Below are 72,089 nucleotides of genomic sequence, written 5' to 3'. Positions count from 1 at the left end.
TCCACAGGATATAGACAATTTGACAATAGTTATACAAAAGTAAATAAAGTAAATCCACAAAGAAGCACAAACAAACTGTTAAAAGAGACACAGCCACCAGACACTAGTGAACACCAACAAACGAACCTTTAATGTAAAGCGCTTTTCATTTGCCAAAGTAGGCAGACTTCCTCAGACAAGTAGAGACTAATTAATACAAGTAATTTAAGCTAAAAAAGGTGCCAAGTCACCTATATAATTAACAATCAAGTTACAAAACATCTGCCTGACATCTAATAATTAAAGTAACATAAAATAAAATACTCATACGTTAATATCAGCAACCACACCACCATAAAAACAGTCCCAACCTCAATCCACTACTCTACATTTACAAAATTGCAAAGTACAATAAAACCTAATGTAAATAAACAGATATAGGTAAACATAAATGATACTGTCGCTAAAAAAGTGAAAGGTAAATGTGCTCATATACTCTTTCTTTAAGTTTCCTGTCAAAGGAGGGGGATTAGTGATCATGGACAATGGTGAATATGAAGGAAGAATGTTAAAAGTGTTGGATAGTGAAATTTATGTAGGATAAAGTATTAATGAGTTGAACATTGCTTACAAAAGAATTAACTCTTCTTTTAGGGACTTTCTATAGACACATTCAACTGCTTGACTAATATGAGTCCAAAAATACCTTCCTTGTTAGGTTTACCCAAACTCCATAAAAATCTTCACGACCCCCCTATGAGGGCATTGTTTAATGTAAGGTCGTCTGTAACATATGCTTGTGCTAAGTATCTTGACTGTATTTTAAAGAAGTATGTGGTTAGGGAGGAACAGATCTGCAAGGATTCTTGGGCCTTTTTAAAGGCTCTGGACAACTTCGAGTTCCAGAACAATATTATGTTCTTAACTATTGATGTGGTTGATTTATAGTTCTCTATTCCGCATGACATAGGTGTGGATTATGTGGTAGAAAGAATGTTGTATTATGGTGCAGACAGTAAGGAAGTTCACCTGATCCAGGAAATGATGGACGTTATTTTGAACAACAACTATGTCATGTTTAACATTGCGATCTACAGACTAGTGGTGGGGGTTGCAATGGGTTCTCCATGTGGGGCGAGTTACGTTCATTTAGTGTTGTCCCACTGGGAACGTGAGAACATATTTGAGAGAGAAGTTAACAGAGAGGTGAAATTGTACACTAGATTTTTGGATGACATCTTTATTATGTTTGAAGGTAGTGAGAATGAAGCACAGTTGTTTGTAAACTACCTACACAATAGTACACCCTTTCTAAAATTTACCTATACCTACCACGAAAACACCATTAATTACGTGGACATACAGTTAAATAAGGATTTAGAGAACAACAGTTACACAGCTAGGATACACCAGAAACCTACATATTCCAACACTTTGTTACACTACACCAGTTGTCATCCTTTTCATCAGAAAAGATCTGTGTTGAAAGGACAGTTAGTGAGGGCAGCCCAGATGACAACTGAGGATATAAGTTTTGTAGAGGCATGTGGATTGTTAAAAAACATGTCCCTGGGTCGTGGATACCCTGAAAGTCTGGTTCTTGAATTGTTGGGTGAAGTACAACATAAAAGGAACAGAGGTGTTTATGCCCCCATTTTATCTAAAAAGTTGCAGAGGGCACCAATAAACCACAGACTGGAGGTCACTAGTGTGGAAATAGGAGGTACTAATTCTTCCAACTTGGGTACGGAAAATACACAGATTGTAAGTTTACCCAATTTTAGAACTAGTTTTATTACCCCTTTTTGTATTGAAGCAGGTGCTATCGGACACATTTTAAAAAGGAACTGGAACCTTTTGGTATATGAGAGGGAGTTAGTTGATAAATTAGGTGACCACCCTACTATAATTTTTAGGAAGGGTAGGAACCTAAAGAGTATTGTAAAAACTAACCCTAACAAGTCTCACAGAATTGAAGGTACTTACAAATATTGTTGTTGTGTCTTTCGGCTTTTCCCAGTTAGGGGTCGCCACAGCGGAACTCCGGTCTGCTAATGATTGACAGTGGATTTTTTTACGTGCCGAGTTGCCAGCCCTGATGCACAACCTTCAGCGAAGGTACGCCCATTCACGCATTTCTCCACACAGAAGACACTCTAGCTAAGAATCGAACAGGACTTCTTACTGTGAGGCGACAACGCTACCACAGCACCACCACCACAGTTAAGTATTGTTAGTTATTGTAGGTACATTTCTACAGGGGCTGGTTTAAGAGTGAACCATAGCGAAATTAAGTTCAGAGGTAGGTATAACTGTAATTCAAGGTCAGTGGTATATTTGGCTTCCTGTCAGTTGTGCCCAGCATTTTATGTTGGGAAGACTGATAGGAAACTTAAAGAAAGAGTATATGAACACATTTACCACATAAATAAGAAGAACAACACTAATGCTCTAGCACAACATTGTAACGAGTACCCCACACACCACTTCCTTTTTAAAGTTATTGACCAAGTCATGGTTGACTTAAAGGGTGGACCACAGCAATTGTTATTAGAAAAATGTGAATTAGTGTGGCAGCTCAGGTTGAACTCGTATTCTCCACCGGGCTTAAATGAAGTTAATTCTTTATCTTGTATACTGAAGTTGAAAAGTTTACTTCGGTAAAGAATTACAGTCATTTAATTCACCTTCCTTTTTTAGCGAGGGTATCATTTATGTTTACCTATGTCTGTTTATTTACATTAGGTTTTATTGTACTTTGCAATTTTGTAAATGTAGAGTATTGGGTTGAGGTTGGGACTGTTTTTATGGTGGTGTGGTTGTTGATATTAACGTACAAGTATTTTATTTTATGTTACTTTAATTGTTAGATGTCAGGCAGATGTTTTGTAACTTGATTGTTAATTATATAGGTGACTTGGCACCTTTTTTAGCTTAAATTACTTGCATTAATTAGCCTGCACTTGTCTGAGGATGTCTGCCTACTTTGGCAGATGAAAAGCGCTTTACATTAAAGGTTCGTTCGTTGGTGTTCACTGGTGTCTGGTGACTGTGTCTCTTTTAAAAGTAAATAAAATAGTAGGACAGTGAAAAATACAGAGATAAATCTTACAGTCTCATTTATATGCATACAACTGCACTTAGGTGGTTATTGCTTCTATGAAGCTCAAGAGATGCTTCTTCTCAAGATGGCAAATACTGAAGAAAGTTTCACTCTGACTGCTGATTTTCCTAATTGGTATTAGCCAATCAGCAGTCAGAGTGAAGGAGTGGGGCTTTTTGAAGTTGGCTGGTTGTTCTCTCCTAAGCAGGAAACAACCCATCTAGCCTGAAGGGTATTGCAGCAGTGGGAATGATGAACATATTTTTCTATAATATTCTCATTTGTATGTATACCACTGAGATTAGCTATATTTAATATATATATATATATATATATATATATATATATATATATATATATATATATATATATATATATATGCTTTAGAAGATCACAATCTTCTACCAAATTTATTCTACCACTAATCTCAGAAAATATATGTATCTTTGTCAACTAAAAATTCTGTTGTATTCCTAAAACTAAATCCCATACTAATCAATACATCTTGACTTCTGATTTCTGTTTAATCATTTCTTACTTTTACCAATACTAACATGCTTGTAACTTTTACTTGTCTCATCTTATCATCACAAATGCCACCAATCTGTTACTCCAATGCAGTTCTTGCTCAGTAGTACTGTGTATTCTATTTAAAGTATGTATTGAAATATATCTGTGTATGTGTGTGTGTGTGTGTGTGTGTGTGTGCGTGCGTGCGTGTCTTTCTCTCTCCTCTCTCTCTCTCTCTATGTATATATATATATATATATTTATATATATATATATATATATATATATATATATATATATATATATACATATATTGACTTAGTGTCTGCTACCTCAGTAACAGCTTGCAAAGTATTTTTAATGTTACCCATCATAAATGCATATGACTACTATAATATTTCTTTAATGGTATGGTTTATCTCTATCATAACAATTCATAAAATACTTTAACATTACTTGTTTATTCTTGCCAAGTTGGCTCGGGGCATGTCTGATAAGAGCTCTTGGACCAATGCAGTTACCTGGTTAACAAATGTAAACTAAACTAAAAAATAAAATAAAATGCACCTGAAAAATATCCATTAGTTATGAAAAAATCTAGAAATTATATAAAGAGTTTTGTTTGTATTCTATTTCATAATCACAAAACCCAGACTTTCAAATTGTGCATGGTGGAACACAAAAAGGTCAAAAGAGAATTGAAAGACTTACTTCTGTTGGATAGACCCTTCATATAGGATGCTTCACTTCCAGCATAGATGTTACTAATTTAATCCAGCCACATGTTGCAGCACATCAAAGAAACTCAAATGTCCCCTGCAACAATCTTTAAACTGAATATGTTTTCACACTCCTTTTTATTCATGATAGATCATCAAAATCTATATAAGTCTGCTGTCAGGAAGCATATTTTCTTGTGCATATCAGGCTACTGACCAAGAGTCAGCTAATCAGCAGATTAATTCCAGCAGCACGGTCGTGCAGCGGTTAGCGTTGTCACCTAACAGCAAGAGGTTCTCCCGTTTGATTCTCGGCTGGAGCGCCTTCTGTGTGGAGTCTGCATGTCCTCCCTGTGGTCGAGTGATGTTAAAGACATGCAGGTGGGTACGTGCATGAATGGGTGTGCCTTCTTTGAAGGTTGGTCGTTGGGCTGGCAACTCGGCACTGTAAAAATCCACTGCCAATTATTAGCGGACCGGAGTTCCATTGTGGCAACCCCTAACTGGGAAAAGCCGAAAGACATTAGTTTAGTTTTGCATGATTTTGTGCGATTAGTTATGAATCAATTTTTCTATCTGTGGACACACCTGCACATTTTTCATGGTAAACCATTGTTACCAGAATCATTCAACATGTGCTGCAGGCTCAAGGACAAAAAGGCACATCAGCAGCAATAAACTTCTAATGTATAGATCCATACAGCAGAACAGTTTCTTGCTGACATACAACCAAAGATCAAATCTAGAAGGGGAATGTATAGGTTTTGTGGAAATGGGCTTCATTTCAGACGACCAAAGACAATCTCACTAAAAACTTTAGAGTGCGCAGTCAAAAAACAGCAAATTCAAAAGGTTATTAATGGAAAAATAGTTCAAGAGAACTTAACAAATCCCTATCATAACTTAATAATAAATGAAATTTCTACTGAGAAGCACAGGTATCCTCCACATCCCTTAAAGAATAATATACCCATAACTCTATAAATACAACATTGCCATAGTCCTAACCCTAGCTCTCAGTTTAACTTCTATCCCTAATCCAAACTCTAATCTAATACAAATCACATCTTTAAAATTATTCCCCAATCCTGATCCCATCACTAAAGCTAAAGTCACTGACTTGAGCAAATGCTACACAAATGTGTTTCATTAAATGGCATTTCATTTAATGTGGCATTCCACCAATATGTTTTGGGCCCATATCATTTCAGGAAACAGCCACATCGCCGAACGACACTGCATCAAAAATATAATCCATCGAACCATTCTGATTGAGATCGCATTATGGTGGAATCAGGAAATTTGCCCTTTTCCCCACTGTAATGCAATCTCAGAGTTGTTATATATAGTTAGCGGGGGGTTGTGGGGGGGGGGGGTTGATGGACAGCATTTTTGATGCAGTGCTGTTCAGTGATGTGGCCATTCGATGAAATGATATGGACCCCAGTTTGTTGCTCTAACAACACAAGTCTTCCATAATGTCCATTGTGATACCTTTCCAGTATTTAGATAACACGGTTGATACTATAGCAATCAGATGTAGAAGCCACATTCCCCTCAGTCATTGTCAGGCCAGGGCGGATGGGCTAATAAAGAACAAATGATTCATCACCGAGTGTAGTGCTTTCTGTAAGGCATATTCTACTGCATCTTTCACCACTAACCATATTGCTAATGACTCATGCCATTCAATAAGCAGGTGAAGGTAGATGGCATAGTCATCGACACACCTCCAGCATTTGAGCTGGAGAGGGGTGTAGTGCCCAAACTGGAGCTTTTAAAATGAGCAAAATATGACAAATAGGAGTATCCACAACCTTGAGATCTGACCAGGGTGTTATTCTATGAACTGACAGGGATAGCAGTGCATAGCAATTTTTCCCAGGTACTTCTATCTTTGTCAGTGATATTAGAGTTGTAATCATCTACGGCCTGATAAAGAAAAGCAAGCAAGTGAGGCCATGCTTCTTATTGTCTGTGTACCACTTCCTCTAATCTATTACCAGCACAGAGAAAATCTTTACTTAGATGGGATAGTTGCAAGTATTGCCACAATTGTTAATATTAGTCCACTAACAGATTTTTAATGAAATAATCTTGACAAAATATCATGCAGTAACATTTCCCTGATCAGTTAATCACATACTACTTAAATGCTGCTGTCTGATTGCTTCATGTAAACATTTATGACTGACTGCAAAATAAAATGAAAAAGGGACTGTGTGGTCCTGTCCACTTACCTGCTCAAAATAAGCAGAAACAAATGCAAAATAAAATAATCAAAATAAATAAATAAATAATGTGTACTCAATATTCTTTGCAGAATATGGTGTCATTACTAAACAGCAAAAGAGGAGTTTTATAGCAAAAGAATATCATTAAAAATGTGCAGATGAACTGAAGGTATATTGGTATCAACAAGTTTTACCAAAGGGAAGTGAGACAGGCAACATCTAAAAACTTTTGATGGATAACTTTCAATCCATGGACCTCCTCAGTTTTAGTATATATGATGGTGATATCTCACTGTATTATCAAGCACATGATAGTCAATAACTGTGTAATTCTGACAAAAAAGGTTGCAGTAGAAATCCTATGGTGACATTAGCCAGTGAGAAACATTACCCAGCTCTGGGAATCTGTGATGAGAAGTTAGCAAGTTATAACACTATTTGATACAGAGCTCCAGTACTCAAAACTAAATGCAGTCTCTCAGAGACATATCTCTTACTTCTTTCAAATATGTATTCCTCTTTCCATGGCAGTTCATCAAAAGTTGATGGGTCACATTCAGCAGATTGAAAAGAAAGAGGTGCTTTGTTTCCCATATCTACATGCTGGGGTGGACTTGTGAGTAAATTAATATCATAGCAAGCTGTTACAGAAACATCTTGAAATTTTGTTAAATGACAAGTCCTGAATAAATGGCCTTTGATAAATCAGTGCTTGAAAGACAGACATCATATTGCTTCTTTTGCAGTATTCATGTTATAAGTTTTGGACTTCTTCATTATAGTTTATTGGAAGTTTTTCTCATCACCCACAGCATGCTAACCCTTTCATCCACACACCAGAGATGTATCTGATTCTTTGTTAAAGCAGTCAGCTAGATGTGTCTGAAGTTTCATTACACCTTGGCCACTTGTTAAACTGTCCTACACAGTACAACGCCTAGCTCACAGTAAATACTGCCATTTTCTTTAGTCTTATTTTTTCTACACTTTACTGGGTGTCTTTCTTTGTGGACACTGCAATACGACATGCACACATTTTCTAAGAAACATGAACAAACTGACATTGAATACATTTTATTTATCACAGAAGCAGAGACTGTACAGCCACAATGAAGAGCAACAAAATTTAATTAAGAAAGAATATAGCAATGTTAAAGAAAAAAGCAGTACATGCCTGAATAAGAAATTTGTTTGCTCAAAGTGTTGTCTATATGTCTGGGCAAATTTTAAGCTCGACTGATCCTAGAATATCAGAAATTACCATTTCTTAGCTGATGTCAACTAGGACGCATTTTAGATGGCATAGCAATACCCTTAATGCCTGCTACAAATTAAACTATTCTGTTAGTCTGCATCACTATACATCTTTTCATGCACTCTGGTATAAGACAATTGTGATCTTTTCATATAGAAACAGCTATTACTGACAACTTTACTAACTGCTTTTGAAATTGCTGCTCTAGTTGTGCAAAAAGCCATCCTGGGTGGAGAGGATGGTAGTCTAGCCTGCTGCAATATCAGCAGCTACTGGAGTCAGAAGTCCATCCCATACAATATGTCACCCATAAATGTCCCTTTGGCTTAGCCAAGCCACATCTGCATGGCAGCTGTAATCAGGTATGTGCAAAATTGCAGTCACCCATAGCAGAAGATATAGCGGCAATATTTTATTTGACTAGCTCACCAGATGCACAGTAGCAAGCACCGCCCGAACCCCGCCCGTGTTGCTTGAAGTCACGGTTACTGAATGAATATTCAACCGGACTTTAAGGACACGAACAATAGCAGCCTTAAATGACTATAATATATTCATATCATCATTTTGTTGAATAACTGGCCTATCAGGCAACAAGAATATAATGTATTAATATCATCATTTACTTGAATCACAGTGTTACGGTTACAGTTAATGAATATTCAACCGGACTGTCAGGACACGAACAATAACAGCCTTAAATGACTATAATATATTAATATTATCATTTTGTTGAATAACTGGACTGTCAGGCAAGAAGAATAACAACTTGTTAACAACAACTTCTAACAGTAATAAATGAGACAGAAATAATTCTTGAGCAACAAATGTTTATTTAATAGGACCACCACCATCAAACCAATAAATATCCACAAAATATCAGAAAAAAAGAAGTTATGTCTTACCATAACGTTCCATCTGTATTGTTGATCCTCGTTCAGTCATTACGCATGGGTATCGGTTCTGAGCTCGGAACCGAGCCGGCCATTTTACAAGCTCGTGTCAGCTTCAAACTCTCAAGCTAAACTCTTACCCACAATCCCCCTCTCCCTGTTACCTCAGATTGAGTTTGCAAGTCAAAGAAGGTAGAGGTTACCTCTGGTCAAATAACCTAAGAGAACCGGATGGTGAGATCCACTACAAACCACAGGAGGGGGAAGGAGGGAGGGTCATAATGACTGAACGAGGATCAACAATACAGATGGAACGTTATGGTAAGACATAACTTCTTTGTCTGATATTGTTAATCCTCGTTCATTCCTTATACATGGGACAGAGTCCCCAGCTACCTCTATTCCTGGGAGGCTCTCATGGAAGGACATTCCTGAGAACTATAGAACTGAAAGATGCTCACAGATGTCATGTAAAGAAGCTCTGGCATGGAAGGCAGCAGAAGTTGCCACTGACCTTGTTGAATGAGCTTTCATGGTAGTAGGCAACGGGATATTACGCTGTGTATAAACAAAGGTCACACAGTCCTTCAACCATCTAGCTAATGTGACCTTAGCAACAGCAGATCCTAATCTAGGTCCAGAAAAGGCCAAAAATAACTGGTCAGATTTACGAAAAGGTTTAGTCCTGTTTAAGTAAAAATGGATTTGCCTGTGTATATCTAGGGTATGTAAGCAATACTCTCTTGTGTTTGAATGATTGGGAAAGAAAACTGGCAATTCAATGGCTTGATTAATGGACATTTCAGAGATCACTTTAGGCAGAAATGACAGATTAGTTCTTAGAGGCACTCTATCTCTATGAAAAATCAAGTATGGACTCTTGATACATAAAGCTTGAAGCTCAGAAATACGTCTGGCAGAAGTAATGGCGACCAAAAACAAGGTTTCCCATGACAAATACTTGAGGTCGCCAGAAGAGGCTGGTTCGAAAGGTGACATTGTCAGAGCTTGTAGAACTAATGATAAATCCCATGGTTGAATAGCTTCTCTAAAAGGTGGCTTCAGATGATTCACACCTTTTATGAAGGTCTTGCACAATGTATGGGACGTAAGAGAGAAATCTTGGACACCCTCATGAAAATTAGAAATTGCAGCCAAATGAACTCTAATGGTGGAGGCCGATAGATCCGATTGAAACAGGTCGGCCAGATAGTCTAGTATTATCGACACTGGTGCTGAAAAGGGGTCTACTTGTTTATCTTTCAGTCAACAGCTAAATCTTTTCCACTTGCTCAGATAAGTAATTCTAGTGGAAGACTTATGAGAAGCAATGAGAATATCACATACTGGTAAAGAAAGATCATTCTGCCTGGCAATCAAGGAAATTGGAGTAGCCAAGCCGTGAGCTTCAGGCTGTTCAAGCTGGGATGAATCAGGTTCTGTGGATCTGAGATCAACTCTAGGGTTGGATGGAGAATCCATGGTCGATCTAGTAGGTGAGGCCAAAGGAAGGGGAACCAAATCTGTCGAGGCCAATATGGTGCTATGAGGATCACCTTGCTCTTCAACTGATGGGCTTTCTTCAGAAACTGGGGAAAGAGTGGAAATGCATAAAGAAGACCCGAGGGCCAATCGTGGACTAGAGCGTCCCTGGGTGACTGTCCTGGAGGGGGAATCAGGGTGAAGTAGTTGCTACATTTGTAGTTGGTCAGGGGTGCAAAGAGTTCGCAGCAAGGATGGCCCCAGTGGTGGAAGATCTCTGCCGCTATCAAGGGATTCAGGGACCACTCATGAGGTTGAAGAATGCACCTGCTGAGTCTGTCTGCTATCACACTGGAACTCCCGGGAATGTGCGTTGCTAGAAGAAAACGGTTGGTAGCCATCGCCCATTGCCATATCCTCATGGCCTCTCAACAAAGCGGGTAAGATTTGGTTCCACCTTGCTTGTTGATGTACCAGACCACCACCATGTTGTCTGATTGAATCGCAATTGTCCCAGATGGCAGCAGGGGATGGAATGCTTGCAACGCCAGAAGCACTGCCCTGAGCTCTAGGACATTTATATGCAGATGGGCCTCCAGTTCGGACCAAGTGCCTTGGACTGTCTGTCCCTGACATAGCCCCCCCTACCCCATCAGGGAGGCATCCATGGTCACTGTGGCCTTGGGTTGCTGAGGGCAGAAGGGGCGAGATCATTGTGAGAGATTGTGTGTCATCCACCAATTTAAATCCTGTTTGCACCTGTGGGTTACTCGAATCATGGCTGAAAGAGGATGCTGAAAAGGATACCATTGGATGAGCAGTAGCCATTGTGGAAGCCTCATGTGAAACCTGGCCAGGGGAACAATGGTGATGGAGGCTGCCATAGAACCCAACAGCTGTAGAACTGAGTGAGCCGTGGATTTTTCCTTTGAAAGGATTGGAATTAGTTGTTGCTTTATCCTTAGAATTCTGTGCTCTGGAATAGCAGCTTTGCAGTTTTCTGTGTCCAAGAAAACCCCTATGAATTCTGTCGACTAAGATGGGGTGAGATTGGAATTTTGCCAGTTTATGGTTATGCCTAGCCTTTCAGCAGTGAGGAGAGAGTATGCCAGGGCTTTTTCCAGTAGATGTCTGGTGGGGGTGGAAATGAGCCAGTCGTCTAGGTATGGAAACACCTGGAATCCTTGAAGTCGCAAGTGAGCTGTGACAACTGCCATGCACTTTGTGAACACTCTGGGGGCTGTAGAAAGTCCGAAGGGCAGTACTCTGAACTGGTAGTGACTGGCTCCCACACAGAAGTGCAGAAATCTTCTTGATGGCCTGTCCACCTTTATGTGATAGTATGCATCTTGGAGATCTATAGAGCACATCCAATCATCTTTTTCCAAAAGCAGGAGGATAGACTGTATTGTGACCATCTGGAATTTTTGTACTCTCACAAACTTGTTCAATAGGCTGAGATCCAAAATTGGTCTCCAGTCCCCGGTTTTTTTTGGCACCAAAAATAGTCTTGAGTAGAATCCAGATCCTATCTAGTCTGGAGGGACTATTTGGATGACTCTTTTTCTTAGCAGCTTTTCTATCTCTAGTGCTGCTTCTTCCCTTTGACTGGGTGGAACGTCGGGAAGATTTTTTTGAAGGGACGGGACAAAGATCAAAGGGGATATGATAACCTCTGGTTATAATCCTTTGTACCCAAGAATCGGTGGTGATGTTAGCCAGGCAGAAGGGTACAAGGAGAAACGTCCCCCAACCACCTCCAGAGGAAAGGAGTTGGGCCGGTCTTCAGGAGCACTGGTAGGATTGACCAGGGAAAGAATACCTGGAACCCTGGTTACGTGGACCCCCTCTGCCCCAAAAGAAGCATCTTCCCTGTGAGTTTCCCCCTCTGCCTCTGGGGGAGAACTCGGCCTGTGTGTCACGGAAAGGACCCTGAGATTTCTTGAACCATATCTTCCCACTCTTTTGGTTTCAGGAGAAAGCACGTTGAGAGGAAGAATAACGGACACCTATGGCAGAAAGGGTCTTACCGCCCTGTTCACATCTGGCCGGTGTGCTTTTAACCTTGGGCCCAAGCAATGAGGAGGCCTCAATGGGGGCATTAAGAAAGGAAGACTTAAAGTGTTCCGCGAAGTTGCACAAGCGCATCCAGGCATGTCATCTCAGGACCACAGCTGAACCAGCTGCTCTAGCTGCTCCTTCTGATGCATGAGATATCAATCGCATAGAGGAGTTAGATATAGATTCAATGGTGGCCATCTGAGAGGCCACTTTGTCACGGACCTCATCAGACACGGCACCAGCCAAGGTTTCAGAGAGCTCAGAAACCGGATCCCTCTGAAGCCTGGTAAAATGTGTCATATAATTCAGGGACCTGATAGCAAAGGTCGCTGAAGCAAAGGTGCACTACCCTATCCTGTCCAGGGCCCGGGACTCTCTGTTAGGCAGATGGACAGTCTGGCTTTCTTCTTCTGCCAGATCCTTTTTTGTTGCGGCTGCCACCACCAAAGCATTCACAGGAAGACCTTTGGACCAATGGGGATCTGAAGCAGGAGGGGATAAGATCTTATCTGGCCTCCAGGGAATAGCTTCAATGGTATCAGGAGCTTTCCAAGCACACTGCACGATGAGCTGGATAAGTTCATCAGCAGGTGGAGTAACCCAGGAGGTAGGGGGCCAGGCACGAAAGGCCTGCAGGAACACAGATTCCTCAGAGGTCAGATTAGAGGACTGCCAGTCACCTCTCTGTTTCAGGATTTTGAGGATATCACCAAAGGATACCTCAGAGGGTGACCGAGGGGATCTTTCCCCCTCATCAAAATCTGTGTCTTCGGTGAGGGACTCCACTGTGGAGTCCATGTGCTTCCTCTTACACAAACTTTTCTGGTGGACCTTCTCAGCGGGACAACCTGGAGAAGACAGCGGAAAAGGGGATTCCTGAGGGAATATGTCCTGCAGCCCCTGCACCCAGTGTCCGCTAGGTGCAACTTGTGAAACCAGTGTACCAGAGAAGGGCGGAGGAATAGACAGTCCGGAATTGCCAGCAGCAGTGAAAGCCATCTCCATCAGTTGGAAGGCTGGTCCACCCAAAGAGGAGTGCATGTCTAGGACAGGGGTCACCCCTCCACTAAGTGGCTCAGCCTGCCAACCCAGAGTTCCCGGATGGCTGTGGAGCAGCAAACTATGTGTGTCACAACTGACATCCTGGGTCATAGCAAAACTTTCCTGCCATGAAGGCAACTGTGGTTCCTTAGTGAGATCCATAAAGGGAACCACAGAAGGAGAAGATTGTGCTATATCCATGGACTTCAAAGGCAATGAAGGAGGAGAATAAGAAAGGGTCTTTGGAGATGAGTGATCACCTCCCAAGGAAGGATAGTTCCTGAGGGGTGGGATACCTCTGGCCAAGAGTACCTGGCCCACAAGACGCAACACATCATGTTCGGAAAGGCTTCTAGAGGACCTCACGGAGACTGAGGGAGAAACAGGCCTGTCCACAGAAGAGGCAGACTCGGTGCCCATCTCATCTGACCGCACCAAGGACAATGGTGCCAAGAGAGACTGGACTACTGTTGCCTGCACCAAAGAAGTCATCAGTGCTGAGGTCATGGTCTGCACCGACACAGGGATTGGTGCCAAAGTAGTTGTCAGTGCCGAAGCAGGAAATGACAAGACAGGAGTCAACAATAAAGGTGTCGGTTCCGATGAAGATCTCGGAGCCAACGTGGTCAAGGTCTGCGCTGACTGAACGGTCGGTGCCGATACAGTGGTAATGGTCTGAACTGAGGAGCCCCTCGGTGCCGATATATAGAAGGCTGCAGGAGAAGACAGAGCCGAAATCACTAATGGAGCCGAAGGCCTCAGTGCCAAAGGTCTAGGCACCGAAAGCACTGGGGCTGACTGAGAGAGCTCCGGAGCCAAAACTTTAGCCTTATTAGGTTTTGGTTGGCGGGAGTCCAGCTGGGGACGAAGGCAAGGATTTAGCCTTAGTAGAAACATCCAAAGTTTCTTATGGGCTCTAGGAGGGGTTGAGGCCTCCGACCCAGAAATAGCCTCTGAAAAGGGAGATTTTAGAAGTCCCTTCAGAAACAGCTTGTTTTTCCTTTCAACAAGGTTCTATTAGAAAAGTTCTCACAAATAGTACAGGGTGGGTCAACAGACAAATGGGAACCTCCCAAACAATAAACACACAAAGAGTGTGCATTAGAAGTAGGAAGTTTGTGTCCACAATCAGAACACTGCTTAAACCTCGGACTACCTTTCTTATCTGCCATGACAGTAAATTAATTAATAGGGAAGGTACCAGCAATGGTACAAGAGAGTACCCGAAGGTATGAGAGAAAAGAGAAAAGGATTACCAATGATGGTAAAGAGAGAATACCTCATGGTAAAAGTGGTAAAGAAAGAAGCAGAAAAACCTGAAGAAATTATGAATGCTAGATGCGATAGGGTAAGAGACAATAAAATATGAACTTTCCTGACAGAAAAGTAATCTGTAAAACTATTAAACAACAATTGAATGTACTTAGCTCAAGAGAAGTAGCTTGACACGACCAAATGGCAATGCGGCAAACAAAATCTGGGGTGACAGGGAGAGGAGGATTGTGGGTAAGAGTTTAGCTCGAGAGTTTGAAGCAGACGCAAGCTTGGAAAATGGCCGGCTTGGTTCCGATCTCGGAACCAATACCCATGCGTAAGGAATGAACGAGGATTAACAATATCAGATCACGTTATAACCGGACTGTCAGGCAAGAAGAATAACAACGTGAATAACAGTAATAAATGAGAAATAACAAATAAAAAGATTGCTGGAAAGTCACCAAAAATAGACACCGGTGAAATAAAGTAGTTTAATCCAGGAAGCACTCAACACATAAATGCCACAATACTAGTACGTTTTTTGTCATAATCCAGACTTCATCAGACACTGTTTAAAATCAGATACTGTTGTGGGCTGTAACTTGTACTTTAATGTCCAATCAGTAGTAAGCATCAGATCTCCACCAAAACTGGTTTAGTATTAATAATCCAGCAGTATTGTTTCAACCAGAACTATGACTTGAGCCTCTTATCACTACTAGTCTTCTTCATACCCTAACAATATGAATAAAATGTCCACCCCAGCATCCACACAACTTCAAAACTGCCCTTGCTCTTCATCCTAGTCTGGCACTGCCCTGTCTTCTCACTCATTGGCTGAATTTGTTTAGGGTGCCATCATCTTTCAACTTGAATAACAGTAATAAATGAGACAGAAATAATTATTGAGCAACAAATGTTCATTTAATAGGACCACCACCATTAAACTACAAAATATCATCAAAATATCAGAAAACACATGTTATATACCAAAGCATTGCGAGCAATGAACCAGACTGCCAGGCATCTGTTGATACATTTCTACTGTCCAGGATCATCATTCTCTTTGTCAGTCACTGTGCAGCCTGTTTCTATTTCTTTCCATTTCCACATCTGAATCAAAAGCACACCGGTCCCTTTTTCCAGCAGCTGACTCTTCACCAATGCCTTTTGCAACATCAGCTTCTTGGAATTCATGTATGTGATGCCATAAGTTCACAAGTAATTCATCAAAGTCCTTGTATCTGCTTCTCCACATAAACTTGTCCAAGTAGCTGGGAACCATGTATGGCCAGGTGCCATTCATCCCCTTAAAGTTACATTTGCAGTTGGCCCACATGCCCTCCTCTGCATTAGTGTGCGCACCGGTCATTGGATTCACAAAATTTTGTGAATGATTTACAGACAGGTGCCTGTAATGCATACCAGGTATGGATTCTATTCTATGGTATGCAGCCCACTCATCCGAAACAATAATACTGCCAGGCAATACATGCTCCTGTATTATGGGCAGTAAGGTGCCAGCATCTCTCCTATCCACAAATGTTAGGAAACCTGTTTTTCATATACAGTCAAAGATGCCAAACACCCACCTGTTCTGCTTGGCCAGGTTTCTTCCCCAGTTGTACTGTGCACATACTAACAGGCAATCATCAATTTGGGCTTCCCTTCCAGGAACCCCAGAAGCATGGGGTCCTGCAGAAGTTTCCATGAGCAGAGATCATGTAAAAACTGATACCAGTCCACCATGGATTTCCCTGTGACACCTAGGTGGTCAGCAGCTGTTGTGACAGGTAACCTCCGAAGCCAGCAGTAGACTATTTTCACGAAGGTTGGCAGAGGTAAATGACTTTTATGGAAAAAGGTTCCTGTCAGCATCCCTCTTCTAAGCCTGCAGTTCTTGGCTCTGCACCTCCAAACAAAGGTCGAGTTCTCTGGTACAAGTGCAGCCTTGCACCCACACCGGTGACAGATTCTCTCCTCTGGCAGGATATTAAAGGACTGCAGGAAGGCAAAAAAGAAAACTTCACGACCCAAGGACGAAACGCCAACCAGAGCAGTTAATAAATCCTTTATTGGAAAGCCACAACACATAAAAACAAGCGCTTTCGCTCGGTACAATAACGAGCTTTTTCAAGTTCATTAAAAATGCAAAATATTCAAGTGTTATATACCAAACCTGTGTCACATGGCGTGCGTAATTAATTAATTAAATCATTAAATCCTTAAGTTGTTAAAGGAATATTCATGAATTAAACATCAAAGCATGAAGTTTGAATACTGATTCCTATATAACATGAAGAATAAAATGCAGTGAATATAAAACCTAAAAAACATTCAATAAATACATAAATATGTGTGAACCATAAGTTATAAAACACATCTTTGATTAAAAAACGTGTATTCAACCACAATTAAAATGTGATGAAAAATTCATCAAAACAATCTCTAGCTGTTCAAAAACTAGATAATACACCATTACTGCAGGAAGGCAATCACATTTCGGGTTGAAGAGGTGATTTCCTGCATAAAACTTTCATTGTATGTTGACATTTTGGACAGATTCTCCCCGACAGCAGTAGACTGGCAGTATGAGAACTTGAGGGATAGCATGCCATTTTTATACAGAAATGTAGTACTGAAGTATGAAGGTGATAAATGGTGTGATAAATGAAATCAACTATAAATATGCAAGTTAAACATGTTTATAATGAGTTGGACCAGACTTAAACGAGCTGTCATTGTGTTTCTTAACAGCTTTAATTGTGAGGCGATCATGGCACTTTACATGTTCTTTTTAATGCATGCTTTTTAATGCCTGGTTATTGTGTGTATATAATGCTGGCATTGCGAGGTGATTATGGCTGTTACTGGGTATCCAGAGTTAGATGAATGGGTTGTGAGGTGTGAGGTGAAGTGCTTTACACTGGTGGTTTTGCGCAATTTACTGGGTATCTGAAGTTACACACAGAGACAGAGAAACAGAGAAATAAATACATTTGTATTTTTATTCCATATTGAGGAGTTAAATTATCGTGTTTCATAAAGTGCTTGTATTACACTGGGGTTTTTGTATATCGATTTTGGGCGATATTTTACTTGACTAGCTCACCAGATGTGCATTAGCAAGCACCGCCCAAACCCCGCCCGCGTTACTTGACGTCACGGTTACTGAATGAATATTCAACCAGACTTTCAGGACACAAACAATAACAGCCTTAAATGACTATAATATATTCATATCATCATTTTGTTGAATAACTGGACTGTCAGGCAACAAGAATATAATGTATTAATATCATCATTTACTTGAATCACAGCATTATGGTTACGGTCAATGAATATTCAACCGGACTGTCAGGACACGAACAATAACAGCTTTAAATGACTATAATATATTAATATCATCATTTTGTTGAATAACCAGACTGTCAAGCAAGAAAAATAACAACTTGTTAACAACAGCTTGTAACACTAATAAATGAGACAGAAATAATTATTGAGCAACAAATGTTTATTTAATAGGACCACCACCATCAAACCAATAAATATCCACAAAATATCAGAAAACACATGTTATAACCGGACTGTCAGGCAAGAAGAATAACAACTTGAATAACAGTAATAAATGAGACAGAAATAATTATTGAGCAACAAATGTTTATTTAATAGGACCACCACCATTAAGCCAAAAAATATCATCAAAATATCAGAAAACACATGTTATACACCAAAGCATTGTGAGCAATGAACCGGACTGCCAGGCACCTATTGATACATTTCTACCATCCAGGAACATCATTCTCTTTGTCAGAGTCACTGTCCAGCCTGTTCCTTTTTCTTTCTGTTTCCACATCTGAATTAAAAGCACACCGGTCTCTTTTTCCAGCAGTTGACTCTATACCAATGCCTTTTGCAACATCAGCTTCTTGGAATTTGAGTATGTGATGCCATAAGTTCAAGAATAATTCATCAAAGTCCTTTACGTATCTGCTCCTCCACATAAACTTGTCCAAGTAGCTGGGCACCATGTGTGGCTGGGCACCATTCATGACCTTAAAGTTATGTTTGCAGTTGACCCACATACCCTCCATGGCATTAGTGTGTACACCGGTCATTGGATTCACAAAATTTTGTGAATAATTTACAGACAGGTGCCTGTAATGCATACCAGGCATGGATTCTATTCCATTGTATGCAGCCCACTCATCTGAAACAATAATACTGCTGGGCAATACATGCTTCTGTATTATGGGCAGTAAGGTGCCAGCATCATTCCTGCCCACAAATGTTAGGAAACCCATTTTTCATATGCAGTCAAAGATGCCAAATATCCACCTGTTCTGCTTGGCAAGGTTTCTGCCCCATGTTGTACTTTGCATGTATCAACAGGCACTCATCAATTTGGACTTCCCTTCCAGGACCCCCCAGAAACATGGGGTCCTGCAGAAGTTTCCATGAGAAGACATCACGTAAAAACTGATACCAGTCCACCATGGATTTCTCTGTGACACCCAGATGGTCAGCAGCTGTTGTGACAGGTAACCTCCAAAGCCAGCAGTAGACTATTTTCACAAGGGTTGGCAGAGGCAAATGACTTTTGTGAAAAAAGGTTCCTGTCAGCATCCCTCTTCTAAGCCTGCAGTTCTTAGCTCTGCACCTCCAAACAAAGGTCGATTTCTCGGATACAAGTGCAGCCTTGCACCCACACTGGTGACAGGTTCTCTCCTCTGGCAGGATATTAAAGGACTGCAGGAAGGCAATCACATTCTGGGTTGAAGAGGTGATTTCCTGCATGAAGCTTTCATTGTATGTTGACATTTTGGACAGATTCTCCCCAACAGCGGTAGACTGGCAGTATGAGAACTTGAGGGATAGCATGCCATTTTTATACAGAAAAGTAGTACTGAAGTATGAAGGTGATAAATGGTGTGATAAATGAAATCAACTATAAATATGCAAGTTAAACGTGTTTATAATGAGTTGGACTAGACTTAAACGAGCTGTCGTGTTTCTTAACAATTGTAATTGCGAGGCAATCATGGCACTTTACATGTTCATTTTAATGCATGCTTTTTAATGCCCGGTTATTGTGTGTATATAGTGCTGGCATTGTGAGGTGATTATGGCTGTTACTGGGTATCCGGAGTTAGATTAACGGGTTGTGAGGTGTCAGATGAAGTGCTTTACATTGGTGGTTTTCAGCAGTTTACTGGGTATCCGGAGTTACACACAGAGACAGAGAAACAGAAATAAATACATTTGTATTTTTATTCCATATTGAGGAGTTAAATTATCGTGTTTCATAAAGTGCTTGTGTTTCATTGGGGTTTTTCTATATCGATTTTGCAGGTTTCATAAAGGGCTTGTGTTACATTGGGGGTTTTGTATGCATTTATTATATGCATCTGGATTGATTTTTCAGGTGGCATAAGTGGTTTGTACTGCAGAGTTAAATTATCATGTTTCATAAAATGCTTGTGTTACAGTGTGGGTTTTGTATGCATTTATTTCATGCATCTGGAGTGATTTTGCAGGTGGCATAAGTAGTTTGTATTGTGGAGTTACATTATCGTGTTTCATAAAGTGCTTTTGTTACATTGGTGGTTTTGTATGCATTTATTTTATGCATCTGGAGTGATTTTGCAGGTGGCATAAGTGGTTTGTATTGCGGAGTTACATTATCGGGTTTCATAAAGTGCTTTTTTTCATTGGGGTTTTTGTATATCGATTTTGCAGGTGGCATAAGTGGTTTGTATTGCAGAGTTAAATTATCATGTTTCATAAAGTGCTTCAGTTACAGTGGGGGTTTTGTATGCATTTATTTCATGCATCTGGAGTGATTTTGCAGGTGGCATAAGTGGTTTGCATTGCGGAGTTACATTATCGTGTTTCATAAAGTGCTTGTGTTTACATGGACATTGCTGAATGGCATGTCAATCATGCCTCATTCATATGCAGGTTCGGCCATCAATCATACGCGCCCACTCCTGCGCGAAACTCCAGGTGAGCCAGTCAAGTAAAATATCACCAATATAGCAACCCCATAAATCAGCTACCAGGAGGCAAGATAGACACAGATATTGAAAAAAAAATCTCATGGCTGAGTGGATGATAACCCCACCATGACTGGTTCGCTTCTCGTGATGCTGATCAAAAAGGTAAGGTTATGGCAATAGCTTGATTTCTAGCAGGCAAACAAAAAAAACAGCTAATAGTCCATAAATGTTGAGAAGATAGAAGAACTTGATTCCAGAGCACTGAACATGCATATGCCTGTGTTGGGCCAAATATCTTGAACTATTAGGCAATCCCATAATTTGTGGTTAGCATCTGTAGGGTAATTCCATGCCATGCATACTGGGGTATGTAGATAACCTACCTTTAAAGTGTACATTGCAGTCCAATACGTCTCAAGAGTGAATAAATAAACATTTGTTCATGTTTACAATGAATTCTTCTAAACTGATATATTATTTCTACTTGCCATTTCTCTCTCTACACTTTCTTTCTATCCTTAACTCTCCAAATACTTTTTAATGTTAGCATGAATGATCTGTGTCTCTGAGACAACAACTGCCTGTTAATAGGCAGGACCTCAATATTCTCTGACAATTGCATTGGGGTGTGACTTTAAAGCAAGCGACTGAGGATAGCCATATGTCCTCCATCCCAAATGTCTGCTAATAGAGTGATTTAAACAGCCCATCCATTGGTTGAATGAGTCCTCAAAAAGTCCCTATTATAAATGTTGTATTTAAGACATACAGTTGTCTCCAGCATATTAGTACAGATCAACCAGGAACAACAAACATTTCTTGTGAAAGTCCCACATCCAGTCTCTGAACTGTGAGACCTCAAAAATTCCAGAAAGGGATTCTCTCTCCATCTCCATGAATGCACCCATTCTGGGTGGAGTTGGGAGATGGTAAAAGTACACAGGAAGCTTCTGATGAGAATATCATTATTTAGTCATTTATTCTACTTGTCACTGATCAATCAGTTACCTCCATATGTGGCTCTGCATCAATAATTAATCTCAAAGTCAATTATAATTCAGTTTCATGATTTTGTTAAGGGAAGGATGCAGTCTGATATTAATCTATTAACAATGAGGGCACCTGTTATTTAATCGACCATTTAGAATGTCGAGTACTGGAAGTTCGAATGGGGAAGTTAAAAAAAATAGAAATGTCGAAGCCGCAGAAATTCGAATTCTTTCCCAGGGAAAGAATTCAGCTGGCTGTTTCCGCGGCTTTGACATTTTCTGTACTGTGGTGTGAAAGTTATGGATCGGGTTAAGGTAAGTGTACGAGTGTGACAGACGGGGTTATGGTGCAGGTAAGGTAAGTGTGTGAAAGTGACTGACTTTAGGGTTAGGGTGCAGGTAAGGTAAGTGCGCGATAGTGACGGACTTTAGGGTTAGGGTGCAGGTAAGGTAAGTGTGCAAAAGTGACGGACTTTAGGGTTAGGGTTTGGGTTTAGGTTAGTGCATAGATAGTTGTGTATGTAAGGTGTAGTGTAGGTTTATTAGGTTTTTGGTGTGCCTGTGTTGTGTGTGTGTTTTTTGAAACAGCAAATTTTGTCCCTGGGAAAAAATTTGCTGTTCTGAGGTTTCAATGTTGTCATATTTCGAAGTTCCAAGTTCGAGCATATGGTGTTCGAAATTTTGGAAGTTCGATTATATGACATAGATCCAACAATGAGACCCTTTGAGAGCTCTTGGAAGCCTTAATTTCACCATTTACAAGAAAACCACTCAATCTAAAATATTTCATTTTAATCTTAATAGTTGCAGGAAACTCCTTTAACATCCAGAAAAGGAAGGCACAAATCTTGTCCAGTCTTTGCTTAGGGGGTTATGCCTAACTCAGTAACTTTATGATTCCAACTGGGGGATTGTGTAGAAAGCTTTGGCCAGGTCTACATAAGTGCTGTGTACTGTTTTACTCTCATCCATAGCCCAGGTGACTTTCTCAAAGTAGTCTACCAGACTGAGCAGGCAAGACCTCCTTTTGACAAAGACAAATTAGGTCTGCTCCAGTTTTTGTAGAGTTCCTATGTCATTATTGATCAGGTCCATGATAATTCTCTCCTTGGCCTTGCAGATAAGACTGGTGAAGCTTATTGGTCTCTAGTTCCCTAGATCAGTTGATGGGCTTCCTTTATGCAGAGTGATGACTGTTACAGTCCTCTATTCCTCTAGTACAAAGTCCATCTGGAGGCTGTGGTTAAAGAGAGTTTCTAGTGGCCCTGATAGATTCTGTTTTAAGCTGTTTAAGAAGTATCCTGGTATGTTTTTGGGACCCATGATGGCTGTGTTTTCAACTTTAGCAAACACAGTGAGGACCTGTTTCCTCACAAAGACTGGTAAGGTGATGGTTGCAGGTATTTCTTTGGGTGTGGTAGGGGGGATGATTGCAGGTATTTCTTTGGGTGTGGTAGGTGCTGTTTTGTTCTGTGATTTTGTGCTATTTGTCCAGCATTGGCTTTTATTTGCTGACAGGCTGTTTTATTTGTTGTGTAGTTAAGTTATTGGTAGGTCGACACCATTACATGGCTGAAGTTACCTCCATTGAGTTGGGCTATAAACTTCCATTTGCCAGAATGGCGCAGAAATGGAAGAGACTGACTCATCTTCCTACTAATTTACTGCTGGAAGCTGCATTAGATAAGGGAGAGAATGAGGCTGCAGAAAACTCAATGGATTATAGTAGTTTTCTTGTGAAATTTAGAGACTTGGAACAAGAGCTCTATAAACTGAAAAGATTACATTGGCAACGCCTCCATTTGGAAACATGCCTACATTTTAAAATCATACCGAGAGGGATGCGGGTATTATATATGCCCGCATATGGTGAAGCACATCCACAGTTTAAAATAGCAGCAGCTTAATCTTGATCTCAGTTTTAATAATATAAATTTAATGCTGGACTATTTTAAGCCCATTGAGGAAGATCTTGTGGGCAAATTAGAGAAGATGCTGGAAGAGTTGTTACATAAGCTAAAAGTGACAAACACACACAAGTTTTTGACATTGTATTTAATAATGTCATGGCCTATGAGTTGCAATTGCAACAGACTAAACAAAAGAAATTACAATGTGATTATAGAGACTTTCAACAAGGTCATATTTTTATATGGCCAAAACAGGTTATACGAGAAACCACGGTGACTGACACTCCCCCTTTAGATACTGATTCTTGTTCTTACACCAATATTACAGCTCTGCATTGCAGTCCTGCAGATAAAAATCAGCAGACTATAACAAATGATCAGGAGGGCAATGCTGCATGTTCTAATGAATGGACACCACCCAAGGATCAAGAAGATTTTAATATGAACAAATTAGAGCAAGGCCTAAGAATCCACAGTAGTGTTTAGGTTCTTTTCCTCTTCCATTCAAGACGAAGATGAGGTCTATGACATGTTCCACCAGCAGAGGGCATTTAAAGATGAAATACTCTCTGAAACGGCAGAGAAGATATGCAGATAACTGGTTACTTGATGGATATAACCAAGCGGAACTCCAATATGGATGGAATGAGAACTTTTAACCATGATGGTACACAGGTAAATGATCTTATTATAAATCTTTCAAATTATGCCCTGAACAGTCATGAATATGAAGTTTTAAGCAAGGGTCTATCAAATATACTAGCGGTTTCTACTGATGGGAGTGATGTACTTTTAGTCTTACATCTCTTTGCTTGTAACATCACTTTAAAGTTACTGCTTGGCAACAATAAGCCTGGAGGAGACTTTTCTCTTAAAAAAAAAAAAGTATATTCAACCCATAATTACCATTGCATATAGAAACTTTTGTTCGTGTTTTATGAGAACGACATCAGTCGGACACTATATGGCCCGCACAAGAGATGTTTCTATAACTTGACTTTACAACAACGCAGAGCTCTGCAGTCTTTAATTTATAATAAGACCATCTGTATTAGACCAGCAGATAAGGGTGGTGATGTTGTCATTATGAACTCTGTGGATTATTATAAATGTATACAGTGTTTGTTGGATGATGTGAATACTTATGTTAAAGTGGACAGAATGGCTGTGAACAATACAATTAACTGTGTACATGAGATGTTATATGATTTATTAATGACCAGGGTTATCGATGAACAAACGTATCATTTTTTAAATGTTAAACACCCAACATTACCAGTTATTAAAGGTTTACCAAAAATACAGAAGGATCCTGTGAATCCACCTATGCGACCCATTGTTGCAGGAGCAGGGTGTATAAAGGAACCCTTGTCAATGTTTGTGGAAGATATTGAAAAAGGTTTTATCAAAAATACCTACAGTCTTGAAAGACAGTAAACATTTTCTTGGTGATCTATTTAAATTTATGGATATGGTTTGTGAGACCTCCTATTTTCTTTTACTGACTTGGATGTTAGAAATTTGTTTACTACCGTACCCAATGAGTTTGGCATAAGAGCAGTTAGGGATATATTACATGCTAGTAGTGAATACAATCAGGATTGCATATTACTTATTTGTACATTATTAGAGTTATATTAGATAATAATATCCTTACTTTTTAGTAATAATATCTATTTGCAGAAATGGGGTGTCATGATGGGTACCCCATGTGCAAATTCTTATGCCAATTTAGTGATGTATTTCTGGGGAGGTATGCTTATACACAAGAACAATACGTATCATGAACATATTAAATTTTATCATCATTTTGTCAACAATATTTTTCTTTTATGGGATGGTGATGAAGAATTATTACAACAATTTGTATGCTACTTGGAGACAACTACTGACTTTTTAAGACTGAATATGACGCCATCTTGTACGGAAATTAGTTTCCTGGATGTCTGTCTAAATAAGGGATCATGAGGTACTTTAAATACAGAACTGCACAGGAAGCCATGCTGGAAAAATAACTTTTCAGGGGAGTTTGCAGCCCAGACAGATTTTCCCTAACATTTTTAAAAGTCAGTTTATCCGTACCTCTAGGTTATGTATGAAAGATGACAACTGTGCACAGCTGATGGGGTCACTTACTGCTCAGTTTCTAGCTAGGGGTTATAAATGAAATTAGTCAATAATATTAGAGGTGAAGTGGAACTTAATAGGTGCAATATAGCAAAACCTTATTATTTAGGTGAACAGGGAGGAGGAACCACCCTTGACCAAAACAAAAGAACAGCTTCTCAACAAAATTTTAAATTTGTTACTAAGTACGCCAGTGATGTGGCCTCTCTTCACCAAAGACTGGCCTAGACAGTCAAGAGGAGAAGGTAAACACTTGCACTGCACCACACTCATCACATAGTCCCTCAAAACCTACACCACCAAAACACACACACAGAAGCACAAAACACACACCTACATTCACGGAGGCTCTCAGTACAAATCTGCCCAAACAACAGAGACCTCCAAAGCAGAAATGCAAGCAACCTCCACCCCCCCAGCACAACCCAAATGACACATAGTCCACATACTCAGTGTGCCACTCAACTACAACCCATAAGGCATAACGTACCCAACACTCTAGTCATAGGTGACTCTATAGTCAGGCACACTGATGTTCCACTCACTAGGCTAAACAAGGAAAAAGTTACTGTCAGCTGCCTGTCAGGTGCCAGGATCCACCACATAACGCACGCACTCAGGTCACTCCACAACAAGTACAAATATAACTCTGTCATTGTCCATGTTGGTGTGAATGACCTGAGACGTACCTCCCTGGACTACATGAAAAGAGACATGGAGGAGCTCTCCGATCTTGTAGCCCAGGCCGGTATGACTCTAGCCCTGAGTAGCATCCTGCCATCACCAAGAATGACACCAGAGTACAAGGACAAAATGATTGACTTTAACAATTGGCTAAGCTTTTGGTGTTATTCTAAGGGAATCCAGTATCTGTCTACCTGAGATGACATGATCGACAGACCACGCTGCTTTGCCAGAGATGGCCTGCACCTGTCGCCTTTGGGATTCCGGATACAGGCAAAGGCTCTTGCCACCCCTACAGTGCCTTTTTTAGGCAAGGTTCAAATGACAAATTCACCAGCGTAACAGGTACAAGCAAGCAAAATCTGAGGGTAATGCTACTCAATGCTAGAAGTCTAAACCTCAAAATGCACTCACTCGAGGCACTCTTTAAAATGGAGAACACTGACATCTGTGCAGTGACAGAGACCTGGTTCAAAGCTCCAGGGAGCACCCCTGCATTACCAGGCTATAATTCATACCACACCTTTCGGCCACCAAACCCAGACCGAAACACTAAAGGTGGAGGTGTGCCCATATTCATTAAGGATATCCACACCTCCAAGCTAGTTGCTCAGCATAATGCATCCGAGATTATCCAAGTTCAACTAACTCTGAGCAAAACCGCAATCCAGATTGTAGCTTGCTACAGACACCCCACCATGCCCCAGGATTCCCACTCCTCTTTTCTTGATACACTGGAAAATATTAAGGTACAACCCAACACTCTAATAATGGGTGATTTCAACTACCCTACCATTAACTGGGAAAACTACTCATGTACCAACTCTTCTGCTCAACGTTTTCTGGAAATCATCAATTCCAACGCCTTGGATCAACTTATCCACACCCCCACCAGCGGCAGCAATATCTTAGACCTGGTCATCACCAACATGGGTGACCGGTGTTCTACACCAAAGGTCAGCTCCTCGTTGGTCAGATCCGACCACAAGCTAATCACCCTACACATTCACATCTCGCTCCCACCCCCCATTTGGAAAACAACCGTAAAATATTTTCCAAAGCCAACTTCACACTACTTAAGACAGAAGTGGCAAACATCACGACACCCATGCAGATGGACAATAGTGGTACGACTGCTGTATCCTACACAAATGCACTTTATAAGCACTTACACGAGTGCATGGATCATGCTATTCCTAACAGAACCAAGATGCTATCCTCCAAAAAAGGAAGCCAATCTGGTGGTCTCCTGCCATAAACAAACTCTACAACAGAAGGAAGAAACTGTTGTAAAAAAGAGTAAAATCCCATGATTGGAGGAACTCCCTGGTCAGCCTCAGTAAGAAGCTGAGATCCCTCATAAAATCCTCCAAAGCTAGTTATGAAAACAAAATTGCCACTGATTCTAAAGACAACCATAAAGCATTCTATAGCTATGTCAAGAATCTCAATGGCAACACTCAGATCTACTCTGAGTTACAGCACAATGACACGAAATATACATAACCAACTGATATTGCCAACATCCTGGCAGATAGGTTCAGTGCTAACTTTACCCCCCCCTCACCCCCTAAAGGGCCCATCTTTATACAGGAAGAATGCAAAGTTCCTGTAATCACAGCTGCACAGGTAAAAACCTCACTCTCCATAGCCAAGAACACAGCATCCATGGGACCTGACAACATCCCAGAATGACTTCTACATGAACTACAGAATGAACTGGCACCCCACCTAAGTACCATGTTCAATCATAGCCTCACCTCAGGCTTTGTGCCCATTGAATGGCACACCGCGACAGTTATCCCACTCCACAAAGGGGGGGCCACAACAGACCCCAGGAACTACCGCCCCATTAGCCTGACGAGCCTTGTCTGCAAGGCCATGGAACGTATCATCATGGAACTCATAAACAAAGACATTGGAGATCTCCAAACTCTGGACCCCACACAGTTTGGGTTTGTAAAAGGCAGATCATGTCTCCTAAACCTGATAGACTTCTTTGAAGTAGTCACCAAAGCCATAGATGAGGGTAAGGTGGTTCACACAGCCTATCTTGATCTCGCCAAGGCGTTCAACACCACCCCCCACTCTGGAATTATAGATAAACTCACTAAACTAGGTATAAATACCTATGTTACAAGATGGGTTGCCAAATGGCTTACTGACAGAACCCACACTGTGGAAGCAGCAGACTCCAAATCAGACTTCAGTCCAGTGACAAGTGGAGTACCACAGGGTTCGGTCCTGGGTCCTCTCCTGTTTGGTATCTATTTCTCTGAAGTACAGGCTAATACAGAAGGTCTTTGGCTAACTAAATTCACAGATGACTGCAAACTAGGAGCTATAATTGAAATTCCTAATGATGTGGACATCCTACAAAAGGGCCTCACTGAGACAGATGCCTGGTGTCAAAGACATGGTCTCAAGCTCAATGCCAAAAAGTGCATTGTCATCCCCTTTGGTAAAAACTCTGTACCCATGAACTACCACATAGGTGGTAGTCTACTTAACTCCGAAAGTGTGATAAGAGACCTTGGGACACAAGTGGACAGTAGTCTCTCCTTTGATAATCACATTGCCACAGTGGTCAAGAAATCCTTCTACATGGCATACCTCATCACAAAAGGTTTCTCATCCAGGAAAAAAAGAGGTCATTGTTCCCCTCTACTCATCACTCATTAGACCCATTATAGAGTACAATGCCCCTTTTGGTATGTACCTCACAAGACATCTACAACAACTGCAAAGGCCGCAAAAATACCTCAAAAATAGGATTACTGGCCTCAAACAGATGCCTTACGCAGACCGTCTCAAAAAACTCCAGCTTTACTCCGTCGCATATCGCCTCCTCAGAGGTGATCTCTGCCTAACATACAAAGCTATGTCAAACCCAGAGCTGTTGGACATGCTCCACTTAAAGAAATCCCAATCTCTCCAAGCTACACGCTCTAGGGACCTTAACCTTGTCACCACAATAAACAGAACATGCTGGAGGGATAGATTCCTGTCCCAGAGACTTCCCATACTCTGGAACAGACTACCTATCTATGTCAAAGAGAGCTCCTCATTAGCACTCTTCAAGAAAAATCTTGATGATTGGATGGGTAATAGGAAATTCACCCCGGAGATCACTTCTGTGGTTCTGCTTGACAGGGGCACAGGAAAATAATTTTCTTGGGTGGCGAAAGCCAGGGTACCTTTTTGGCTAGGCTTGTATAGGCCCTAGGGCCAATAGCCTAGTACCTACCTATGAACCTATATATGAAACATTATATGTAAAAATTGGCAAATTTTGACAGCTGGTACCAGAACAGCTGCTCTTATAGGCATTACACCCAGATTTATTTATAAGAGGTGCAATAATTTAAAAGACTTACTTTGCAATGGAAATGGTTTACAATCTAATGTTGACATGAGAATAGGCACTTATCCATGCCACAGATGTACAGCATGCATTGCTATTTCTAAACAACAGATTTTTGAAATCCTCGTCTTGATTTTATTTTTAAACCAAGATGTTACGTGGACTGTCAAACATCAAATGTGGTTTATTTGGCAACCTGCGATGCATATATGTGTTTTTATGTAGGGAAAACAATAAAGAGATTTAAAGAAAGAATATTACATCATATGTATGAGATTAGGAATAAGAATATGAACAATGCATTGGCTAGGATTCCAAGATGGTGGTCGTCTAGTTTGCATCCTCTCCATAGAGCTCCCATCCTTACCTTACCTTACCAACCCAAGACTAAAGACAATGAAGTCATACCTCACGGATATAATATCATAAGACAAGACTGTATAGCTAGAAAGGGAGGTGGGGTAGCTATCTTGTATAAAGCAGAATTTCAAGTCACTGTATCTGAGTACAAACTACCTCAAGACACGGATGCTGAAATCCTAATTTCTAAACTTCAGCTCAATACAAGCAAATCCATATTTATCATCTGTATTTATCTTCCTCCTGGCAATAACAACAACACCTTAGAAGATATCCTTTGCTGCCTATCTCAAAACTTCCCCCAAGAAACTATAGTCTTAGGTGACTTTAATATTGATTGGAAGTCTTGCAGCACTGAACACCCTACTAACCATATCAACCTATTTGGTTTCTCTCAAACAATCACCTCGCCTACTAGAATAAATAAACCCAGTAAGAAAGAAAGTACCTTAGATTGGATACTCATAAACAATCATCTCCATCCATATGAAGTAGGGACCCTCCCAGACGATGTAAGTGATCACTCACTCACCTATATTATCAGGCATAAGACCAATATACCCTCCACAACCACTTTCAAGACAACTCAAACCAATAAAAACTTTAACCCTGATCTCTTCCAAACAGAACTTAGGGCATGTGATTGGTCTCCCATTAAATACCTCCCTCTCGAGGAAGCCGTGAGATACTTTAATTCTAAATTCCTTTCAATTCTTGACCACCATGCACCAACCCGAACTATCAGAATTAGGACTAAACCTGCCCCATGGCTTTCTAGAGAAACCAAGCAAAAAATCATACTTAGAAATAAAGTCTGGGCCAAATGGCGTACCACAAAAACCCTGTAGATCAACAAAAATTTAGACAGCTGAGAAATAACACAAAGAAAGCTATACTCTCAGACAAAAGGAACTTTTACTTACAACTCCAGCAAACTCACCAAAAGAAACCACAAAAGTTTTGGGCAGCCATTAACAAACTACTCCACCCTGGTCAATCCATTACACCAACCCCCCCAAAAGCTCCGACCATGAGAATCCTAAGCAAACTGCCAATACCTTCAATACCTTTTTCACAGAGGCCGTTCAAGCACTTGCAAATCAACTATCACCTGATAGCTCAACTCTCACAACTTCTAATACTAGCCCTCTCCTTCCTTTTCTCTTGCAACCGGTACCTACATCACAAATTCCCACCCTAATCCAAAAACTTAAACCATCCACTCCCTCAGCTGATCAACTACCTGCAGAATATCTGCAAAAAGCTGCCAAAGCCATAGCCTATCCCATCTCCATCCTGATTAACAGAACCATAAGCGAAGGACAAATCCCAACTATCTGGAAAATCTCCCACATTATCCCCCTACATAAAGGTGGGAACTCTTACGAATTTTCTAACTACCGACCAATAGCCTTACTCTCACCTTTGGCAAAAATTATGGAAAGATGCATCCATAGTCAACTACTTGACCACGTAATTCAAAATAACCTACTTTCCAAGTGTCAACATGGCTTTAGACCATTCCACAGTACTACCACTGCCCTCTTATCCTTTACTGACTCCATTAACAAAAACCGCAATAACAACAGGCGAATTTCCTCTGCCCTATTTATTGATCTTTCAAAAGCATTTGATATGGTTAACCACCAGATACTTATAAATATCCTCAAATCCCTTTCACTAGATGCACTGGCCATAAAATGGTTCCAATCCTACTTAGAAAATAAAAAACAGGCAGTGCTATGGCATAATAATCTATCCACCCACCTCCCCGTTACCCTTGATGTCCCTCAAGGCTCCATACTGGGACCTCTCCTATTTTCACTTTTCATTAATGACCTTCCCTTAGTAATTCCTCAGGCTACTTGTATACAATATGCAGACGATTCTACACTAATATGCTCAGCCACATCTTCATCCGAACTGCAGTCCCTAACCCAAAATGTGTTCAATACAGTAGAACAATGGTTTACACAACGTTGCCTCCTTCTGAACCCCAAAAAAACTAAACTCTTGCTCTTTACTCCCACACGTAAGTCCTCTCCAATAGAGTTCACAGTCATATCTAATAATGGTACTCTAATATCTTCTGACCCTACTACCAAACTTCTTGGAGTAACAATTGACAACAATCTCAACTTTGATACCCATATCAACAATACAATTAAAACTGTAAGTAGAAAACTTCTCTCTCTCTAAAGGATCAGACCTTTCCTTACTCCAGCTGCTAGAATAACTATCTCCCACACTCATCTAATGTCTACATTCCTCTATGCCACACCTATATATACTAATCTATCAAAAAATAACCTCCACAAAATGGTAACCTCCTACAACAATATTGCCAAATTTGCTACTGGAAATCCTTTTAGAACTCACCATTGCACTAATCTAAAACAGCTAGGATGGCTTGAGCTACAAAATCAGCTTAAATTTCACCAACTTACCATTGCCCACAAGATCCTTTACCTACCAACCAATACTCCAATACTTTCTACCCTCATTACCCCCTATAACAATCTTAATACCTTACGTTCATCAAATAAACTACTTGTCAGTATATGTAAATCCAACAACATGGCCGGTGACTCTCTATTCTCTAATACTGCTGGAAAATCCTGGAACCTACTTCCCAGTGAACTTGCATCACTGTCCTCTCTATCACTTTTCAAAAATAAACTGAAACCTTACCTTAGAACACATTGGTTATGCCCCTGTTCTAAACCTGATTAACCTTCCATTATTTACTGGGCTCTGTTTACCTGCTAATCTCTCAGTACTAACTCCAATCCTCCTTTATAATATATACAACTTTAGACTTGCTATGTTTAACTGACCTATCCTGTTGATATTTTCTTAATTTTAGATGTTTATTGAGTTTCTTTATTTACCTGACCTTGTCTTGTTGAGATTTTCTTTGTATATGTGATAGGTTTGTTAGATAGTTATGTAATTGAGCTTTCTCCCTTTGTTAATGTACTGTACTAGCATTTTTTGTTACTAAATTCTCTTGGAGCTTATCTCCCCGGGCCTCTACTGAAAATGGACATGTATCCAGTTAGACTAGCCCAGTCAACAAATGTAAAATAAATAAAATAAAATTCTCAGCCGAATTATCATGCTTTAAATACCAACTCTCACGACTTATGTAAAGGAATCAACTATTTTATCCTTATTCATCAGAATCGGAGGACTACTTAACTAATCCAGACAAAAGAACAGTCAATATATCGCATTTTCGCTCCAGTGATCTTAGCCACGTGCATCCAAGGGGTCTCGGACTAACTACTACACACTAATAACTATCGCATCTAGACCATGGCTGATAACTCAGACACTATGGAGACACAATCTACCAAAGCTAAACTTTCCACAATCTTCTCTCCAGAAAAAGATGTGGTTTCCAAAAGACAAAAAATCACTAAACAACCAGCGGATCTCAACAAATCTAGCACTAAAAATAAAACTGAAGCCAACTTCCACTTAGATGAACTTAAATCAGCGCGTCAACCTATACATCTTGCCATACAAGGATTCTCCAATCAACTAACCAATTTTGGCAAAACTATCAACCAAATTGTGGAAAGAATGGACACTCTTGAACACAAGAATCAGGCTAATGAAGTCTTGATCCAATCCTTGTCTGAAGAACTACGCGCTAAAGCTACAATGCTTTTGGATCTGCAATCTAAAGTAACGGACCTGGAAGCTAGAAGCCGCCGCAATAACATACTAATCAGAGGTCTCCCAGAGACCTATGATAGCCACAATTTATTGTCAACCACCAGGCAAATCTTTGAAGCTTTACTAGGCTTGGAAAGTCGTTCTACTGGCCTAGTTGTGGAGAGAGCACACAGGGCCATGCATAAACGTCAAGACTCTTCTGCCCCACGTCAAATCTACACCAAGCTACTTAACTTCCAGGACACTGAAAAAATTTTAATGGCTGCAACAAAATAAAAATATTTTATCTGGAACAAACACAAACTCACTTTCTCTCAGGACATGCCTCTCCCAATTAAATTAAACAGGCAAAATTTGGCTCCGTTTTGCACAGACCTGATTAAGGAAAATATCAAGTTCCAGATGTGATACCCGAACTCCTTGATCTTCTCTTACAATGAAAATAAATATACGGTCAACACCCCAAAAGAAGCAAAAGAGGCTTTTCTTAAAGCCTTCAACAACTCCCCTGTTCTGTTATGTGCCTCTACTCTAGAATATTTCTTTAATACTTTCACTATAATTTCTGGAGTCTTGAACATAATTCTTCACGCACTGGATATATCTGCTCTAGTCCTGGCTTCATTTTACAAAGTAGCTGGGCATCTGCAGAAATGCGCAGGGTTGTTGGTCCCATATCCCTTCGGGATCTATCTGTGCGACATTGTTTTTTTGGTTCAACTGGGAACCTTGTTGTATCCAGACTTAGTGACTTGGGGGATCTTCATGCTGGGTGACTTCCTGTGGTTCCCATGCGGTATGCGGCTCCTATGATGCCAAAACTACTAACTGTCTCTTCGATACGCCAACTTCCAATGTTATGACTGACTTGGATCCGTTTACAAAGTAGTAAGCTATCAATGACTCCTCAGATTAGTCATATAAACAATACGCTAATTAATATTGCTTGATTGCTAACTAGGGTTGTTTAAGCTTGTCGACATGCGCCTCGATCAATGCTGTACACACGCTTGCTACACTTCCTGTCAGTTCCAAACAATAATTTAAAAGGATGCCAATACTATATGTGTCAAACCCTTGTTGTTGATTGTTTATTGATGCATCTGATGCAGCTGGTTAGTATGTCCCGTTCTTCGGCGATCTAGTGCAGATAAGGACATGGTTAAAATAAGAAGCCTAACTTATAGGCAGAACTTGAGGCGTTAAAATCAATAATTTCATTAAAATGTTGTATAGTCCTTACTTATGGAAAACGTTGCCTTACTAATTGACCTCGTACAACCAGCATCATATTTACTTATGCTTATTAGCTAACTTGTATCCTTTAACTTGGATGTTCGGGGTCCTTTGTGAGTTATTTATGTTAGATTTTGCATGTGTGTTAGTAAGTTGCAGATATGTTGTTCATAGCATAACTAAGACTAATTCACATTTTATTTACCTCTGCTGCTTCAACAGATACTGCATTTGCTCAGTCCTAGGTGTTCTCCTATATTACCTAGTCATATTTGTAGTTACTGGCAGCTCATTATTTACTGTCTAGATAGATAATTGTAGTAGGAATAATCAGTGAGTTATGTTATGTAGTACTAGTGTTATAATCTTATATGTACACATAAGCCTGCATCCTATATGATCTCAAAGCCTATGTCTTCCATCCTTTGTCTGTATCCTATATTTATCTTTAGCATCATTCTCCTTTGTTCTTTACCTTTAGTACCGTGCTATAAGCTTTCTATGTGTGGCCTTTGCTATTGTTAATTCGGCTGCTTGCATAGATAAATAACAAGCGTCGATTTTTATTTTTTTTCTTGTTTTATTCTTACTTTTCTTTGTCTTTTTACTAGTGTTTCTCCCATCTGCTTCCCAATCTAGCCGCCTACTAACTTTCTCCAAGCATCAACCACTACCTAAGTCCTCCCTTGTCTTTATGTCATTATACGACTATTTCTGGCTACTTTTTCTTTATCATTCCTCAGTCTCTAGTGGAGCTCATGGATGCTTGATATTAGGGTCCCAGTATGATCTATTTTTGGATGTGGATTGATTTGTATATATGTATAGTGTTACTTGTTGTAATTTTAGTCCTTTTTAGGACTTTATACATGACAATTTTCTACTGTGTGTTTTCATTGTTAATCAAGGTTTATTGGAACTTTTGTCATTTTGCTTGTATTCCTTCACTCATAGGGATGGGGTGGTTAGGCACCAGGGTAGTTTTGAAGGAACACTGTGCTACCATCTCTATTATTATTATTATTACTACCAGTCTCCTCACCCTACATGGTGTTTTGATATGGTCTCTCACTTCTTCTAAATACCTAACCTCACTGACTATCCTTTTCCTTCCTGTGTGTAAATACCCTCTTCAAGGGTAAGGTTATACTAAACCCAAACGTATAGTTTCCCTTTAATTTATGATTATGGCGTGGTCTGTTGACTCATGGAATGTTAGAGGATTACAAAACAAATCCAAAAAATATCTTCTCTTTCACTTATTGTTTAAATCTCAAGCTAACATATGTTTCTTACAAGAAACACACATGTACAAAGAGGACTGGGCTAAAGAGGGAAAAAAAAGTGGATAAAATCCATCATCTCTGCAGGTGATAGTTCCAACTCTAAAGGGGTGGCCACTATAATCAAACATGATTTTCATGGGGTTATCCTGGAGGAGAAGTCTGACAAAAACGGCAGATGGTGTTATTTCACCTCTCAATTTCCTAACCTCAGTAAACCAATCCTCTTTTTCAATCTCTACGGCCCATGTACTCAACAACAAGTCTTCATCCTAGAGATCTATAATATTCTTTCTGCTTTTCATGACCACCAGATTATTTTAGGGGGAGATTGGAATGCTGTTATAGACCCCAGTATAGATTGCACCAGCAAATCTCCCACATACAATTTTCAAGCATCTCTAGCACTAGAGGATTTAATAAATGACTTTAACCTCATTGACCCCATTTCATTCAGTGGACATCTATCTAAAGATGAAATTTACACTTATTATTCGAAATGTTATAATTCATGGTCACGGTTAGATTTTTGTTTAGTATCCGATTCCCTCTCTAATTTCAAGATAAACTTCTCATTAGAACCTAGATTCTTCTCTGATCATTCAAGAATCTCTCTCAAGATTAGACACGATCCAGGGTCAACTTCTCTCCCCCGATATAATAGCTGGACTTTGAACAGCAACCTGCTTTCCAATAAGGCCATAACTCAAGAAATTACAGAAATGCTATCAGACTTTAGCTCTAACCTTGAAAGGTCACATATTCCATTTGATATCCAATGGGCCACCTGTAAGGCCAGTCTAAGAGGTCTTTTAATCAACAAAGCCTCCTATTATAAAAATCTCTACAAAAATAAGGAATCTAAGCTAATCTCGAGGATTTCTGATTGAGACAAACAACAAAGGCTAAATCCAGACCCTAACTTACACAAAGAAATTAGCAATTCTCAAAAAGAACTACTAGAACTTCATCAACAAAACCTTTCCCTATCTGAACAAAAACTTATTGCAACTTATTCAGAATGGGCGCAGATCCCCTCTAAAACCTTGGCAAGAATAATAAAAAACAATCAGGGCTCCCCCAGAATCTCCTTATTACATTTCCAAAATAAAATATACAAGTCGGACTCTGAAATAATAAAACTTTTCTCATCCTTATACTCAGATGTTTATTGTAGGAAAGTAGACCCCTCTATTAACCGGTATATGGATAGCTTTCTGAATTCTATTAAATTTCTCTCCCTGAATGAATCTCAATGCTCTATGCTTTCTGCTCCCTTGAGTCTCCAGGAAATCCAAAATGTAACTGCCAGTCTCAAGGTAGGCAAATCCCCTGGCCCGGACGGCTTTACAGCTGAATTTTTTAAAACCTTCAATCTGATAACCTCCCCCATCCTTTTGAAGGTATTTAACTATATAATAAAAAATGGAATATCTGATTTACACTGGAACACCTCGAAAACTATTCTAATTTTGAAAAATGAGAAAGACAAAGCTGACCCCCATAACTATCGGCCTATTTCATTAATAAACATTGATATTAAGATCCTAGCGTCTCTTCTGGCGAACAGATTGAAAAGAGTTATGCCCTCTTTAATCTCTTTGGAACAGGCCGGCTTTATGACCCATAGACACACATGGGACAATGCTTTAACATTGGACTCCTTAATCCACTTCACCAAAAAAGAGAAAAATCCGATCTATGCACTAACTTTAGACGCTTCAAAAGCCTTTGACAGGGTAAACTGGGATTTTCTATTCCAAACCATGGCTCATTTTAGTATACCTACCGCCTTTTCTGATATGATTAAATCGTTATATAAAAATACATACACATATCTATGTATCAACAAAAACCTATCCAAATCAATAAAGATTACAAATGGTACAAGACAAGGCTGTCCTTTATCCCCTTTTCTTTTCAACATATTTATAGAACCATTCTTTCTATATATTGCCCAGAATACCTTTCATGTGATTCCCAAAGTCCTAAACACTAGAATATTATTTTCTGCCTTTGCAGATGACCTTAACCTATATTTTTAACTTCCTAACACTGACCTTAGTAAAATAATTAATTCTATTAACAAGTTTTCAAAGGCCTCAGACTATCAGATTAACCATAAGAAATCGCACATCTTTCCTATCAACCCTGTGGGTCACAAATCTAATTATTTTCCTGATTCTCCCTTTCAGACAACCTTTGACATTAAATATCTTGGCATTCATTTCGAACATAACCAATTGTCTATGTTCCAAAATAATTTGCTCAGAACTTGGTCGAAAATATTACAGGACCTTCGTAGATGGGAACTAATGAACTTATCTCTCTTATCCAAATCTGCGATAGTTAAGATGAACATACTTCCCAGACTGCTTTATCAATTTAATGCCTCAGATCAGATAATATCTAAGTCTTTCTTATCAAAGATTAATAAGGAATTAGCCAAATTTATCTGGTTTCCTAAATCAGTCAGAATTTCGTACTCTAAATTAATATTCCCTAAGAGTAAGGGTGGCCTCGGTCTACCGAACTTTCAATTGTACTATACAATTATCTGTGCTAATAGAATTCTGTCTATCTCGAAACTCAATCATGGAGAGTATAACTCTTACCCTACCTGGATCAAGCTATGGTATCAACATGTTCAAGCCAACAAAATTAACCCTGTCACTCTCCCTTTTCTTTCCCCAGATGCTATCAACAATTCTAAGCTATCCACCAATCTAAAACATAAAATCAGTACTTTCCAAATTCTATTAAAACATATTAAACTTGATAGTGTTCTTCCTCTACTCCAACCTCTCCACTTAAATCCCAATATTAAAATGAATAATCTGTTAATTAATCTTTCTAACTTTCCTCTCATTAAAAATATTGTGATTTGGGATATTCTTAAACACAGAAATGAATCACTTACCAATCTTTGCATAATCCTTAAGGTTAATAATAAGTACACAACTATTCTCCGTCAATTACGAGAACTAGTCGCATCAAAATTCGCCCTCCTCATAGTCAAACATCAAGACATCACCAAGCTGGAGGTAGTCATCCAAACTCTTTCGAATTCAGAGAAAATGCTCTCTAAATCATACAATCTGCTGATTTTCATAATACACAACTCAGACTGCCTTTTCTCTGGTTATTGGGACAATCATAATTCACATCTTTCAGAGAAACAAAAGCTTTCTGCCATAAAAAATACCTTAGATCTATCCCCATTTAAAAAACTTATTTACACACAATTAATGATCAACAACAACTCATACTATACTCCCTCTGTCTTAAACAAGTTTGACTCTAAGAACTCTCCCTCTTGTCCATGCTGTTCCTTCCCAAGTGCCAATCTTCTACACTTTCTTTGGTTTTGCAATTACTCACATAAGCTTTGGTCCTCACTGAAAGTCCGTCTCAAGAAAATGGGATACTATAAATCGACCCTCTCCTGGGAAATAGCGATTCTTCATATACCTACTGTAAATCTTTCTAAACTTGATATGCATGTACTTGTTACTCTATGCTCTCTTATGAAATTATATATCACCAAAAACTGGATAGATCGTACCAAACTCTGTTGGAATAACTTTAAGGAAATGGCTCTTGCATACATCTCAGCACAGAAATCTATTACGAAAGGTCTCAGGAAGGTTGCCCTCTTAAGAAAAGTTTGGAAAAGGGTTCTTGACCTTATCCTTAGTGAATAACAACCCTAACACCTTTATTTAGAACTGAGATTTATCTTACACTTCATGATGAACCTTTATTTATACTGTTATCTCTGAGAACCATGTCTCTCTCATCCTAATTTATCCCTCTTTATGGTAACACACTTGCTAGTTAATTTGTACATACTGTATATACTCTAGTATGTTTTTCAGGTTTTGTTTGTTTTATATGTTTAATATGAGTTCAGTTTATTCGCTCATTCATGTATCCATGTTTTCTATTTTCTTTCTTGTTATTCTTATGAAATAATTAAAAAGTTATTTGAAAAAAAAACAATGCATTGGCTAACACATTAATGAAAATGTAGGACATTAATTCTCATTTAAAGCTTTACAGCATTTAAAGAAGAATTTTAGAGGAAGGGATTTGACTAATCAGGTAGAACAAGCTGAACTGAGATGGATACTGAAGTTACAAGCAGACAGACATCCAGGAATTAACACTAGCATCTGTTTAAAACCTGCCCTTAAGGGGCGTAAATTGAAATGTTGATTTTATTGGATGATAGCTTGCTTTGTGATTAATGTAATGGTTTTAAAAGCCTGATTTTTTTGGTATGTATGTATGGATCTGAGGAAGCCTAACACGCGAAAGCTCTTATCCTTTGTTTTATGAGATATTTTATTAAAGCCTTTCTAGTTTATGCCAACAGCCATGGTAACCTTGCTGTTTTTTTTCTGTGATTTTTGTGGGAGGCGGTGATGGGGAGGAGAAGTTTGAACTGATCTTATTGGCCAGCAAGTTTACTATAGTTTCATGCTGGGTGTACATGTTACTGTTCATGATTAACTTGGCACATTGCTGAGTATTTCTCCTGAGGTTACAAACATAATTAAAAAAGCCTTATGGTTATCTTTCACCAGGGATCTTTGCCTCATAGTTTGCTTTGGCAGATTTGACTAGCTCTTTACTGTGATGGTTTAGACTGGTGAGTGTCTTTTTGCACTGATTTGTCTGTTCCTTCTTGACTTTGGAGAAGACTGCTTTTCTTTTGTTGAATAGCCTATGTATGCTAGGGGGTCCACCAGGGTGATTTATTTTTGCCATTAATCATAGATTTGACTCAGACAGATACTGCATCCTCTATGCAGCTATGAATGTGGTTGTACAGTGCTTTTGTGTCAGCTGAGAGTAAGCCTCACTGTTATCCAGTTTTGGAGGGGCTTAGAAGTTTAATAAGCTGTCAGTTAGTTTGAGGTAATTGGCCTTAGCAAAGTTCTTAACAGGTTTGGAGTTTGATGGGGGTTCTAGGTTAGTTTTAATACTAAAGGAGATCATTTTGTGGTCAGATCTTACCATGGAGGAGTTAATGCATGGCAGGGAGCAGCATCCCCCCATGTTCATGAGTATTTGCACCTCTAGCTGTGGAGCTAACTAGTTCCTCTAGGGTGTTTGCATTGACAAAGTCCAAAGACATCTCAGGAAGTGAATTATGGGTTGTATAAGTCTCCCAGTTTATGGAGGGGTAGTTGAAGTCACCCATAAATATGGCGTTAGGCTGAATATTAAGAGATTTCAGTAGGTTTAGGTAGGAGGTGTGGTTTTCCAGACTCATGGTAAGGGATCTATAGCTAGCAAGGATATGATATGGTTCACACCTATGGTTAGTTGGGCATGGAGCAAGTGATTCATGTTTTTGAACCAGTATAGTAGTCTAGATGTCCTTTTGAACACAGAGACACCTCCTCCCTTTGTTTTATCCTGAGCTGAGGGGGATCGAAATGTATGAAAGACATTGTAGCCATTGATAGCTGGGGTGCTTTCCATGGTTCTGAACCATGTTTCTGTGACTGCACATATTTCTGCTTTCTTCAAGAGTGAGGAGTGTTTTCAGAGAGTGCAGTTATTTATTTATTTATTTATTTATTTATTTATCTTTGTTTACTGGGAAAGTCCAGCTGGGTAATACCCATTTTCAGTGGAGGCCCGGGGAGAAAAGCTCCATTTGCTTACATTGCGTTATACTAAGTTGCAGTCAAACACACAGTAGTTACATTTCTATTTACAATTATACACAAACAGTTGTTACATTTGTAATTCTAAGATTTTACAGAGGTGGAAGTTACTAAAGAGAAAGCACACATGCAACAAAGTGGATTGTACAGGCAGCAGTTATGTATAAAAAACTGTTTTGTCATTTCAGTAAGAGGTTGAGAATATTATGTTTAAGGAGAGTATTTGGAGAGTATCATACAGTGAACACAAAGGTTTAACCTTATGATGAGCATGTACAGGACCAAGATTGGTTAAGATGTTGATTAAGCAGTGGTTTAAAACTACTGAGTTTGTCAGAGAGTTTTATTTGCATGGGCATACTATTCCAGAGTTTAGCAATTCATTGGCAGCAGAGTGAGTCCCCTGCAACATTATATGACGTATTTGTAAGTAAGACAAATTTGTTACTAGAATGGAGGTCCATTGCTGGACAGTAGGGTGGTAATATGTTTTGTCAAATTTGTTTTTGAAATACTAGTGTTAAGCAGCAGTACCTTTAGGTAGTCGTAAGTGATTTTTGTTATGTTGAAGGGTGTAATAACTTGGCATGGCCTAAAAAAGGGGGTCTATATTATATGCTGGAAGAGACTTTCCTATGAACATATAATCATCGGCACATAAACAGCGAACGCTCTAAAGCGTGAATGGCCACTTCCGTGAATTTTTTTCCACAGGAAAAAATTCAGTTGTCTGTTATTGGGAATTGTTCTTTTCCCCAATGTAGAGTGATCTCGGAGTTGGTATATTTAGTTAGGGGGGGTGTGGGGAGCAAAGCTCCCCACTTGATGAGGATATTGAAGTTTGTGTTTTTTGTATACGGTCCTTGAATTTTTTCCTGAGGAAAAAATTTGCGAACGTAGCCATTTACCCTTTAGAGTGTTCTCTCTTTATGTGTCGATGATTATATGTTCAAAGAAAAGTCTCTTCAAGCATATAATATAGCTCCAAAAAAGGTAATATGGGGACAGATACAATTTTTGCCAGTATCCAGAAGTAGTGACTAGTGCAAACCATCTCTGGCGAAGCATTGTGGTTTGTTGATCATGTCTTCCCAGGCTGACAGATATTGGATGCCCTTGTTGTGACACCAGAAACTATGCCAATTGTTGCAGTCAATCATTTTTGTTGGTACTATGGCATCATCAGTGATGAAAGTAGAATGCTATTCAAGGATAGATTCATACCCACCTGGGACACACATTCAAAGGGCTCCATCATGTCTCTGTTTATATAGTCCAGTGATCATTTACACCCACATGGACTATTACTGTGTCATACTGGTACTTGTGGTTTAAAGATGTAGGTGCATGGATGATCTCTCGTATCCTGACTCCAGAAGGAGAGCTCTCTCTGATTTTCTCTTTGTTTAATCTGGTAAGGGGGACATCAGTATGTCTTACCATACCTCTCAACTGTACCAAATTCCTAGGTAAATACCAGTTTTGAGGGCAAACTATTGGGGTGCCACGAATTCCCGAGTGGCCCCTTTAATTTCTGAATTTCCTGAAGTTGTTTTGAATTTTTTTTTACTCTTCATGATGTCATCATGTGCAGGGCATGCGTGATGATGTCAGCATGAGGCAGGCAGCCTGTTAGGAGGGAACATTACTACTTACTTTAACTTTATGGGTCCGCAACTCCACAGGTTTTATTTTGCACAGCACTTCTTTCTTCCAGCCAGGTAAGTCAAAAAAAATGGCCAGTGAGATTTGTAACAGTTGCATTTGTACTGCACTTTTTATATAAGGGCTGTCCTTTGTGTGATTTATTATGCTTATGCTGTTGGACGGTGAGATTTATTAACAGTTGAATTTGTACTGCACTTTTTATGTACAGGCTGCAAGTAGTTCAGTGCTGTGTGTGTTTTATTATGCTTATGCTGCTGGCTGGTGAGATTTATTAACAGTTGAATTTGTGCAGCACTTTTTATGTACAGGCTGCAAGTAGTTCTGCGCTGTATGTGATTTATTATGCTTACACTGCTGGCTGGTCAGATTCTTTAACAGTTGAATTTGTACTGCACTTTTTATGTACAGGCTGCAAGTAGTTCAGTATTAAAGGCTCAGTTTGAATGATTTATTATGCTATTACTTAACAGTTGCACTTTCCTTTATGTATGGGCTGTAACGGTTAGGAAGGAATACGCTGCCGCCTGGTAAGATTTATTAACGGTTGCATCTTGCATTTGATTTTGTACTGCAGTTTTTATGTACAGGCTGCAAGTAGTTCAGTGCTGTGTATGATTTATTATGCTTACACTGCTGCATGGCGAGATTTATTAACAGTTGAATTTGTACTGCACTTTTTATGTATGGGCTGCAAGTAGTTCTACGCTATATGTGATTTACTATGTTTACGCTGCCGGCTGGTGAGATTTAGTAACAGTTGTAATTGTACTGCACTTTTTATGTAGAGACTGCAAGTAGTTCAGTAATAAGGGCTCAATTTGAATGATTTATTATGCTGTTACTTAGTTGCACTTTCCTTTATGTACTGGCTGCAAGTAGTTCAGCTTATGCTGCTACTTAACTGTTAGGAAGGAATACGCTGCTGCCCAATGAGATTTATTAATGCTTGCATTTGTACTGCACTTTTTATGTACGGGCTGCAAGTAGTTCAGTTAGAAGTCTCATATTACCACCCACCACCTTACTTTTAATAATTGTACTACACAACCATACATATTTTGACTGTATTATTTTTAGCTTTTCCCCAATAACCATAAAAGAGTTTAGTCTTCAAGCAAATAATTCTATCTTTAACTTTGCTACAGATGTTAGAAATGTGTATCTATCTATATATATATATATATATATATATATATATATATATATATATATATATATACATATATATACATACACACACACACACACACACACACACACACATACACACACACACACACACACACACACACACACACACACACACACACACAGACATTTATTCAGTTAAGTACATTGAGTATGCCTGTTTGCACCTTTGTTTCACACACATTTTTTTTCTTATTGATTTTCATTGGGTGCTGAGAATAGAAATTCCACACTGATCTAGGCAAGTCCCCATGGGGTGTCATCTACTGAACATACTGCAGTATCAACATTTTAATTTTAAGTAATGTTATATAGTGGACATCATTTCATTCATCATCATCTGCTCAGTCACTTTGAACTCTAGAAAAAAAATGTAATCCTTTTTGAGGTATAGTACTTGCCTGTCATTTCCATTTTGACTGTACATGGTCAGACATTTGGTCTATAATCTTTCTTTCTTTCAGTATACAACTTGACAGCCATCCATGTTTGAAAACAATGGTAATGTGTTCTTCCTCAGTGTTGTGACTGGTCAGACATCTATCTAAAATATCCTTTATTCTCTTTGGGTGGCTGGTTGTTGCTGTTCTGGATCTTTTCAAAACCCAGTTTTCTAGTTCCTGGTTTTAGACTGTTTGGTTATCGTGCCTTAAGTGGTCTACATATCCCTTCATGAACCACCTGTATATATGTGTGGCCCATCCCTTCAAATAGTTTGGTCTGTTAGCTATCAGTCCTTTAATTTCTGACAGACACTATCTCATTCTTGTGCTGGAATTGTGTGTTTTGTACTTGTCTGGGGTATGTCTGCTTTTAGTAAATCTAATGTGGGAATACAACTTTGCATTTAGTTCTCCAATAGTAAAGCAGGGGTAGCATTGGTGGTTGATTGTGTATCATTGTGATATTGTACTACAGGGGATTGCTTATTCATAGGTAAGTGGTAGGCTAACTGCCCTTAGTTTTTACAGTTGAATGTTAGCATGACTCTTTTAGACAGATCAGATAATGTGCAACAATTTACTACTGGGTCTGGGGCCATATTTTGGTTGTCTGTTCTTCAGTTTGCATTTGAAAATTGGTATCCCACAATTCCATTTGAGTGGACGGTGTTACATAATTATGTATGCAAATTTTATCTTAATCAGAGTACAGATGTGTACCTATTTTTCATGGGCCTTTGTCCAGATTTTTGATGTTTTCAGGTTGAGAGGTATGTGTCTTACAGTGGGATTCCCAATAACTAGAATGTTTGGCTGTGTGGTGTGTTGCCTTATGGGCTTGGAAGCAGGGCTACTATGATTTTCAAAGCTATGCATTTTGTGAGGTGCTGTCTTTTTTGAGTGTGTATAGGGCCACTGAGGGATGCTTTTAGGAGGTCTTGGATGTTTCGGTAGATTACAAGTGAGTACCTCCTCATATGTGGGTCTATGTGTTTGTTGCTTAGTTTTAGTATTGAGTGTTTTGGTTGTAATGCTAACAAGAGCTTTTCCTTCAATGATATTGTGTATCTATATCTCACCCATACTGTATGTGTCTGTTCTTACATTAAATGGTTGCCAGTAAACATGAGGCAGTTACTACACTGCCCCAGGATGCCTATATCCACCAGGTCAGAAACAGAGATGACAGGAGACATCTATCCATTATACCAGATCCTTAGTAGATGTGAAGGAGTAAGGGTGAGTCACTTAATGGTCTAAGTGAGAGTGTTTAATAGTATACTATTAGATGACCTGGAGTGGTACTGCTCTCTACATAAAATGGCAGCTCTTTGAGCAGCTTTGAATAATAGGAAAGTATGGAGCGCATTTCATACAGAGGATTTTAAACTGTGCAATGCACAAACATGAGGCTTTTATACCAGCAGAATGAAAGACTTTTACATAGTTAAGCACCCAGACCAATCAGATTCACAATAACAACAGCTGATTTGGCCTAGTGTTGTGTTGCTCTGACTTAATGCAGAGTATCCTGGGTTCAATACTTGGTGGAGGTATATATTTGTAACCCTGGGATCCCACCTGTGTCCCTGATGGACAGGGGAAACAGGTGCTGACTTTGAGGGAACATGGGTGAAATTCTTTGCTAGGCTTATAAGGGCCTCCGGGCCAATACCCTAGTATCATCCTATGAACCTATATACCTATAAGCCTTTCACCAGCAGTTCCCAACTTGGATGGGTTTAATCAGCTCTCTGCTCCCATTAGAGCAAAAAAACCCTGTTAATGTAAAACAAACTGATTTGGGGCTCAAGTACAATAACAAATGTTTTTCAACAAAAGGCAAAATTCCTGCAGTATCACGAATCCTTAGCAATAAGTTCACTATCCCAGAGAAATGTTAACAAAATAAATGAAAAAAGTGCAAATGTAGGAGAACTTCAACAAACACAGAAAAACTTTGCAAAACTTAGCAATACTTTGGCAAACTCAGGAGAACTTTGGCAAACTCATAACAGCTTTGCAGTATCAGAATAGGTTAGGCAATATCAGAACACTGTTAAAACAACCTAAGAGCAGTACAGCAACAAACATGGCATTTCTTTAACAGGTGCAGGCTAAAAAACAATGATAAATTCAAAAAATCAATAAATGTAGCACAGAAGTGTTAAATAGCACTGAGACAGTTAGAGCAACTGCAAAAAAATGCTTATACAAGCTTTGCAGGTCGAGATGGTTTTAGAAGCAATCCAAGTCTTGTAGTCACAGCTGTTCAAGCCAGGTGCAGGGAAGCTGTGTCAGACCCTTTTGCAGGATATCTGCATCTTTGGGATATTCAGTGATTGCACCCAGCCTGCAGTAATCAGCAAATATGGTTAGTCAAAGGCCTTCAGAGAAGTATATTCCAAATAGGATCAGTCCCAGTACTAAGCCCTGTGGGGCACCACTAGTAAGAAGCTTCTTGGTGGAGGTGAATTCCCCTACCCTGACTTCATGAGTTGGCTATCCATCGGGTGACACAGGGATTTTTGCCTAAATTTGTGAGATTGTCTATAATACCTGAGAGAGGTATTTTGTCAAATGTTTTTGCCAGGTCCAGGTAGGCAGAAGGTATTATTTTGCCCTCATCCGTGGCTCTAGTGATCTTCCTGAAGAAGTCTACCATGTTTAGTAAGCACAATTTTCCCTTGATGAAATCGAACTGGGATGGGTCTAGTATTTGAAGATTTCCTCTTTCTTTGTTTATCAGGTCCATAATAATTCTTTCCATGGCCTTGCATATAAGACTAGTCAAACGTATGGGTCTGTAATTGACTAGTCAAACGTATGGGTCTGTAACTGCCTGAGTCTGCTAATGGTCAACCTTTGTGTGCAGGGATCACCCTAGTGTAGAGGCTGTGGTTAAATAAAGATTCTAGTGAGCTTGACAGGTCATATTTCAAGCTATTTAGGAGGCATCCTGGGATATAAGCAGGACCAGTTGGTGCAGTGTTTTTAGCTCTTTTGAGTGCTTTGAAGACTTGTTCTTTAGTGATAGTTGGGAAGAAATGGTAGAGGGTATTTTTGGGGGGGAACTGGGCATGATAGATGGGTGAAATTGGAGCTAAATGTATCAGCCAGTAAATTTGCTATATCCCCCAGATTGGTATAGGAAGGTCATTTTACTATTAGTTCAGCACACTGTCAAAGCATTCCTTTTAAGGTTGTGTACATAACTGAAAAAATGCCTTATGGTTATCCTTAGCTTGGGACGCTATTTTTGCCTCAAAGTTGGCTTTGGTCAACTTGATTAGTCCCGTGTTGCTTGTTGAAACAGATGAGGAAGATTTTTTGTCTTTTGATCATAGCCTTTCCTATTGTTGGACAGGATGTTCTTTTTTTATTATTATGCAACTTATTTAAACTGTGGGTCCACCAATGGGGCTTGATTTTTGGAGTGTGTCCTAAGTTTATTTCAGTTTGGTACTGCTATTTCTGTGCAGTTATCTACATGCTTGTACAGAGTTTCTAGAAATATTTCTGCATAGGCCCCCATGTTTTTTGAATGGGGAGGTGAAATTCAGCTATGTTATCACTTAATATGAGGGAGTTAGCTTTGGAATAGTTCTTAAAGGTTCTGGGGCTTGTTGGGAGTTCAGCCTTTATATTTATTTCAAGGGTGGCCACTTTGAGATCTGACCTGATCAGTGAGGACATTACACAAGGGGTGGGGCAGTGCAACATCCCCTCATGTTTCTGGGTACCAGATCCAGGATATTTTCAGCCATGGTAGATGTGCAGACTAGTTGTTCTAGGGTGTTTACATTGATAAAATCCAGAAATCTTTGAGCCTGCATTTTAATGGTTGGGTACGTATCCCAGTTTATGGTGGGATAGTTGAAATCACCAATGAATATGGTGTTGGGCTGAATTGTGAGTGACTCCAGTACATTCAAGTATGTGGTATGGTTATCCTGGGTCACAGACAGGGGCCTATAGCTAGCAATGATATGGTATGAGACTTTACCTAAGGTTAGTTGGACATGGAGTAGATCAAGCATGTCATATTGTTTGACCAATCTTCAGTTCTACTTACTTTTTATGTAGATTGATACACATCTACCTCTTGTCCCTCCTTGTGTGTCAGCTGGTCTAAATATGTGGAAGGGGTCTATATTAAAAGACCGAAGAGATGTTTCAGTGAACACCTCTTGGTTGACACGTAATGAGCGAATGCACTAAAGTGCGAACGCTCAAAAAGCGGTTTCTTTCCCTGTGAAAGAAAGTGATGGCACAAACACACACTTTAAAACATAACAATGTGGGGGGTTGTGCCCCCCAACACACCTCCCAACTAAATATACCAAGTCCGAGATCACACTACACTGAGGAAAGGGGCGAATACACAGGGATGACCAAGTGATTTCTTTCCCAGGGAAAAAAATAGCTGTTTTGAGCGTTCGTGCTTTAGTGCATTTCCTCAGTACGTGTCAACCAAGAGATGTTCGCTGAAACACCACTTTGGTCTTTTAATATAGACCCGTGTGAAAGGCATTATATCCTTGTACTTCTAGGTGCCTTCAGCAGCTTTACACCATGTCTCAGTAACTGCACAGATGTTAACACTCTCTAGGGTGAGAAGCACTTCCAGGGAGTGGAACTTCTTGTTGAGACTCTTAGCATCAAGTAGGAACACCTTCAGTTTATTTTGTGTAGAATTTACTATGTTGTAAGGATTATCAGACTGGCATTACCTAACAAAGTGCACTAGTATTCATAGAGTCCCCCTATACTTTATCCAATACATGGGGACACACTCATCTGTAAATTTTGCTGCAAACATCCCCCCCATTTAAGTTTTTTTCCAGAATAAAATCTTCCTTTCAGTTTTCCACCATTTGTGAATGAGAGATATGTCTATCTTCATTCAAGTCTTAGCCATGCCAATTGGCCAGAGCTAAGGATTCCACCAGTTAAAATCATTCCTGGGTAGCAGTTTCTCTAATTTTTTAAGCAGCTGACCTGCAATTGTGTGGTCTCCTAATCCCCTATTCTCATGGAAGCCATAAATGTAATCTCTCTACCAACTAACTTGGTCTGATTTTTGACAACACCATATTTTTCAGTTTAGAATGAAATCCTGCAGCCTGAACAGCATACGGACATTTAGCCTGTGATGCCTTATTATAGAACTCTAAATATTGAACTGCTAGGCTACCTTGACTTACTTGGAGTGTCATAATACCTCATTCCACCCTTGACTGTTCCCCCACACTATATTTTGGTTATTGGACCCACATTTCTCTTCCCAGATTGTAGAGGAATGACTGACCTAAATAAGTAATAAGGGAAACAACAAACATCTTCAAGATCTGTATTTTCTGAACAAAATCAATCTTCAGCACTTCCCATTTCCTTATTATAGGTTCATAGGTTGGTACTAGGCTACTGGCCTTAGGGCCTATACAAGCCTAGCCATAACAATTCCCTGGCTATTTCTTCCCACACTATTTACTTCCCTGTACCCCTGTCTAGCAGGGCAACTGACGTGATCCCCGGAGTGAATTTCCTTTCTCCCATCCAATCCTCAAGGTTCCTTTTGAAGAGGGCCAAAGAGGTGCTCTGCTTGACATGTATGGGCAAACTATTCCAGAGTCTGGGTAGTCTCTGGGTCAGGAACCTATCCCTCCAGCATGTTTTGTTTATTGTGATGACAAGGTTTAGATCCCTGGAGCGTGTGGCTCTGAGGGATTGGAATTTCTTTAAGTGTAGCATGTCCAACAGCTCTGGGTTTGACATGGCCTTATATGTTAAGCATAGATCACCTCAGAGTAGACAATATGAGACAGAGTATAGCTGGAGTTTTTTAAGGTGGTCAGCATAGGGCATCTGCTTTAGGCCTGTGATTCTTTGAGTGAGGTATTTCTGCGGCCTTTCCAGTTGTTGCAGATGTCTTGAGATGTACATACCAAATGGGGCGTTGTATTCTATAATGGGTCTAATGAGGGATGAGTAAAGTGGGACAATGACCTCTTTTTTTCTGGATGAAAAGCCCTTAGTGATGAGGTGTGCCACATAGAAGGATTTCCTGACTGTTGTGGCGATGTGGTTATTGAAGGTGAGACCACTGCCCACCTGTGTCCATAAGTCTCTTATCACACTTTCGGTGTTTAGTGTACTGCCACCTATGTGGTAATTCACAGGTACATGTTTTTTCTCAAAGGGGATAACTATACATTTCTTGGCATTGAGCTTGAGCCCATGGCTCTGGCACCAAGCATCTGTATCTGTAAGGCCCTTTTGTAGAGTATCCACATCATTTGGAGATTCAATATTGGCTCCCAGTTTGCAGTCATCTGTGAACTTTGTTAGCCAGAGTCCCTTAGTGTTGGCCTGTACTTCAGAGAAATAGATGCCAAACAAGAGCGATCCCAGGACTGAACCCTGAGGTACTCCACTTGTCACTTGTCTGGAGCTGGATTTGGAGTCAGCTACTTTTACAGTCTGGGTTCTGTCAGTAAGCCAGTTGGCAACCCATCAAGTGATGTAGGGATTAATGCCTAGCTTAGTAAGTTTATCTATGATTCCAGAGTGGGGGATAGTATCAAAGGCCTTGGCGAGGTCCAGATAAGCTGTGTGGACTGGCTTACCCTCGTCCATGGCTCTGGAGACTGATTCGAAGGAGTCTGTCAGGTTCAGGAGTCAAGATCGGCCCTTCACGATCCCAAACTGGGTGGGGTTCAGTGTTTTAAGGTTGCCAATGTCTTTGTTTATAAGTTCTATGATAATACATTCCATAGCCTTGCAGATCAGGCTCGTCAGACTGATGGGGCGGTAGTTCCCAGGATCCAAGTTGGATCCCCCCTTGTGGGGTGGGATAACTGAAGCTGTGCGCCACTCAGTGGGCACAAAGCCTGAGGTGAGGGTATGATTAAACATGACACTTAGGTGAGGTGCCAGTTCATTTTGTAGTTCATGTAGTACACAGACCAGGATTTCATCTGATCCCATGGATGCTGTATTCTTAGCTTTGGAGAGTGTGTTTTTTATCTGTGTGGCCGTTATTACCGGAATATGGCAATCTTCCGGTATTGAGATGGGCCATTTAGGGAGTGAGAGGGGGGTGAAGTTGGCACTGAATCTATCTGCCAGGATATTGGCAATATCCTTGGGATCAGTATATTTAATGTCATTCTGTTGTAGCTCAGAGCAGATCTGAGCATTGCCATTTAAATTCTTGACATAGTTATAGAATGCCTTGTCTTTGGAATCTTTGGCAATTTTATTTTCGGAACTAGCTTTGAAGGATTTTATTTTATTTTATATTTTATTATCTTCCTTATCTTCCATAGCAACTCTGGCCATGATTCCTTGAGAGAATCTCCTCTCATTTATGCTATCTATACCACTAAATATTTAAGCCAATAGTAGCCCTGCACTTTGGATCAAGTTACACTTATTGTCTTGGTTTTATCTTCATTTATCTTATTCCTTGATAACCTTAAAAAATTTCTCAATAATTTGAAATAGGTTTTCTATGTTTTTATCTGGATCAGGTAAGTAAATAACAATAGCATCAGCAAATACTGCCAATTTTTGGTCACAGGTGAAGCCGTCTCATCTTCTTATCTGTGAATAAGCTAAGTTAATGTTAGGTAAGATCTTTTTTTTTCTAAATTTCCTTTTGGACTGTTCCAAGATAAATTAGTTATCCTCTGGTATAAATACAAACATGACTATTATATTCAGTTGGTCTTAAACAGGTTTTATATAATAAGACTAAACAATCCACCTCTTTTTTGCTAAGTTCAGTAACATCATACCCACTTCTTTCATAGCATGAATACCTATTGGCTCAGTACTGTTACCAGAGTAGAAATTATTACTGCTCACTATGCCAAGGCCCTTGTAATGATCAACTTCTTTTTAAAAATTATGAATTCTGGTAAATATTATAATTAGGTTTAACTTTGCCAAAATGCATAAGTGAGCATTTGTCTATACTAAAACTGAGTCCCACAGACTCTGCCCAAGTTGTTAAATCATCCAAATTAATCAATTTAATTTAATATTACAAACCCTACTTTTAAATCATCTGCATATTTGCCAGTCCAGCACTGCATACAGTGTGGTATATTGTACATGCAGCCTTAAATAGTATGAGCCCCAGCAGTGAACATTGAGGAACACCATCTACAATCCAGTAAAGAGTCAGAGTGAGCACCTCTAACACTAATCAGTTGCATTTGGCTCTGCAAACAGTTCATTATCCATCTAATGATGTATGAACTAATGCTAGCCATAACCATGGTATTACAAATTACCATGTCTGGCAGTGAGTGAAAGGCTTTAGCCATATCAATTACTCCTGTTGACAGTTCTTCTTGCATTGATATAAGGGATAAGCTTGTAAATTTCCAGTAAATTAAAGTTGACATTCCCTTGATAAATCCATGTTGGAATAAATCTAATAACCCAAGATTATTAGAATGATTAATAATATCAATAGTACACTGCTCAAAACATTTGTCAACAACTGAAGTCAACCTTGAAGTTTTGTAATTTGTTACCTCATCTCTTTTCACTTTTGTAATAAAAGTGAAAACATGAAACATTCCAGGAATCATGGACCAAAATTGTATAAATTTACATATTAGACCTTGGTTTTATAACAAGCACAAGTATATCTTTTATATCATATAAAAGAATGGCAGGGCTATTATCTGGGTCCATAGATGGTACTTTTTTTTTTTAATTCTGTCCAATGCCTTCCCAAATATCTATAAATGGACAAAAAGAATGATCTTCAAATTTATATGTAGAACTTTCAACTGTGTCATAAGACTGTGATACAAACATAGAATTAAAATATAGATTAAATTAATTTACAATTTATTTATAATCACTGATAGTAAAGTTAATAATTTTTAAAGCATTGTATTTTGGCTATTTAAAATTTTATTACTACATTTATAAAAAAATCATCTTATTAACATTATTAGCCAACTTTTTCTCATATTGAGACATATTTGCTATCTGTCATTTCAAATATTTGCTAATATTATTTAGTCTTTTTGTTCATTCTTGTTGAATACCTTCTGTAGATCTTAATCACTGCAAATTATTATTCTAACAGAATGGCAATTCACCCTTAAATCTTGAATGTTTGGTAGCAATGCTGTTTTCTATACTTATGTTTAGTAAATCTTCCAAAGTCTTGTAGACAAATAATTTTTCTTTAAGTTTTATGAGTATGAATTCTGACAAATGAGTATTTAATAATGCTTGAAACAATAGATAGCAATTAATCATATTGTAGTTAAACTTTTTCTGAGTCCTTCATGGAGAATATATATTATGAATTTACAACTTTTCCAACTCAATCACATTATGATCAGTATCCAATGGCAGAATAATTTTTATATTTTGAATGTAAAGTTTAATGCCTTTGTTGAAATAATATATAATATGTTATGAGCCCCTTATATCTTCCAAAATCAGTTGCTGTAATTATAACAAGGCAAGACATTTAAAAAATACTTAGAATGTGCAGTTTTAGCACAAAGGTTAAACCAATCAATATCTGGGTAATTATAATCACCTAATAAAAGGATATTGCCATTAACAGTATTAATATCTTAATTAGCCAAATAGTCCAGGTCAGCATTAGAATCCTAATTAGCAGACATTGATTGACACACATTCCAGTAAGCTGATTGTAAAGTTTAATGATGTACATCAGCAATTATGAATCAAAATCTAAATGCAGCTATGGGCCAGATTCAATAAACCCTACACTGTTCTGAGTGAAGAGATAATACAGGCATAACGCACACCTTCTTCCTCCTAATTTTAGTTTTCCTTTCCATATTCTTGCAGTTTTAAATATTGACAGAGGTTCATAAAGGTTACCATAAAGTGTATCCTATGGTTTACCTTCATAAGTCCAACAGTCACATCCTCGAAACTGCTGCCACAAACTGCAAACTGTGAATTCACAAAACCACGAAAACAGAAGCACCGAATAACAAAATCTCACCCCCTTTTTGATCCATGGTAGCACTTGTTTCAGCTGTGGAGCAATTGGAAATGTCGACTTTCGATGTTTTGTCGCACATCAGGGAAGTCGGTGGGATGGAATTCACTCAAATGGTTCGCATATCTGCACATTCGAAGGATGTGCTTTCAACTTTATGAATGTAAGCTGTATACTGCATATACACTTAATATAATTTTTCTGAGTGACTAGAAAGTTCAAAAAATGTGATAAGACTTTTATTGAATACAGATCATGTACACTTAGTGTACACTTGTGAAGGCTTTACTGAATCTTGCCCTATGTCTTATTTGGTTATGTAAGATTCATATTTAGTGTATCCTATAATATATATATATATATATATATATATATATATATATATATATATATATATATATATATACATATATATATATATATAAAACCCCTATATCCCAGCACTCTTTGATGGTAGCTAAATTATATTCATGCCTGCTTAATAAATTATTTAGCTCTTAAGTACTTATTGATACGTTTTACATTTTTGGCAAACTACTTTACTGTTATTCCATAGCAGATGCTTAGAATAAATTACGACTTAATGTCAGATGCATCACTAACCCTAACACATTTAAAATACCACCAAAAGATAGCCTCCATAAATCATGGTCATGTTTCTGTAATGACCCAGCAAAATCTATTTTCCTGTTCTCTATAATTCCTGCCTTCTTCTCTCCCTCTCTATGCTGCTTCTTCTATATAATAAAAGAGCTCTACTAATGAACTATTGTCATCTCAGCTTCTACTACAGCAGTCCTTTCACTGACTTTCTACCTGGGGATTTCCTCCTGTATATACTTCTATACTTATTTTCTCTGTTTCTCTTTACTTTTTTTTTTTTTTTTTTTTTTTTTTGCTAGCTTGTGAGCTTCTATTGCATTTATTTTCCTATTTATGCTTGTAACTGTCGGTAGTCTATTATCTCTTACATATTGTGCTTTCTCATTATGTTATTTTTTGTCTGATTTTCATCTGACATATTTGTACTGTGTACATTGTATATATCATTTTTTCACCTGTAACAACTGACCTTGTTATTTACTGATACTTCTTAAATACTCTTGCTTCTCTTATAACAATTGACCGTGTCATTTACTGTTTATTTCTTGTACTATTGGAGCTTTTCTCCTTGGGTCTCTGCTGAAAAAGGGCTTCTGCCCAGTTGGACTAACCTGGTTAACAAATATCAAATAATTAAATAAATAAACAAATGATGTGTTACAAAAGTAGCACTTAAAATGTTATTAAATCTGTTTGATTCAGATTCACATCTTTTATGTGAATTATCTTTCCTAAATAATAAGTAACATTGCCTACAATTATATTAAACAAATAGTCTGCTCCACAGGGACAAAGGTGTAACTTATATTTTGCAAATAAACAGTCATCCAGAGTTCTTCCCAATAACTGATTAACTTAATGTTGTACACAGCACACAATTGATATAACCATGCATTATAGATATGTGCCGTAGTGTTAGCATAAACATGTAACTTTGCACTTGGTATTATTTCACTAAGAATAATTTCAATTGAAATTGATCTTCCGATCTCTATCATCGATAGCAATGCATTTTTCATGTGGCTTAAAGGAGATGAAAATAAATAATTTGTTCCCACATTGATAACAATATTGTACTGTTTTAACCTTAATTAGTCTAGGCAGTATCTCGCGAAGATATGTTAAGCACAGCTCAGAGAGAGCACTTGCAATTTTATTTTTATCTAATATGCACAGTTTATTTGCTAATAGTTTACTCAATGATTCACGAAAAAGAGGACTTCATACTCATTTTCTTGACCAATACCCTTGGCCAAACAATTCCTATACAATTTCTCTATCTGATTTTCTTGTGTTGTTAAATTACTTGGAAAACTTATGTCAGTGGAGTTAGTTGGTTCATCAGTGCTCGATACATCAATTACATGACCGCTAGTCTTACCCTTGTATTTCATGGGATTTGTTGTGCTTAATTTACTCGCAAGAAGCCTCCCTTCTTCCTTTAGGTCATAACATTAGAGTTGACATCCAGAACTTCATTGCTACTCAGATGTCTTAAATTATTTTCATAGGATCATAGGAGGGTAATAGGCTAATGGCCCTGGGGCCCTTACAAGCCTAACCAAGAGTTTATCCCCACAACGAAACCTCAGTCTGCACCTGTCACCCCTGTCAGTGAGGGACACAGGTGGAACCCCTAGGACAAATTTGTGGTTTCCCATCCACTCATCAAGGTTGTACTTGAAGAGGGTTAGCGAAGTGCTCTGTTTGACATGTATGGGAAGTCTATTCCAGAGACAGGGCAGCCTTTGAGAGACAAACCTGTCTCTCCAGCAGGTTTTGTTGATGTTGCATATTAGAGTTAGGCCTTTTGAGCAGGCAATGTATGAAGAGTTAGAATTATGGCTATGGAGCATCTCTTAGTAGGGCAGGGTCCGAGACTGCCTTGTAGGCGAGGCACAGATCACCCCTGAGCAATCTGTACGATACCAAACAGAATGATAGTGATTTGAGCCTGTCCACATAGGACAGGTGTTGGAGGCCAGGGATTCTCTTTGTGAGGTATTTCAGTGGCCTTTTCAGTGGGTGCAGATGTTTGGAGAGATACATGCCAAACAGGGCATTATACTCAATTATTGCTCTAATGAGGGAGGAGTATAGAGAGGTAATAACCTCCTTTTTTCTGGATGCAATCCCTTTACTTATAAAATGAACCAAGTAAAAGGCTTTTCTGACCACTGCTGTTACATGATGGTTGAATGTGAGGTTGTTATCAACCTGAGTGCCCAGTTCTCTCACCATAGATTGTGTGCTTATGGGGTTGCCATTGTTGTGGTAATCAGTATTGGCCGTATTTTTGCCGAATGGTATGACAATACATTTTTTGCACTTTGCTTGAGGCCATGACTTTGGCAGCAGTCATTAGTTGCTGTGAGACCCTCTTGCAGTACGTTAACATCATTTTGGGAGTCAATAACAGCACCCAACTTATGCAGCCACAGGCCTTTTGTCTTTGCTTGGACCTCCGAGAAGTAGATGCCAAACAGTAGGTGTCGCAGGACAGATCTCTGAGGAACTCCACTAGTGGCAGGTCTGCTATTGGAGGTGGAGGCACCTATTTTGACTTTGAAGGTCCTGTCGGTGAGCCAGTTGGCTACCCACCTGGTAAGACGGGGATTTATGCCAAGTTGTGTTAGCTTTTCAATGATGCCCGACTTGGGGATCATGTCAAAGGCCTTGGCCAGGTCAAGGTAAGCTGTCTGTACTGAATTTCCCTCATCCAGGGCCTTGGTGACACTCTCAAAGAAGTCAACCATGTTCAACAGGAAAGATCTGCCCTTGACGAATCTGAACTGGGTGGGGTCAAGTGCTTGGAGATTGCCTATGTCCTTGTTTATGAGATCCATAATAATATGCTCCATAGCTTTATAGCTCAGACTTGTCAAGCTAATGGGGCGATAGTTTCCAGGGTGCAAGGGGATGACAATGTCAGTTCTCCATTTTGCTGGAATGAAGCCTGTACTTAGGCTGTGGTTGAATAGGGTGCTCAATGGTGAAGCCAGTTCTTATTGGAGATGGTGCAGAATACAGTCTGGGATACTATCAGATCCCATGAAAGCTGTGTTCTTTGCCTTGGATAGGGTCTTTAGCACTTGCTCTATGGAGATGTGAGGTGCGGGACAAGTATCAGGGATGTCAAAAGAGCCTTTGGGGTACAGAGTGGTGAAGTTTGCACTGAACCTATCTACTAACAGGTTGGCTAAGTCAACAGGATCGGTGTAAGTGATACTGTTAAGTACTAATTTGGAGCAAACCTGGGCTTTGCCATGGAGGTTCCTGACGTAACTGAAGAAGGCTTTGTGGTCTTCCTTTGTTTCAGAGGCTATTTTTGATTCATAATTGGGTTTGGAGACTTTCACTAGTGATCTAATTTGCTTGTTGAGGCTAAGGAGGGAGACTTTCTAATTTGGAATATGTCCCTTTTTACCCTTGGACAACAGTTTCTTCTTTTTGTTGTAAAGCCTGTTGATGGAGGATGTCCACCAAACAGGTTTGTGTTTCCTTGCGGAGCAGGTTTTAGTTCTATTGGGTATGGCTGAGTCCATGCAGTTGTACAGGTGCTTGTATACTGAATTGGCGTACTGTTCAGCATAGTTGTCTGCATCGTCTGGGGGGGGGGCGGTGGTGTGAAGCTACAGATACTTCACTTGGGAGATTGTAGTCAGCTTCTGAGAAGTTTTTTGCTTGATTACGGTTGGGGGGAGTTGGTTGGGATAGAAACTTTGAATGAGACAGTCCGATGATCTGATCTCACCAGGGAAGAACATACTATATGAGTGGTGCAGCCATCACCCATGTTGGTGAGAACCAAGTCCAGAATGTTATCTTCCCTTGTTGGAGATGAGACAAGGTAGTCTAGTGCATTAGAATTGATGAAGTCAAGGAATCGCTGAGTGAGAGCATTAGTGCAGGAATAGTTCACCCAGTCTATGGTGGGGTAGTGGAAGTCACCAAGGATCAGGGTGCTAGGGGGTACCTTAATGGAGTCAAGTAGATCCAGGTAAGAGGAATGGGTATCCTGAGTAATGGAGGGGGGGTCTATAGCTAGCTATAACTTGGATGACTTGGACAGGTAGCTTGTCAACTGTCAGTTGCACCTGTAGTAGTTTCCATGCATCATGCTGGCAAATCAGTCTGGAGGTATGCCTGTCCTTAATAAAAATGTAGACTCCACCACCCTTAGTCTTCCTGACCTCATTTTGGGTCAGAATGTGTGGTATGAGGTATAGTCTGGTAAGGCAAGAGTGCTCTCCATAGCCCTGAACCAGGTTTCTGTGACTGGACAGACATCGGCATCTTCCAGTGCAAGGAAAGCCTCCAGTGAGTGCATTTTCAGGTTAAGACTCCTAGCATTAAGCAGCATGGCCTTCAATTGGCTTTTTGATAGATCTTTTATGTTGGAAGATTTGTCTTTGGGACATTGCCTAAAAAAGGCACAATGGAGGAGGTGAGACCCTTGGCCAGGATCCAGAAACCTAGTGGTGACAGGTGGAGACCACCTCTGACAAAGCATCGAGGGCTGTTGACCATGTCATCCCAGGCAGACTGATATCTGATGCCCTTGAAATGACACAAGAAACTAAGCCAATTGTTGAAGTCAATTATTTTTTGTTGGTATTGTGGTATCATTCTTGGTGAAGGTAGGATGCTGCTTAGGCCTAGGGTCATAACTACCTGGGACACATACTCTGAGAGCTCAATCATGTCTCCCTTCTTACAGTCCAGGGAGGTATGTCTCAAGTCATTCACACCAACATGGACAATGACAGCATTGTACTTGTACTTGTTGTGAAAAGACTTGCAATGGAGAATATGGATGAACTAAATCCTCAGTATTAACACATTAGAGGCTATCATCAGCTGGCTGTCAAGTAATTACCCCCAAGAAACCATTATACTTGGAGATTTTAACATTAACTGGAACTCCTGTATATCTGAGCAGCCTTCTACTCATATCAACTTATATGGTTTTACCCAAACTATAACATCCCCAACCCGCACCAATAAAACTAACAACAAAACTAGTACCCTTGACTGGATACTCACTAATACCCCCCAACTAAACTATAAAACAGGCACCCTCCCTGAGGACATAAGTGATCACTTGCTTACCTATTTAATCAGAACAAAAACTGTCATCCTAAACTCTGCCATCTGTAGAACTATTCGCACTACCAAAAATTTTAACCCTGCTCACTTTCAAGCTGAACTAGTCACCTGTGACTGGTCACCCCTGAAATACCTCCCAATAGATAATGCCGTGAAATACTTTAACTCTAAATTTCTAACCATTTTAGACAGCCATGCCCCATTACGCAAAGTTAGAATTAGAACCAAACCGGCACCATGGCTCACCAAAACGACCAAACAAAAAATCCTCCAAAGAAATAAACAATGGGCCAAATGGCGCTCAACAAAAAGCTCCTCAGACCACCTGCAATTCAGAAAGTTTAGAAATGAAACAAAAAAAGCCATATTAGCCGATAAAAGAAACTACTACTACCAACTACAACAAACCAACCAAAATAATCCCCAAAAATTCTGGCGAAGTATCAATAACCTCCTACACCCTGGATGCTCAAGTACTCCCTCTCCCTCTGGCTCTGATCACAACAATCCCATTCAAATAGCTGACTCATTTAATACTTTTTTCACTGAAACCATACAATCCCTAGCCAACCAGCTATCCCCCTAGCATCCCAGGCTCTGCCACAACCTTTACCAATAATTCTCATCAATTTCATTTTCAGCCAGTGCCCACTTCACTTATCTGTAACCTCATACAGAAACTTAAACCCACTACTCTCTCTGCTGATAAATTACCTGCAGAATACCTGCAAAAAGCTGCTAAAGTCATAGCCTACCCCATATCCATCCTCATTAACAGAACTATTTCTGAAGGATCTATTCCCCTAATCTGGAAAGTCTCTCACATAATTCCCCTGCATAAGGGAGGTAACTCCAAAGAGTTGTCCAATTATAGGCCCATAGCTATTCTATCTCCTTTGGCAAAAATAATGGAGAAATGTATACACATACAACTGTTAACCTACCTACTCGATCACAATTTATTAGCACCCTGTCAACATGGCTTTAGACCATTTCATAGCACCACCTCTGCTCTCTTATCCTTCACTAACCATATTAACAGCAATCGTAATATTGATACTCTATCCTCAGCTGTTTTATTGATCTGTCCAAAGCATTTGACATGGTGAATCACCACCTCCTTATAGACACACTCAAAAACCTGTCATTGGACAACCATACTATACAGTGGTTCCATTCATACCTACATAACAGGCAACAGGCTGTACTATGGGAAAATACGTTATCTTCCCACGTCCCAGTCACTCTAGGGGTCCCACAAGGATCTATATTAGGCCCATTACTCTTCTCCATCTTTACAAATGACCTTCATTCTGTAATTCCTCAAGCTGACTGTATCCAATACGCTGACGACTCCACACTCATATGCTGCTGCTTCTCAATCAGAACTTCAGTCACTAACCCAAATGACCTTTAGTACAGTTGAAAACTGGCTCCTACAAAGACGTCTTATCCTTAACCCCAAAAACAAAATGCTACTATTTACCCCCACCCAGAACCTCCCCACTTAACTTTATTATTACTTCAAATGATGGAACTATAATATCTCCGGAACCAACCACCAAACTACTCGGGGTACTAATAGATAACAACTTGTCCTTTGAACCTCACATTAATAACACCATAAAAATAGTAAACAAGAAACTAGGTTCCCTCTATAGAATAAAACCCTTTCTTACACCTCCAGCCAGGGTTACTATTGCTCGTACCCACCTCATCTCTACCTTGCTCTATGCCTCCCCTATCTATACCAAAATATGTAGAAGTAATCTGAGTAAACTTACATCCTCTTACAACAATATTGCCAGATTTGCAGCTGGGTCCTCCTATAGAACTCATCACTGTATCAATCTGAATCAGTTAGGATGGTTAGAGCTGCCAAATTTAATACTTTTCAATCAATTAATAGTAGCCCATAAGATCCTGTATTTACCTCAAAATACACCCATACTTACATCCCTAGTCATCCCCTATAATAACCTCAAGACCTTACGCTCAGCTAACAAACTACTTGTACAAATATCAAAATCCAACAACTTAGCTGGTGACACCTTGTTCTCCAATACAGTAGGTAAAGCCTGGAACATCCTCCCAAGCCAGCTAACCTCAATATCCTCTGTCAGCTTATTTAAAAGCAAGCTTAAACCCTACCTCAAATCACACTGGCTATGCCCCTGTGTTAACTCAGACTAAGTACCTAACTATTAACTAGACTCCCACAATTCCTAGCCTATCATGATCTTGTGTTGTCTCACTCATTTTTAGTGAGCTTAACCTTCCTTAGGATTTTTTCTCATGTAAATAAGTATATACTGTGGAATGATCAAACACCTTCATATAGTATCACAACCTATGTGTTAAATAACACTAGAAACCCATCCTTGTTTGCTGTTCTTCTATACTCTATTGATCTCTAGTGTTTTTCTTTCTTAGGTTTTTGTGAGACCTTAGTATCTCATCATAAATTACTAGGTGTATCTAATTTTGTAATATGTTATAAAGATTTGTACTACACCATTTCTAATACAAATGTATTAGTCTTATTCATCTATTCTTAGATAAAATTTTCCTTTTTCCTACTGAAATATAAAATATATAATCTTAGGCTTGTACTATAATTGTTAAAACTTATGTACCAAATTATACTGTTATTGTCTTTGTCTTGACCTTTTATGTTGTTGTAATTTGTGGAGCTTTTCTCCCCGGGCCTCCACTGAAAATGGACATATATCCAGCTGGACTAGCCCAGTCAACAAATGTAAAATAAATAAAATAAAATAAAATAAAATAAATATTAGGTATAACATCATGTGTATGTAAAGCTATGTTTATAGCATGGCTAACTCCTAAAGAAGTTCCATCTAAGTCAGTCAGTATACTGTTTTTATTAGCTGAGTCTGTAGAAAGTTAGGTACTTAACTTTTGTGTCCTGTTTAACATTTGGGTTGCCAGATCCGATCAGATCTGACCTTGGCACCTTCTTCCAGATCTTTGGATTTGAGGTTCTGACTGCACCCCTACCCACAATTCCCTCCTTCTGCATAAATTACCTCAGATTGAGTTTGCTGACTGTTACTAATAACCATACAGAAAAAAAATCTTGATAAGTGTAAACTATCCTATAGAATTAAAACAGATTGCTAATTATGCCAAGCCTGGTAATGTGACATAAAGCAGACAAGATCTTGACTGAGTTCTGTCCAAACACTAGATGTTTGTACATGACAAGTTGGAAGGGGGAAGGAGGTAGGGATGTTGAACTGGACAAAAATGAGACAACATAGATCTATCATAATGGTAAATACATAACTTTCATTTAATATGTCTACTTTTATCTAATTCAATGTCTGGAACATATTCCCAAGCTGCATAAAGAGACCTGGATGGTATCAAGGAAGGACATTCCTGAGAATGGTAGATTCAAAGGATGTGTGAACTCTAGGACTGCACATCCAATTTGAAATGAGATATAAATGTATAAATCATTAACCACTTTGCTGCTGTACAAATTTCATCAATAGGAACTCTTTTCATGAATGTCATACAGGTAGCAATTGCTCTAGTGAAATGAGATTTTGGTTTTGAATGCAGAGACAAACCTCGTGTTTTATATATAAAAGAAATGCGGTCTGACAACCATTTCGCAGTTGTAACTTTTGACACGATTTCCCAATTTTACTTTTTGAAAAGAGAGACAAATAGTTTATCAGATTTTCTAATATCTTTGGTATGGTGTAAGTAGAATCTGTCTGTGAATTTCTAAGATATAAAGTATATGTTCTCCTTTGGTAGACTAATTGGGAAAAAAGACTGGCAAATCATTGGATTGATTCAAATTTGCTTCAGATGAGAACTTTGGGAGAAAGGTAGGATTGGTTCTCAATGACACTCTGCCTTTGTGGAAAATGAGAAAAGGCGGTCCACATCAGAGTACTTGTAATGCAGAAATACATTTAGCCTGTGTAATGGCAATTAGGAAAACAGTTTTTGAAGAATAGTACTGAAGGTCAGCATATGCTGTTGGCTCAAAGGGTTTCTGAGTTAATGACTGAAGTAAAACTGTGGCATCCTATGAGGGAAATGGGTCCCAAATTGGAGGCCTTAGCAAAAAGGCCCCATTTGAGGAAAACTTTAGATATTCTAAGAGGAGCAGTGGGTGTCATTATGGCCTACGTGAACATTTCAAATGGCAGCTATTTGAACTTATTATGGTATTAAAACTAGATCCTAGGTGAAAGACATTCCAGTATCAATGGGGGAGGAAAAGGGTACAGTCCTTCTGATGCCCATCTAGAAAATTGTCTCCATTTATTTTTATACGTCTTTATGGTTGATTGTTTTTAAAAAGAAGAAATTATATAAATTACTGGAGAAAACAACATGGAATCTCTGGTGATCATTAAAATTGAAGATGGGTGACTCAAAAGATCCAGAGTGTGATCCAGCACCCAGGGTGGGTGTAGCCAATGAGGCTAAAGGAAGTGGAACTAGACCTATTGGAGACAGAGCAGAGCAATGAGAATCACCTTGGTCACCTTTCTGTATGAATTTAGTCAGGAGAGATATTGGTAGGAATGCAGAGAGGAGAACCAGGGGTTAAGTGTGGACTTTAGCATTTCTCTGTGACTGTCCCTGTGGAGGAATGAGGGTAACTGCCACACTTGTTCAGGTAGGAGACAAACAGTTAGCGGCAAGGTTGGCCCCAACAACTGAAACTCTTTGTTGCCACTGTCTGAGAGAGACCACTCATGAGTTAATAGAATAGACCTCTTCAACCTGACTGCTAGTAAATTTTATGTCCTGGGAATGTGCCTTGCTCTCAGAAACTGATGAGAAAATATAGCCCATTGTCAAACTCCTGGCAAAGTGGATACAATCATGTTCCCCATTGTTTGTTGATCCACCACACCAGTGACATATTGTCTGTTTAGATGGAAATCACAACCCTGGGTAGCTGGTCTTGAAAAGCTTGCACTGTCTACAGTGGTAGAAGGGCTGCTTTCATCTCCAAGATATTGATGTGAAGTTTGGCAGCCATAAGTGACCAAGTACCTGGTGGACAGAAAGGTTACAACTGATGGAGAGGTTATCCACAACGTTATATATTTTTTGCATATTTGAATGAGATGGATTCTGGCATGAAGGGGTGAAAACTCTGTGACCACTAGACCAAAAGAGCCCACTGTAACATTCTCTTGTGGTATCCTGCTAGTGGGACTGGAGTGATGGTTGAGGCCATCAAACTGAACAAATGAAGAATCAATCATGTTTGTGGATGGGCATACTGAATTAGCTGAGACGTCACCAGTCTTAATGACATAAATCTTGCTGTTGGAGGTTTGGTAATTTGTTGAATGCTATTGATCTGACATCTTATGTATTCTATGTGTTGAGTGGTTTGCTCTTCGCATGATTGATAGTTATTCCTAACTGATATGTAATATGGAGTAGGCATGTTTGATGCTGTAGCAGTATATTTCTAGAAGTAGCAGTTAGAAGCCAATCATCTAGATATTGGTAGACTTGGATCCCTTGCAGTCGAAGATGATCTGCTACCACTGCCATAATCTTAGTGAACACCCAGGAGGCTGTGGTGAGATCAAATGGCAGTGCTCTGAATTGGTAATGATTGGCTCCCAGACAGAAATACAGAAATCTTCTGGATTGCCTTTGAATCTTTACATGGTAGTAGGCATTCTGGAGATCTAATGAGCACATCTAATTATCCTTCTTCAATAGAGGTAGTATGGACTGTACCATGACCATCCAGAACTTCATCTATTGTCAAACTGATTTTTGTGGCTGAGGTCCAATACTGGCCTGAGATACCTTATCTTCTTTGGAACTAAAAAGAGCCTGGAATGGAGTTTGGATTCTAACTGGTCTGGTGTGACCTGGTGGATGACACTTTTTAAAGCAACTTTAAAACTTCTGTTGCTGCAGATGCCATTTGATTGAGTGGAGTACTGTGAATCTTCAATTTTTTTCTTTGGAGGATACAAAAAAGGAATGGTATAGCCTCTGATGATTATCCTTAACACCCAGGAATCTGAAGTAATGATTTGCCAGGCTTGCGGGTGTAAGGTCAATTTCCCCCAGTTGCCTTTAGAATGCAGTGTCTGAGTTACCCTTTAGAGGTGTCAGTAGGATTTCTCAGTGAAGGCAGCACAGAAACTCTGATTATGTACTCCACCTCTAGGGTGATATCTATTTGAGTTGCCATCTCTTCTGCCTCAAGGAGGTCTATCCCTAGGAGTGTCATGGTGAAAATCCTGCGATTTACTGAACACTTTGATTCCTGGAAAAGGATATTTGTGGGGTAGAGAAATTAATTCCAATGGCTGACAGAGTCTTATGGTATTACTGTTTCCTGGTATGCGTCTTTTTAACGTTGGGTGCAAAAATAGTGGAATCATCAAAAGGGGTCATTAATATAGGATGCCTTGAAGCTCTCTGCAAAATTGCACAGCTGTGTCCAGGCATGGCAACCATGGTAATGTCTGCACCAGTTGCTTTTGTTGTTCCATCTGCTGTGTTGGATAGCACATGCATGGCTACACTAGACAGACTGTAGGGTAGACATCTGAGTGTCCTTTGTTTTGGTGACATTTGAAGGCAAGTTACCTGAGATGGACTTACATACAAACATACATATAAATATTTCAAGCACAGGCAATAATGCTGTTCTAGCTTGCTAATACACCAAAACAGTTGTCCCTATAGTAAGTGTTCAGGCTGTTGTTAAAAATATCTAAACTAGTTCTTGCTTTAGTGTAATTTGGTAGTCTACTCCATGCATCAGGTACACTCTCAGAAAGCCAATTACTATACTTCTCATTCCTATAAAATCTTCTACATGGGTTGTCTGATGATTCTCTGCTACTGTTTGATGACCCCCAAACATTTACAGATGTGGTTTTCTCTAAGTGCCCTATTTATCTGAATAAGGTATCTTCTTAAATATCTGTATGAAACACTAGCACTGTACAAATTCAGATATTTTAGTCTTTCATAATAACTTAAATGTTCATATCCATGGATGCCTTTGGTAAATTTCCAGTGTACTCTTTCCATTGTTTTATGCTTAATTTCTAATAAGGCTTCCATATTATTCCATACTCAAGTTTGGGTGTAGTATAACTAATAGATAATGACTTCATCATTTCTGATTTCCTAGACTTCATAAATCTTTTTATACAACCTATAGTTCTTTTTTTCCCCAATATTTTTATTAAAGATAAAATAAGAGAATAAACATGGTTTAATACATTGATCATATGAACAGACAACTTTTAACAACAATTAAACTAAATCAACTATTTGCATTATTTACAGAAGCTTGAAAAATTTTGAATATTACAAATATTTTAAGAAAAAACTCTCAGTGAAGCAAACAAATGATTAAACAGGGTTAAAAATCATTTTGGAAAGTCTCAATTAGGTTTGAAACCTTTGTCCATAGGTTGTTAGTAAAACTCCTTGGATATATTCTAAGTTCTTTAGTTCTGACTTTCTTGTTTATGATTTCATCCGGTAAGGAGAGAAATTCACCAAACTTAGAGGTGTATTTCTTTGTAATACTTTCCTGGCTACTGCTAATATTGTCCATAATAAGTATGAATTTGATTTATTTAAAGAAGGTTTCATCAACATTTAAAAATTAAAGTTTTAGTTAATGTGAAGTTATCTGAAAATAAAGCTAAAAGAAAATCATCAGTATCGTTACAATTTCTTCATTTAAAGCAATCATAGAAAATATGGAACTAATCTGCATTACATGATGTTAGACATCTCCAGCAAATTATGCTATTCAATTTTTTGAATTTAGCAATTTTGTCAGGAGTTAAAAATGTTCTGTGTAAAAACTTCCAAGTAAATACACTCCAATATTGGCCCGAAGAAGTAAGTTTTACTGAAGATAGAATTTTAAGTTTTCCTGTCTAGGAGTGACTATGTGGTAACCTTTAGTCATTGTGTTCCACTGCTTAGTTGTTAAAATGGGCCTATAATTTAACAAAATGCTGTATAATTTGGATACTAAATTGTCAGACTGTTGGTCATTAAATAATATTTCAGATGTGATTGTGATTAAGGGAGGTTGATGTAAATATGAAGACTTCTGAATAATTCTGCATAAGTCTTGAGAATAAGCAATTATGCTTTGTAGTAATCATCAATCATGCTATGATAAGTTATACCCTGGGATTCATTAAGCCGATATTTCCATGCAGGAACAGTGTAGCCATTTATACACAGAATATGGCCGCCGAGCGATCCAGCAAACAGCTGATCTGACATGCACAAGCGTGCCTACACTGTTCCTGCATGGATATGGCTGCAGAATGCTAATTACCTCATTTGCTGGTGAAAACCATACAAATGAGGTGAATTAGCGATTCACCAAGCAGCCAGGTATCTGTGCAAGAACAGTGTTATTTACAGAAATCTATTTGGTTACTAACCGAATACATTTCTGCACATAAAACGGAGGCATGACAGCTCTCAAACAAGCTTGTATTATACTGTTTAGGCATACCAGTGGCCAAATATATCGCTATTGACATGGAAAACTGTTGTGTTTTTATAAAAATCTAAATTTATTTTTATTGGCCCATCTCAGCCGTTTAAGCATAGGGCAGCGGCGCGCAAATAAGATTGTGCCGAAAATAAAAAAAAAATTGTAAAAACTCAGTTTTAAGGGAAATCTGCATTTTGCCATTATAGTCTATGGGATGCAGAATGAAAACAATACCAGGGAACAGTGGTTGTCAAGGGGAAAGGCTCTGTGTAAAGTGCAGTAACTATGGACTAAGGCAGTGGGGTATGCAAATGAGGGGAAATTTACTGAATCACAAAAATATTCTACGTCCCAAACTGCACCTAACCGTATAGGTGCTCTAGCATGATGGTGTAACTAGGAGGAGCAACAGATATGAAAAGGCTGTGTGTAAAGCATGTTGTAAGCACATTGGAGCCCTAAGGTGCAGAGATAAGCTTAGTTAAGCACAGCTAAGCAAGGGGGTGTGTCTGAGGCTGCATTGACTTATTCCATGAACTGAGGAGCATGTTCTTGACCAGAGAAGGGCCATTTCCTACTGTTTACATAAGCTAAATGGGTTAAATAGCAGGACTGTTTTCATTTGAGCACCAGGTTTGCGCAGAGTACCTCGGGCTTAAAAGGGGAGGAAATGGGAAGGGGAAAAAGAAAAAAAAGGAAAATAGCAGAATTAAAACAATTAAGTACAAATAACATAGCTAGCAGCTGGAATGCGTTATAGTCAGCCAATCATACAGGCAGCATCTGCAGCACAACAGTATAAAGTATGGAAACATCTTACAGTCAGGTTTTTCCCACAAACTCTGCACCATTGGTATACAAATGCAGTGGAATTTTAACTGGAAAAATGTTAGGGGCTGCCATTGCTTTGATCCATCAGTATGTGCTAGAGGCTGACAGCGAAGAGGAGGATAATACTGACAACTGCCACAGACCAAGGAGGAGGAGAAGAGTGTTCAGACCCAGGGTAACCTACCAGTGTCTACATGATCTAGAGATAGTAGAGCACTACAGGGTGGACAGAAACATACTTCAACAAATCATCGAGCTGTGCCGGCCTCAACTCAGACCTAGAACCAACAAATCCCAGTGGATACCAAGGTATGTGTAGCCTTAAGAATTCTAGTTACAGGTACTTTCCAAAGCCCTACTGGGGACATCATGGGGGTCTCACAGGCATCTGCATCCAGGGTACTCCAGCAGATCCAGGATGCCATGCTACCACATGCTGTTGAGCACATTTACTTCTCCAAACACCCATGAGGAGAGGACCAGCAATATGCGTCTCTTCCACCGTGTAGCAGACTACCCGAAGGTACTGGGTGTCATAGACAGCACGCACATCCACATCAAAGCACCACCCAGTGAACAGGGTAAGGTCTACATTAACAGCAAGGTATTCCCCTCCATCAACTGCCAGGTCATGTGCAATGCCCAGGGCATTATCATGAATGTGTAGGCTGGCAGCCCTGGAAGCTACCACGACTCCCACATCTGGCATTTGTTACAGCTGTACCAGGCATTTTCCAGTGGGGGCATCCCATATGTCCATATGGTGGAGGATGCTGGCTGTGCACTGGAACTGTGGATGATGACACCCATCAGAAATGCACACACACCCACACAAGAACGCCATAATGAGGCACATGCACAAACCAGGATCATTATAGAGTATGTGTTTGGGATGCTCAAGTCACGGTTCTGCTGCCTTGACATATCTGGTACAGCCTTGCAGTACTCTCCAGCCACATGTGCACACATGTTCATAGTATGTGCCATGCTACACAATATGATCCTTCAGAAACAGCTGCAGCAGGAACAGAATGGGGAAGGGCCACACAGTCCACCACCATTGCCAAGGTCACCACAGGCACAGGGGGACTCACAGGAAGAGGCCCCTGAGCCAGCTCCTGTAGGCAGATGGAGGCATGCCCAGTATGCTCAGGCCTTGGCAAAGAGGCAACACATATCACACACACTGACACTGTAGGGACCCCAGGGACTGACAGCTATGTGGGGCACCAGTAACTGCCTGGCCAAAACTGGCATCCACACAGTATGCAATAGTACCCACATCCCAGTGCAGTATATGTGCGGGGACAAATAACTGGGGGGTCATAGGCCACAGGCATGGATGTCAGGCTGGGGGGCCCCATACATACCCCTCACACCCACACAGCAAGTCAGCTGTAGAAAACCACAGAGAAATATCTGGTAAAGGCACACAAATGGTGGCAATGTTGAATTACCACCCTACAGACTCACACAGTGATAGCACAGCAGGACCCGCAGTTTCAGTAAGGCTATGAAGGGTAAGAAGTCTGAAACTCAAATTTATGCCAGTACAATCTGACCTGGGATCTTTACTGATATGCCTCTAGTCCCCAAGACAGGGCACAATAGTATGGTAAATGGAATGAAAATGTAAAGCAAATATCAGCACAGTCTGTGCAAATGTGTACAGTTGACAGGTGTGCCCCCCATATACCCACACAAATGCAGTAACATGTATGTTTGCAGGGAAATAGCAGCATAGCACACATTGGCAGGGCTGTACCAATACACATGAAAACATGTTGGCTGTCCACAGTATGCAGGGAGTCAATGAGCTATGTGTAGGTGTGGTTAATACTGTCTGGATCTGGCCAGCATGTT

The sequence above is a fragment of the Protopterus annectens genome, chromosome 2.part1, assembly GCF_019279795.1.
Source record: "Protopterus annectens isolate FY-2018-M chromosome 2.part1, PAN1.0, whole genome shotgun sequence".
Classification (NCBI taxonomy): domain Eukaryota; kingdom Metazoa; phylum Chordata; order Ceratodontiformes; family Protopteridae; genus Protopterus; species Protopterus annectens.
Note: the sequence above shows the minus strand (reverse complement) of the source record.